Source organism: Saccoglossus kowalevskii, chromosome 10 (genome assembly GCF_978046115.1).
Source record: "Saccoglossus kowalevskii chromosome 10, keSacKowa6.1, whole genome shotgun sequence".
Classification (NCBI taxonomy): Eukaryota; Metazoa; Hemichordata; class Enteropneusta; family Harrimaniidae; genus Saccoglossus; species Saccoglossus kowalevskii.
In genome coordinates, this window is record NC_140650.1 from 2072811 (window position 1) to 2144899 (window position 72089).

Here is a 72089-nt window from a genome sequence, read left to right on the forward strand (position 1 = left end):
GTTTTCAAATTCATGAACATTTTTCAATTTCCCTATTATTTTCGGAGAACAAGTTGGTGACGCTGTCGGCACATAGTGGAGTTTGACCTGTTAACTTACCGTGAAAAGTCGTACAAAGTGAACGCAAAGTTGTGCAAAGTGATTACAAAGTTTGTAGATGTATTTGTATGTTTGACCTAAGTTGTTGGCATATAGAAACCCGCAATTGTAAAGTCAAACAAATGAATAAAAGCGAGATGAAAACAGCCTATATAAGCAGAGTATCACATGAGCTGACTGACCGTAAAGATGATAGAAGCAGCATGCAAAGTTGATAAAAGCGTTCAAAACGTTGGCGGAGTTGCATGTATATATAACCTAAGTCATTGGAATGCCAACCCCGCAGTTAAATTTCGAAAACATTGAGTATATGTCTAGAAAATTCCCGATATGTAAGCAGATTATCGCAACTGCGAACCGAAAATCGAAGACAAAATGCTTACAAAGTTATGAAAAGCGATTGCAAAGTTTGTAGAATCGTTTGGTAATGTTACATATGATATTATATTGACGGATTCCATAGTCAAAAGTTCGAAAACGTAAATACACATTTCGCACATTGCCGTTAAAGTAACGTACTATCACTCGAAGCATGTAGAGGTCATAGGTCAATTCAAGAAGTTACTTGTACAAAAGCTATCAAGTTTAAAACAGTTTCAAAGATGAAATAGTCGCTAATTCGAGTATATTTCCAATTACGTAAGCAGTAGTGTGGGTAGTTGAAGAGACAAAGTTTAAAGTTAAGCTCAATCGGGCATGGTTAGTTCTTGCATGGGAGACTGCCTGAGAAAACCAGCTGGAGATTTTTTTTTGGTTTCATCACATACATATCAAAGATATGAGACAATGTTCGTGCATCTTTTTTTCTCTGTGATATTAATCATTTTTAGTAGAAAGACATGGAAATTTAGGCTTGTTTTCAAATTCATGAACATTTTTCAATTTCCCTATTATTTTCGGTGAACAATTTGGTGACGCTGTCGGCACATAGTGGAGTTTGACCTGTTAACTTACCGTGAAAAGTCGTACAAAGTGAACACAAAGTTGTGCAAAGTGATTACAAAGTTTGTAGATGTATTTGTATGTTTGACCTAAGTTGTTGGCATATAGAAACCCGCAATTGTAATGTCAAACAAATGAATAAAAGCGAGATGAAAACAGCCTATATTAGCAGAGTATCACATGAGCTGACTGACCGTAAAGATGATAGAAGCAGCATGCAAAGTTGATAAAAGCGTTCAAAACGTTGGCGGAGTTGCATGTATATATAACCTAAGTCATTGGAATGCCAACCCCGCAGTTAAATTTCGAAAACATTGAGTATATGTCTAGAAAATTCCCGATATGTAAGCAGATTATCGCAACTGCGAACCGAATATCGAAGACAAAATGCTTACAAAGTTATGAAAAGCAATTGCAAAGTTTGTAGAATCGTTTGGCAATGTTACATATGATATTATATTGACGGATTCCATAGTCAAAAGTTCGAAAACGTAAATACACATTTCGCACATTGCCGTTAAAGTAACGTACTATCACTCGAAGCATGTAGAGGTCATGGGTCAATTCAAGAAGTTACTTGTACAAAAGCTATCAAGTTTAAAACAGTTTCAAAGATGAAATAGTCGCTAATTCGAGTATATTTCCAATTACGTATGCAGTAGTGTGGGTAGTTGAAGAGACAAAGTTTAAAGTTAAGCTCACTCGGGCATGGTTAGTTCTTGCATGGGAGACTGCCTGAGAAAACCAGCTAGAGATTTTTTTTTGGTTTCATCACATACATATCATAGATATGAGACAATGTTCGTGCATCTTTTTTCTCTGTGATATTAATCATTTTTAGTAGAAAGACATGGAAATTTAGGCTTGTTTTCAAATTCATGAACATTTTTCAATTTCCCTATTATTTTCGGAGAACAAGTTGGTGACGCTGTCGGCACATAGTGGAGTTTGACCTGTTAACTTACCGTGAAAAGTCGTACAAAGTGAACGCAAAGTTGGGCAAAGTGATTACAAAGTTTGTAGATGTATTTGTATGTTTGACCTAAGTTGTTGGCATATAGAAACCCGCAATTGTAAAGTCAAACAAATGAATAAAAGCGAGATGAAAACAGCCTATATTAGCAGAGTATCACATGAGCTGACTGACCGTAAAGATGATAGAAGCAGCATGCAAAGTTGATAAAAGCGTTCAAAACGTTGGCGGAGTTGCATGTATATATAACCTAAGTCATTGGAATGCCAACCCCGCAGTTAAATTTCGAAAACATTGAGTATATGTCTAGAAAATTCCCGATATGTAAGCAGATTATCGCAACTGCGAACCGAATATCGAAGACAAAATGCTTACAAAGTTATGAAAAGCAATTGCAAAGTTTGTAGAATCGTTTGGCAATGTTACATATGATATTATATTGACGGATTCCATAGTCAAAAGTTCGAAAACGTAAATACACATTTCGCACATTGCCGTTAAAGTAACGTACTATCACTCGAAGCATGTAGAGGTCATAGGTCAATTCAAGAAGTTACTTGTACAAAAGCTATCAAGTTTAAAACAGTTTCAAAGATGAAATAGTCGCTAATTCGAGTATATTTCCAATTACGTATGCAGTAGTGTGGGTAGTTGAAGAGACAAAGTTTAAAGTTAAGCTCACTCGGGCATGGTTAGTTCTTGCATGGGAGACTGCCTGAGAAAACCAGCTGGAGATTTTTTTTTGGTTTCATCACATACATATCAAAGATATGAGACAATGTTCGTGCATCTTTTTTCTCTGTGATATTAATCATTTTTACTAGAAAGACATGGAAATTTAGGCTTGTTTTCAAATTCATGAACATTTTTCAATTTCCCTATTATTTTCGGAGAACAAGTTGGTGACGCTGTCGGCACATAGTGGAGTTTGACCTGTTAACTTACCGTGAAAAGTCGTACAAAGTGAACGCAAAGTTGTGCAAAGTGATTACAAAGTTTGTAGATGTATTTGTATGTTTGACCTAAGTTGTTGGCATATAGAAACCCGCAATTGTAAAGTCAAACAAATGAATAAAAGCGAGATGAAAACAGCCTATATTAGCAGAGTATCACATGAGCTGACTGACCGTAAAGATGATAGAAGCAGCATGCAAAGTTGATAAAAGCGTTCAAAACGTTGGCGGAGTTGCATGTATATATAACCTAAGTCATTGGAATGCCAACCCCGCAGTTAAATTTCGAAAACATTGAGTATATGTCTAGAAAATTCCCGATATGTAAGCAGATTATCGCAACTGCGAACCGAAAATCGAAGACAAAATGCTTACAAAGTTATGAAAAGCGATTGCAAAGTTTGTAGAATCGTTTGGCAATGATACATATGATATTATATTGACGGATTCCATAGTCAAAAGTTCGAAAACGTAAATACACATTTCGCACATTGCCGTTAAAGTAACGTACTATCACTCGAAGCATGTAGAGGTCATAGGTCAATTCAAGAAGTTACTTGTACAAAAGCTATCAAGTTTAAAACAGTTTCAAAGATGAAATAGTCGCTAATTCGAGTATATTTCCAATTACGTAAGCAGTAGTGTGGGTAGTTGAAGAGACAAAGTTTAAAGTTAAGCTCAATCGGGCATGGTTAGTTCTTGGATGGGAGACTGCCTGAGAAAACCAGCTGGAGATTTTTTTTGGTTTCATCACATACATATCAAAGATATGAGACAATGTTCGTGCATCTTTTTTCTCTGTGATATTAATCATTTTTAGTAGAAAGACATGGAAATTTAGGCTTGTTTTCAAATTCATGAACATTTTTCAATTTCCCTATTATTTTCGGTGAACAATTTGGTGACGCTGTCGGCACATAGTGGAGTTTGACCTGTTAACTTACCGTGAAAAGTCGTACAAAGTGAACACAAAGTTGTGCAAAGTGATTACAAAGTTTGTAGATGTATTTGTATGTTTGACCTAAGTTGTTGGCATATAGAAACCCGCAATTGTAATGTCAAACAAATGAATAAAAGCGAGATGAAAACAGCCTATATTAGCAGAGTATCACATGAGCTGACTGACCGTAAAGATGATAGAAGCAGCATGCAAAGTTGATAAAAGCGTTCAAAACGTTGGCGGAGTTGCATGTATATATAACCTAAGTCATTGGAATGCCAACCCCGCAGTTAAATTTCGAAAACATTGAGTATATGTCTAGAAAATTCCCGATATGTAAGCAGATTATCGCAACTGCGAACCGAATATCGAAGACAAAATGCTTACAAAGTTATGAAAAGCAATTGCAAAGTTTGTAGAATCGTTTGGCAATGTTACATATGATATTATATTGACGGATTCCATAGTCAAAAGTTCGAAAACGTAAATACACATTTCGCACATTGCCGTTAAAGTAACGTACTATCACTCGAAGCATGTAGAGGTCATAGGTCAATTCAAGAAGTTACTTGTACAAAAGCTATCAAGTTTAAAACAGTTTCAAAGATGAAATAGTCGCTAATTCGAGTATATTTCCAATTACGTATGCAGTAGTGTGGGTAGTTGAAGAGACAAAGTTTAAAGTTAAGCTCACTCGGGCATGGTTAGTTCTTGCATGGGAGACTGCCTGAGAAAACCAGCTGGAGATTTTTTTTTGGTTTCATCACATACATATCAAAGATATGAGACAATGTTCGTGCATCTTTTTTCTCTGTGATATTAATCATTTTTAGTAGAAAGACATGGAAATTTAGGCTTGTTTTCAAATTCATGAACATTTTTCAATTTCCCTATTATTTTCGGAGAACAAGTTGGTGACGCTGTCGGCACATAGTGGAGTTTGACCTGTTAACTTACCGTGAAAAGTCGTACAAAGTGAACGCAAAGTTGGGCAAAGTGATTACAAAGTTTGTAGATGTATTTGTATGTTTGACCTAAGTTGTTGGCATATAGAAACCCGCAATTGTAAAGTCAAACAAATGAATAAAAGCGAGATGAAAACAGCCTATATTAGCAGAGTATCACATGAGCTGACTGACCGTAAAGATGATAGAAGCAGCATGCAAAGTTGATAAAAGCGTTCAAAACGTTGGCGGAGTTGCATGTGTATATAACCTAAGTCATTGGAATGCCAACCCCGCATTTAAATTTCGAAAACATTGAGTATATGTCTAGAAAATTCCCGATATGTAAGCAGATTATCGCAACTGCGAACCGAATATCGAAGACAAAATGCTTACAAAGTTATGAAAAGCAATTGCAAAGTTTGTAGAATCGTTTGGCAATGTTACATATGATATTATATTGACGGATTCCATAGTCAAAAGTTCGAAAACGTAAATACACATTTCGCACATTGCCGTTAAAGTAACGTACTATCACTCGAAGCATGTAGAGGTCATAGGTCAATTCAAGAAGTTACTTGTACAAAAGCTATCAAGTTTAAAACAGTTTCAAAGATGAAATAGTCGCTAATTCGAGTATATTTCCAATTACGTATGCAGTAGTGTGGGTAGTTGAAGAGACAAAGTTTAAAGTTAAGCTCACTCGGGCATGGTTAGTTCTTGCATGGGAGACTGCCTGAGAAAACCAGCTGGAGATGTTTTTTTGGTTTCATCACATACATATCAAAGATATGAGACAATGTTCGTGCATATATTTTTCTCTGTGATGTTAATCATTTTTAGTAGAAAGACATGGAAATTTAGGCTTGTTTTCAAATTCATGAACATTTTTCAATTTCCCTATTATTTTCGGAGAACAAGTTGGTGACGCTGTCGGCACATAGTGGAGTTTGACCTGTTAACTTACCGTGAAAAGTCGTACAAAGTGAACGCAAAGTTGTGCAAAGTGATTACAAAGTTTGTAGATGTATTTGTATGTTTGACCTAAGTTGTTGGCATATAGAAACCCGCAATTGTAAAGTCAAACAAATGAATAAAAGCGAGATGAAAACAGCCTATATTAGCAGAGTATCACATGAGCTGACTGACCGTAAAGATGATAGAAGCAGCATGCAAAGTTGATAAAAGGGTTCAAAACGTTGGCGGAGTTGCATGTATATATAACCTAAGTCATTGGAATGCCAACCCCGCAGTTAAATTTCGAAAACATTGAGTATATGTCTAGAAAATTCCCGATATGTAAGCAGATTATCGCAACTGCGAACCGAAAATCGAAGACAAAATGCTTACAAAGTTATGAAAAGCGATTGCAAAGTTTGTAGAATCGTTTGGCAATGTTACATATGATATTTTATTGACGGATTCCATAGTCAAAAGTTCGAAAACGTAAATACACATTTCGCACATTGCCGTTAAAGTAACGTACTATCACTCGAAGCATGTAGAGGTCATAGGTCAATTCAAGAAGTTACTTGTACAAAAGCTATCAAGTTTAAAACAGTTTCAAAGATGAAATAGTCGCTAATTCGAGTATATTTCCAATTACGTAAGCAGTAGTGTGGGTAGTTGAAGAGACAAAGTTTAAAGTTAAGCTCAATCGGGCATGGTTACTTCTTGCATGGGAGACTGCCTGAGAAAACCAGCTGGAGATGTTTTTTTGGTTTCATCACATACATATCAAAGATATGAGACAATGTTCGTGCATATTTTTTTCTCTGTGATGTTAATCATTTTTAGTAGAAAGACATGGAAATTTAGGCTTGTTTTCAAATTCATGAACATTTTTCAATTTCCCTATTATTTTCGGAGAACAAGTTGGTGACGCTGTCGGCACATAGTGGAGTTTGACCTGTTAACTTACCGTGAAAAGTCGTACAAAGTGAACGCAAAGTTGTGCAAAGTGATTACAAAGTTTGTAGATGTATTTGTATGTTTGACCTAAGTTGTTGGCATATAGAAACCCGCAATTGTAAAGTCAAACAAATGAATAAAAGCGAGATGAAAACAGCCTATATTAGCAGAGTATCACATGAGCTGACTGACCGTAAAGATGATAGAAGCAGCATGCAAAGTTGATAAAAGCGTTCAAAACGTTGGCGGAGTTGCATGTATATATAACCTAAGTCATTGGAATGCCAACCCCGCAGTTAAATTTCGAAAACATTGAGTATATGTCTAGAAAATTCCCGATATGTAAGCAGATTATCGCAACTGCGAACCGAAAATCGAAGACAAAATGCTTACAAAGTTATGAAAAGCGATTGCAAAGTTTGTAGAATCGTTTGGCAATGTTACATATGATATTATATTGACGGATTCCATAGTCAAAAGTTCGAAAACGTAAATACACATTTCGCACATTGCCGTTAAAGTAACGTACTATCACTCGAAGCATGTAGAGGTCATAGGTCAATTCAAGAAGTTACTTGTACAAAAGCTATCAAGTTTAAAACAGTTTCAAAGATGAAATAGTCGCTAATTCGAGTATATTTCCAATTACGTAAGCAGTAGTGTGGGTAGTTGAAGAGACAAAGTTTAAAGTTAAGCTCAATCGGGCATGGTTAGTTCTTGCATGGGAGACTGCCTGAGAAAACCAGCTGGAGATTTTTTTTTGGTTTCATCACATACATATCAAAGATATGAAACAATGTTCGTGCATCTTTTTTCTCTGTGATATTAATCATTTTTAGTAGAAAGACATGGAAATTTAGGCTTGTTTTCAAATTCATGAACATTTTTCAATTTCCCTATTATTTTCGGTGAACAATTTGGTGACGCTGTCGGCACATAGTGGAGTTTGACCTGTTAACTTACCGTGAAAAGTCGTACAAAGTGAACACAAAGTTGTGCAAAGTGATTACAAAGTTTGTAGATGTATTTGTATGTTTGACCTAAGTTGTTGGCATATAGAAACCCGCAATTGTAATGTCAAACAAATGAATAAAAGCGAGATGAAAACAGCCTATATTAGCAGAGTATCACATGAGCTGACTGACCGTAAAGATGATAGAAGCAGCATGCAAAGTTGATAAAAGCGTTCAAAACGTTGGCGGAGTTGCATGTATATATAACCTAAGTCATTGGAATGCTAACCCCGCAGTTAAATTTCGAAAACATTGAGTATATGTCTAGAAAATTCCCGATATGTAAGCAGATTATCGCAACTGCGAACCGAATATCGAAGACAAAATGCTTACAAAGTTATGAAAAGCAATTGCAAAGTTTGTAGAATCGTTTGGCAATGTTACATATGATATTATATTGACGGATTCCATAGTCAAAAGTTCGAAAACGTAAATACACATTTCGCACATTGCCGTTAAAGTAACGTACTATCACTCGAAGCATGTAGAGGTCATAGGTCAATTCAAGAAGTTACTTGTACAAAAGCTATCAAGTTTAAAACAGTTTCAAAGATGAAATAGTCGCTAATTCGTGTATATTTCCAATTACGTATGCAGTAGTGTGGGTAGTTGAAGAGACAAAGTTTAAAGTTAAGCTCACTCGGGCATGGTTAGTTCTTGCATGGGAGACTGCCTGAAAAAACCAGCTGGAGATTTTTTTTTGGTTTCATCACATACATATCAAAGATATGAGACAATGTTCGTGCATCTTTTTTCTCTGTGATATTAATCATTTTTAGTAGAAAGACATGGAAATTTAGGCTTGTTTTCAAATTCATGAACATTTTTCAATTTCCCTATTATTTTCGGAGAACAAGTTGGTGACGCTGTCGGCACATAGTGGAGTTTGACCTGTTAACTTACCGTGAAAAGTCGTACAAAGTGAACGCAAAGTTGGGCAAAGTGATTACAAAGTTTGTAGATGTATTTGTATGTTTGACCTAAGTTGTTGGCATATAGAAACCCGCAATTGTAAAGTCAAACAAATGAATAAAAGCGAGATGAAAACAGCCTATATTAGCAGAGTATCACATGAGCTGACTGACCGTAAAGATGATAGAAGCAGCATGCAAAGTTGATAAAAGCGTTCAAAACGTTGGCGGAGTTGCATGTATATATAACCTAAGTCATTGGAATGCCAACCCCGCAGTTAAATTTCGAAAACATTGAGTATATGTCTAGAAAATTCCCGATATGTAAGCAGATTATCGCAACTGCGAACCGAATATCGAAGACAAAATGCTTACAAAGTTATGAAAAGCAATTGCAAAGTTTGTAGAATCGTTTGGCAATGTTACATATGATATTATATTGACGGATTCCATAGTCAAAAGTTCGAAAACGTAAATACACATTTCGCACATTGCCGTTAAAGTAACGTACTATCACTCGAAGCATGTAGAGGTCATAGGTCAATTCAAGAAGTTACTTGTACAAAAGCTATCAAGTTTAAAACAGTTTCAAAGATGAAATAGTCGCTAATTCGAGTATATTTCCAATTACGTAAGCAGTAGTGTGGGTAGTTGAAGAGACAAAGTTTAAAGTTAAGCTCAATCGGGCATGGTTAGTTCTTGCATGGGAGACTGCCTGAGAAAACCAGCTGGAGATTTGTTTTTGGTTTCATCACATACATATCAAAGATATGAGACAATGTTCGTGCATCTTTTTTCTCTGTGATGTTAATCATTTTTAGTAGAAAGACATGGAAATTTAGGCTTGTTTTCAAATTCAGGAACATTTTTCAATTTCCCTATTATTTTCGGAGAACAAGTTGGTGACGCTGTCGGCACATAGTGGAGTTTGACCTGTTAACTTACCGTGAAAAGTCGTACAAAGTGAACGCAAAGTTGTGCAAAGTGATTACAAAGTTTGTAGATGTATTTGTATGTTTGACCTAAGTTGTTGGCATATAGAAACCCGCAATTGTAAAGTCAAACAAATGAATAAAAGCGAGATGAAAACAGCCTATATTAGCAGAGTATCACATGAGCTGACTGACCGTAAAGATGATAGAAGCAGCATGCAAAGTTGATAAAAGCGTTCAAAACGTTGGCGGAGTTGCATGTATATATAACCTAAGTCATTGGAATGCCAACCCACCAGTTAAATTTCGAAAACATTGAGTATATGTCTAGAAAATTCCCGATATGTAAGCAGATTATCGCAACTGCGAACCGAAAATCGAAGACAAAATGCTTACAAAGTTATGAAAAGCGATTGCAAAGTTTGTAGAATCGTTTGGCAATGTTACATATGATATTATATTGACGGATTCCATTGTCAAAAGTTCGAAAACGTAAATACACATTCCGTACATTGCCGTTAAAGTAACGTACTATCACTCGAAGCATGTAGAGGTCTTAGGTCAATTCAAGAAGTTACTTGTACAAAAGCTATCAAGTTTAAAACAGTTTCAAAGATGAAATAGTCGCTAATTCGAGTATATTTCCAATTAGGTAAGCAGTAGTGTGGGTAGTTGAAGAGACAAAGTTTAAAGTTTAGCTCAATCGGGCATGGTTAGTTCTTGCATGGGAGACTGCCTGAGAAAACCAGCTGGAGATTTTTTTTTGGTTTCATCACATACTTATCAAAGATATGAGACAATGTTCGTGCATCTTTTTTCTCTGTGATATTAATCATTTTTAGTAGAAAGACATGGAAATTTAGGCTTGTTTTCAAATTCATGAACATTTTTCAATTTCCCTATTATTTTCGGAGAACAATTTGGTGACGCTGTCGGCACATAGTGGAGTTTGACCTGTTAACTTACCGTGAAAAGTCGTACAAAGTGAACGCAAAGTTGTGCAAAGTGATTACAAAGTTTGTAGATGTATTTGTATGTTTGACCTAAGTTGTTGGCATATAGAAACCCGCAATTGTAATGTCAAACAAATGAATAAAAGCGAGATGAAAACAGCCTATATTAGCAGAGTATCACATGAGCTGACTGACCGTAAAGATGATAGAAGCAGCATGCAAAGTTGATAAAAGCGTTCAAAACGTTGGCGGAGTTGCATGTATATATAACCTAAGTCATTGGAATGCCAACCCCGCAGTTAAATTTCGAAAACATTGAGTATATGTCTAGAAAATTCCCGATATGTAAGCAGATTATCGCAACTGCGAACCGAATATCGAAGACAAAATGCTTACAAAGTTATGAAAAGCAATTGCAAAGTTTGTAGAATCGTTTGGCAATGTTACATATGATATTATATTGACGGATTCCATAGTCAAAAGTTCGAAAACGTAAATACACATTTCGCACATTGCCGTTAAAGTAACGTACTATCACTCGAAGCATGTAGAGGTCATAGGTCAATTCAAGAAGTTACTTGTACAAAAGCTATCAAGTTTAAAACAGTTTCAAAGATGAAATAGTCGCTAATTCGAGTATATTTCCAATTACGTAAGCAGTAGTGTGGGTAGTTGAAGAGACAAAGTTTAAAGTTAAGCTCAATCGGGCATGGTTAGTTCTTGCATGGGAGACTGCCTGAGAAAACCAGCTGGAGATTTGTTTTTGGTTTCATCACATACATATCAAAGATATGAGACAATGTTCGTGCATCTTTTTTCTCTGTGATGTTAATCATTTTTAGTAGAAAGACATGGAAATTTAGGCTTGTTTTCAAATTCAGGAACATTTTTCAATTTCCCTATTATTTTCGGAGAACAAGTTGGTGACGCTGTCGGCACATAGTGGAGTTTGACCTGTTAACTTACCGTGAAAAGTCGTAAAAAGTGAACGCAAAGTTGTGCAAAGTGATTACAAAGTTTGTAGATGTATTTGTATGTTTGACCTAAGTTGTTGGCATATAGAAACCCGCAATTGTAAAGTCAAACAAATGAATAAAAGCGAGATGAAAACAGCCTATATTAGCAGAGTATCACATGAGCTGACTGACCGTAAAGATGATAGAAGCAGCATGCAAAGTTGATAAAAGCGTTCAAAACGTTGGCGGAGTTGCATGTATATATAACCTAAGTCATTGGAATGCCAACCCACCAGTTAAATTTCGAAAACATTGAGTATATGTCTAGAAAATTCCCGATATGTAAGCAGATTATCGCAACTGCGAACCGAAAATCGAAGACAAAATGCTTACAAAGTTATGAAAAGCGATTGCAAAGTTTGTAGAATCGTTTGGCAATGTTACATATGATATTATATTGACGGATTCCATTGTCAAAAGTTCGAAAACGTAAATACACATTCCGTACATTGCCGTTAAAGTAACGTACTATCACTCGAAGCATGTAGAGGTCTTAGGTCAATTCAAGAAGTTACTTGTACAAAAGCTATCAAGTTTAAAACAGTTTCAAAGATGAAATAGTCGCTAATTCGAGTATATTTCCAATTAGGTAAGCAGTAGTGTGGGTAGTTGAAGAGACAAAGTTTAAAGTTTAGCTCAATCGGGCATGGTTAGTTCTTGCATGGGAGACTGCCTGAGAAAACCAGCTGGAGATTTTTTTTTGGTTTCATCACATACTTATCAAAGATATGAGACAATGTTCGTGCATCTTTTTTCTCTGTGATATTAATCATTTTTAGTAGAAAGACATGGAAATTTAGGCTTGTTTTCAAATTCATGAACATTTTTCAATTTCCCTATTATTTTCGGAGAACAAGTTGGTGACGCTGTCGGCACATAGTGGAGTTTGACCTGTTAACTTACCGTGAAAAGTCGTACAAAGTGAACGCAAAGTTGGGCAAAGTGATTACAAAGTTTGTAGATGTATTTGTATGTTTGACCTAAGTTGTTGGCATATAGAAACCCGCAATTGTAAAGTCAAACAAATGAATAAAAGCGAGATGAAAACAGCCTATATTAGCAGAGTATCACATGAGCTGACTGACCGTAAAGATGATAGAAGCAGCATGCAAAGTTGATAAAAGCGTTCAAAACGTTGGCGGAGTTGCATGTATATATAACCTAAGTCATTGGAATGCCAACCCCGCAGTTAAATTTCGAAAACATTGAGTATATGTCTAGAAAATTCCCGATATGTAAGCAGATTATCGCAACTGCGAACCGAAAATCGAAGACAAAATGCTTACAAAGTTATGAAAAGCGATTGCAAAGTTTGTAGAATCGTTTGGCAATGTTACATATGATATTATATTGACGGATTCCATAGTCAAAAGTTCGAAAACGTAAATACACATTTCGCACATTGCCGTTAAAGTAACGTACTATCACTCGAAGCATGTAGAGGTCTTAGGTCAATTCAAGAAGTTACTTGAACAAAAGCTATCAAGTTTAAAACAGTTTCAAAGATGAAATAGTCGCTAATTCGAGTATATTTCCAATTAGGTAAGCAGTAGTGTGGGTAGTTGAAGAGACAAAGTTTAAAGTTAAGCTCAATCGGGCATGGTTAGTTCTTGCATGGGAGACTGCCTGAGAAAACCAGCTGGAGATTTTTTTTTGGTTTCATCACATACATATCAAAGATATGAGACAATGTTCGTGCATCTTTTTTTCTCTGTGATATTAATCATTTTTAGTAGAAAGACATGGAAATTTAGGCTTGTTTTCAAATTCATGAACATTTTTCAATTTCCCTATTATTTTCGGTGAACAATTTGGTGACGCTGTCGGCACATAGTGGAGTTTGACCTGTTAACTTACCGTGAAAAGTCGTACAAAGTGAACGCAAAGTTGTGCAAAGTGATTACAAAGTTTGTAGATGTATTTGTATGTTTGACCTAAGTTGTTGGCATATAGAAACCCGCAATTGTAATGTCAAACAAATGAATAAAAGCGAGATGAAAACAGCCTATATTAGCAGAGTATCACATGAGCTGACTGACCGTAAAGATGATAGAAGCAGCATGCAAAGTTGATAAAAGCGTTCAAAACGTTGGCGGAGTTGCATGTATATATAACCTAAGTCATTGGAATGCCAACCCCGCAGTTAAATTTCGAAAACATTGAGTATATGTCTAGAAAATTCCCGATATGTAAGCAGATTATCGCAACTGCGAACCGAATATCGAAGACAAAATGCTTACAAAGTTATGAAAAGCAATTGCAAAGTTTGTAGAATCGTTTGGCAATGTTACATATGATATTATATTGACGGATTCCATAGTCAAAAGTTCGAAAACGTAAATACACATTTCGCACATTGCCGTTAAAGTAACGTACTATCACTCGAAGCATGTAGAGGTCATAGGTCAATTCAAGAAGTTACTTGTACAAAAGCTATCAAGTTTAAAACAGTTTCAAAGATGAAATAGTCGCTAATTCGAGTATATTTCCAATTACGTATGCAGTAGTGTGGGTAGTTGAAGAGACAAAGTTTAAAGTTAAGCTCACTCGGGCATGGTTAGTTCTTGCATGGGAGACTGCCTGAGAAAACCAGCTGGAGATTTTTTTTTGGTTTCATCACATACATATCAAAGATATGAGACAATGTTCGTGCATCTTTTTTCTCTGTGATATTAATCATTTTTAGTAGAAAGACATGGAAATTTAGGCTTGTTTTCAAATTCATGAGCATTTTTCAATTTCCCTATTATTTTCGGAGAACAAGTTGGTGACGCTGTCGGCACATAGTGGAGTTTGACCTGTTAACTTACCGTGAAAAGTCGTACAAAGTGAACGCAAAGTTGGGCAAAGTGATTACAAAGTTTGTAGATGTATTTGTATGTTTGACCTAAGTTGTTGGCATATAGAAACCCGCAATTGTAAAGTCAAACAAATGAATAAAAGCGAGATGAAAACAGCCTATATTAGCAGAGTATCACATGAGCTGACTGACCGTAAAGATGATAGAAGCAGCATGCAAAGTTGATAAAAGCGTTCAAAACGTTGGCGGAGTTGCATGTATATATAACCTAAGTCATTGGAATGCCAACCCCGCAGTTAAATTTCGAAAACATTGAGTATATGTCTAGAAAATTCCCGATATGTAAGCAGATTATCGCAACTGCGAACCGAAAATCGAAGACAAAATGCTTACAAAGTTATGAAAAGCGATTGCAAAGTTTGTAGAATCGTTTGGCAATGTTACATATGATATTATATTGACGGATTCCATAGTCAAAAGTTCGAAAACGTAAATACACATTTCGCACATTGCCGTTAAAGTAACGTACTATCACTCGAAGCATGTAGAGGTCTTAGGTCAATTCAAGAAGTTACTTGAACAAAAGCTATCAAGTTTAAAACAGTTTCAAAGATGAAATAGTCGCTAATTCGAGTATATTTCCAATTAGGTAAGCAGTAGTGTGGGTAGTTGAAGAGACAAAGTTTAAAGTTAAGCTCAATCGGGCATGGTTAGTTCTTGCATGGGAGACTGCCTGAGAAAACCAGCTGGAGATTTTTTTTTGGTTTCATCACATACATATCAAAGATATGAGACAATGTTCGTGCATCTTTTTTTCTCTGTGATATTAATCATTTTTAGTAGAAAGACATGGAAATTTAGGCTTGTTTTCAAATTCATGAACATTTTTCAATTTCCCTATTATTTTCGGTGAACAATTTGGTGACGCTGTCGGCACATAGTGGAGTTTGACCTGTTAACTTACCGTGAAAAGTCGTACAAAGTGAACGCAAAGTTGTGCAAAGTGATTACAAAGTTTGTAGATGTATTTGTATGTTTGACCTAAGTTGTTGGCATATAGAAACCCGCAATTGTAATGTCAAACAAATGAATAAAAGCGAGATGAAAACAGCCTATATTAGCAGAGTATCACATGAGCTGACTGACCGTAAAGATGATAGAAGCAGCATGCAAAGTTGATAAAAGCGTTCAAAACGTTGGCGGAGTTGCATGTATATATAACCTAAGTCATTGGAATGCCAACCCCGCAGTTAAATTTCGAAAACATTGAGTATATGTCTAGAAAATTCCCGATATGTAAGCAGATTATCGCAACTGCGAACCGAATATCGAAGACAAAATGCTTACAAAGTTATGAAAAGCAATTGCAAAGTTTGTAGAATCGTTTGGCAATGTTACATATGATATTATATTGACGGATTCCATAGTCAAAAGTTCGAAAACGTAAATACACATTTCGCACATTGCCGTTAAAGTAACGTACTATCACTCGAAGCATGTAGAGGTCATAGGTCAATTCAAGAAGTTACTTGTACAAAAGCTATCAAGTTTAAAACAGTTTCAAAGATGAAATAGTCGCTAATTCGAGTATATTTCCAATTACGTATGCAGTAGTGTGGGTAGTTGAAGAGACAAAGTTTAAAGTTAAGCTCACTCGGGCATGGTTAGTTCTTGCATGGGAGACTGCCTGAGAAAACCAGCTGGAGATTTTTTTTTGGTTTCATCACATACATATCAAAGATATGAGACAATGTTCGTGCATATTTTTTCTCTGTGATATTAATCATTTTTAGTAGAAAGACATGGAAATTTAGGCTTGTTTTCAAATTCATGAACATTTTTCAATTTCCCTATTATTTTCGGAGAACAAGTTGGTGACGCTGTCGGCACATAGTGGAGTTTGACCTGTTAACTTACCGTGAAAAGTCGTACAAAGTGAACGCAAAGTTGGGCATAGTGATTACAAAGTTTGTAGATGTATTTGTATGTTTGACCTAAGTTGTTGGCATATAGAAACCCGCAATTGTAAAGTCAAACAAATGAATAAAAGCGAGATGAAAACAGCCTATATTAGCAGAGTATCACATGAGCTGACTGACCGTAAAGATGATAGAAGCAGCATGCAAAGTTGATAAAAGCGTTCAAAACGTTGGCGGAGTTGCATGTATATATAACCTAAGTCATTGGAATGCCAACCCCGCAGTTAAATTTCGAAAACATTGAGTATATGTCTAGAAAATTTCCGATATGTAAGCAGATTATCGCAACTGCGAACCGAATATCGAAGACAAAATGCTTACAAAGTTATGAAAAGCAATTGCAAAGTTTGTAGAATAGTTTGGCAATGTTACATATGATATTATATTGACGGATTCCATAGTCAAAAGTTCGAAAACGTAAATACACATTTCGCACATTGCCGTTAAAGTAACGTACTATCACTCGAAGCATGTAGAGGTCTTAGGTCAATTCAAGAAGTTACTTGTACAAAAGCTATCAAGTTTAAAACAGTTTCAAAGATGAAATAGTCGCTAATTCGAGTATATTTCCAATTAGGTAAGCAGTAGTGTGGTTAGTTGAAGAGACAAAGTTTAAAGTTAAGCTCAATCGGGCATGGTTAGTTCTTGCATGGGAGACTGCCTGAGAAAACCAGCTGGAGATTTTTTTTTGGTTTCATCACATACATATCAAAGATATGAGACAATGTTCGTGCATCTTTTTTTCTCTGTGATATTAATCATTTTTAGTAGAAAGACATGGAAATTTAGGCTTGTTTTCAAATTCATGAACATTTTTCAATTTCCCTATTATTTTCGGTGAACAATTTGGTGACGCTGTCGGCACATAGTGGAGTTTGACCAGTTAACTTACCGTGAAAAGTCGTACAAAGTGAACGCAAAGTTGTGCAAAGTGATTACAAAGTTTGTAGATGTATTTGTATGTTTGACCTAAGTTGTTGGCATATAGAAACCCGCAATTGTAAAGTCAAACAAATGAATAAAAGCGAGATGAAAACAGCCTATATTAGCAGAGTATCACATGAGCTGACTGACCGTAAAGATGATAGAAGCAGCATGCAAAGTTGATAAAAGCGTTCAAAACGTTGGCGGAGTTGCATGTATATATAACCTAAGTCATTGGAATGCCAACCCACCAGTTAAATTTCGAAAACATTGAGTATATGTCTAGAAAATTCCCGATATGTAAGCAGATTATCGCAACTGCGAACCGAAAATCGAAGACAAAATGCTTACAAAGTTATGAAAAGCGATTGCAAAGTTTGTAGAATCGTTTGGCAATGTTACATATGATATTATATTGACGGATTCCATTGTCAAAAGTTCGAAAACGTAAATACACATTCCGTACATTGCCGTTAAAGTAACGTACTATCACTCGAAGCATGTAGAGGTCTTAGGTCAATTCAAGAAGTTACTTGTACAAAAGCTATCAAGTTTAAAACAGTTTCAAAGATGAAATAGTCGCTAATTCGAGTATATTTCCAATTAGGTAAGCAGTAGTTTGGGTAGTTGAAGAGACAAAGTTTAAAGTTTAGCTCAATCGGGCATGGTTAGTTCTTGCATGGGAGACTGCCTGAGAAAACCAGCTGGAGATTTTTTTTTGGTTTCATCACATACATATCAAAGATATGAGACAATGTTCGTGCATCTTTTTTTCTCTGTGATATTAATCATTTTTAGTAGAAAGACATGGAAATTTAGGCTTAGGCTTTAGGCTGACTGACCGTAAAGATGATAGAAGCAGCATGCAAAGTTGATAAAAGCGTTCAAAACGTTGGCGGAGTTGCATGTATATATAACCTAAGTCATTGGAATGCCAACCCCGCAGTTAAATTTCGAAAACATTGAGTATATGTCTAGAAAATTCCCGATATGTAAGCAGATTATCGCAACTGCGAACCGAAAATCGAAGACAAAATGCTTACAAAGTTATGAAAAGCGATTGCAAAGTTTGTAGAATCGTTTGGCAATGTTACATATGATATTATATTGACGGATTCCATAGTCAAAAGTTCGAAAACGTAAATACACATTTCGCACATTGCCGTTAAAGTAACGTACTATCACTCGAAGCATATAGAGGTCATAGGTCAATTCAAGAAGTTACTTGTACAAAAGCTATCAAGTTTAAAACAGTTTCAAAGATGAAATAGTCGCTAATTCGAGTAAATTTGCAATTACGTAAGCAGCAGTGTGGGTAGTTGAAGAGTCAAAGTTTAAAGTTAAGCTCAATCGGGCATGGTTAGTTCTTGCATGGGAGACTGCCTGAGAAAACCAGCTGGAGATTTTTTTTTTGGTTTCATCACATACATATCAAAGATATGAGAAAACGTTCGTGCATCTTTTTCTTCACTGTGATGTTAATCATTTTTAGTAGAAAGACATGGAAATTTAGGCTTGTTTTCAAATTCATGAACATTTTTCAATTTCCCTATTATTTTCGGAGAACAAGTTGGTGACGCTGTCGGCACATAGTGGAGTTTGACCTGTTAACTTACCGTGAAAAGTCGTACAAAGTGAACGCAAAGTTGTGCAAAGTGATTACAAAGTTTGTTGATGTATTTATATGTTTGACCTAAGTTGTTGGCATATAGAAACCCGCAATTGTAAAGTCAAACAAATGAATAAAAGCGAGATGAAAACAGCCTATATTAGCAGAGTATCACATGAGCTGACTGACCGTAAAGATGATAGAAGCAGCATGCAAAGTTGATAAAAGCGTTCAAAACGTTGGCGGAGTTGCATGTATATATAACCTAAGTCATTGGAATGCCAACCCACCAGTTAAATTTCGAAAACATTGAGTATATGTCTAGAAAATTCCCGATATGTAAGCAGATTATCGCAACTGCGAACCGAAAATCGAAGACAAAATGCTTACAAAGTTATGAAAAGCGATTGCAAAGTTTGTAGAATCGTTTGGCAATGTTACATATGATATTATATTGACGGATTCCATAGTCAAAAGTTCGAAAACGTAAATACACATTTCGCACATTGCCGTTAAAGTAACGTACTATCACTCGAAGCATGTAGAGGTCTTAGGTCAATTCAAGAAGTTACTTGTACAAAAGCTATCAAGTTTAAAACAGTTTCAAAGATGAAATAGTCGCTAATTCGAGTATATTTCCAATTAGGTAAGCAGTAGTGTGGGTAGTTGAAGAGACAAAGTTTAATGTTTAGCTCAATCGGGCATGGTTAGTTCTTGCATGGGAGACTGCCTGAGAAAACCAGCTGGAGATTTTTTTTGGTTTCATCACATACATATCAAAGATATGAGACAATGTTCGTGCATCTTTTTTTCTCTGTGATATTAATCATTTTTAGTAGAAAGACATGGAAATTTAGGCTTGTTTTCAAATTCATGAACATTTTTCAATTTCCCTATTATTTTCGGTGAACAATTTGGTGACGCTGTCGGCACATAGTGGAGTTTGACCTGTTAACTTACCGTGAAAAGTCGTACAAAGTGAACGCAAAGTTGTGCAAAGTGATTACAAAGTTTGTAGATGTATTTGTATGTTTGACCTAAGTTGTTGGCATATAGAAACCCGCAATTGTAATGTCAAACAAATGAATAAAAGCGAGATGAAAACAGCCTATATTAGCAGAGTATCACATGAGCTGACTGACCGTAAAGATGATAGAAGCAGCATGCAAAGTTGATAAAAGCGTTCAAAACGTTGGCGGAGTTGCATGTATATATAACCTAAGTCATTGGAATGCCAACCCCGCAGTTAAATTTCGAAAACATTGAGTATATGTCTAGAAAATTCCCGATATGTAAGCAGATTATCGCAACTGCGAACCGAAAATGGAAGACAGAATGCTTACAAAGTTATGAAAAGCGATTGCAAAGTTTGTAGAATCGTTTGGCAATGTTACATATGATATTATATTGACGGATTCCATAGTCAAAAGTTCGAAAACGTAAATACACATTTCGCACATTGCCGTTAAAGTAACGTACTATCACTCGAAGCATGTAGAGGTCTTAGGTCAATTCAAGAAGTTACTTGTACAAAAGCTATCAAGTTTAAAACAGTTTCAAAGATGAAATAGTCGCTAATTCGAGTATATTTCCAATTAGGTAAGCAGTAGTGTGGGTAGTTGAAGAGACAAAGTTTAATGTTTAGCTCAATCGGGCATGGTTAGTTCTTGCATGGGAGACTGCCTGAGAAAACCAGCTGGAGATTTTTTTTTGGTTTCATCACATACATATCAAAGATATGAGACAATGTTCGTGCATCTTTTTTTCTCTGTGATATTAATCATTTTTAGTAGAAAGACATGGAAATTTAGGCTTGTTTTCAAATTCATGAACATTTTTCAATTTCCCTATTATTTTCGGTGAACAATTTGGTGACGCTGTCGGCACATAGTGGAGTTTGACCTGTTAACTTACCGTGAAAAGTCGTACAAAGTGAACGCAAAGTTGTGCAAAGTGATTACAAAGTTTGTAGATGTATTTGTATGTTTGACCTAAGTTGTTGGCATATAGAAACCCGCAATTGTAATGTCAAACAAATGAATAAAAGCGAGATGAAAACAGCCTATATTAGCAGAGTATCACATGAGCTGACTGACCGTAAAGATGATAGAAGCAGCATGCAAAGTTGATAAAAGCGTTCAAAACGTTGGCGGAGTTGCATGTATATATAACCTAAGTCATTGGAATGCCAACCCACCAGTTAAATTTCGAAAACATTGAGTATATGTCTAGAAAATTCCCGATATGTAAGCAGATTATCGCAACTGCGAACCGAAAATCGAAGACAAAATGCTTACAAAGTTATGAAAAGCGATTGCAAAGTTTGTAGAATCGTTTGGCAATGTTACATATGATATTATATTGACGGATTCCATAGTCAAAAGTTCGAAAACGTAAATACACATTTCGCACATTGCCGTTAAAGTAACGTACTATCACTCGAAGCATGTAGAGGTCATAGGTCAATTCAAGAAGTTACTTGTACAAAAGCTATCAAGTTTAAAACAGTTTCAAAGATGAAATAGTCGCTAATTCGAGTAAATTTGCAATTACGTAAGCAGTAGTGTGGGTAGTTGAAGAGTCAAAGTTTAAAGTTAAGCTCAATCGGGCATGGTTAGTTCTTGCATGGGAGACTGCCTGAGAAAACCAGCTGGAGATTTTTTTTTGGGTTTCATCACATACATATCAAAGATATGAGACAATGTTCGTGCATCTTTTTTTCTCTGTGATGTTAATCATTTTTGGTAGAAAGACATGGAAATTTAGGCTTGTTTTCAAATTCATGAACATTTTTCAATTTCCCTATTATTTTCTGAGAACAAGTTGGTGACGCTGTCGGCACATAGTGGAGTTTGACCTGTTAACTTACCGTGAAAAGTCGTACAAAGTGAACGCAAAGTTGTGCAAAGTGATTACAAAGTTTGTAGATGTATTTGTATGTTTGACCTAAGTTGTTGGCATATAGAAACCCGCAATTGTAAAGTCAAACAAATGAATAAAAGCGAGATGAAAACAGCCTATATTAGCAGAGTATCACATGAGCTGACTAACCGTAAAGATGATAGAAGCAGCATGCAAAGTAGATAAAAGCATTCAAAACGTTGGCGGAGTTGCATGTATATATAACCTAAGTCATTGGAATGCCAACCCCGCATTTAAATTTCGAAAACATTGAGTATATGTCTAGAAAATTCCCGATATGTAAGCAGATTATCGCAACTGCGAACCGAAAATCGAAGACAAAATGCTTACAAAGTTATGAAAAGCGATTGCAAAGTTTGTAGAATCGTTTGGCAATGTTACATATGATATTATATTGACGGATTCCATAGTCAAAAGTTCGAAAACGTAAATACACATTTCGCACATTGCCGTTAAAGTAACGTACTATCACTCGAAGCATGTAGAGGTCATAGGTCAATTCAAGAAGTTACTTGTACAAAAGCTATCAAGTTTAAAACAGTTTCAAAGATGAAATAGTCGCTAATTCGAGTAAATTTGCAATTACGTAAGCAGTAGTGTGGGTAGTTGAAGAGTCAAAGTTTAAAGTTAAGCTCAATCGGGCATGGTTAGTTCTTGCATGGGAGACTGCCTGAGAAAACCAGCTGGAGATTTTTTTTTTGGTTTCATCACATACATATCAAAGATATGAGACAATGTTCGTGCATCTTTTTTTCTCTGTGATGTTAATCATTTTTAGTAGAAAGACATGGAAATTTAGGCTTGTTTTCAAATTCATGAACATTTTTCAATTTCCCTATTATTTTCGGAGAACAAGTTGGTGACGCTGTCGGCACATAGTGGAGTTTGACCTGTTAACTTACCGTGAAAAGTCGTACAAAGTGAACGCAAAGTTGTGCAAAGTGATTACAAAGTTTGTAGATGTATTTGTATGTTTGACCTAAGTTGTTGGCATATAGAAACCCGCAATTGTAAAGTCAAACAAATGAATAAAAGCGAGATGAAAACAGCCTATATTAGCAGAGTATCACATGAGCTGACTGACCGTAAATATGATAGAAGCAGCATGCAAAGTTGATAAAAGCATTCAAAACGTTGGCGGAGTTGCATGTATATATAACCTAAGTCATTGGAATGCCAACCCCGCATTTAAATTTCGAAAACATTGAGTATATGTCTAGAAAATTCCCGATATGTAAGCAGATTATCGCAACTGCGAACCGAAAATCGAAGACAAAATGCTTACAAAGTTATGAAAAGCGATTGCAAAGTTTGTAGAATCGTTTGGCAATGTTACATATGATATTATATTGACGGATTCCATAGTCAAAAGTTCGAAAACGTAAATACACATTTCGCACATTGCCGTTAAAGTAACGTACTATCACTCGAAGCATGTAGAGGTCATAGGTCAATTCAAGAAGTTACTTGTACAAAAGCTATCAAGTTTAAAACAGTTTCAAAGATGAAATAGTCGCTAATTCGAGTATATTTCCAAATACGTAAGCAGTAGTGTGGGTAGTTGAAGAGTCAAAGTTTAAAGTTAAGCTCAATCGGGCATGGTTAGTTCTTGCATGGGAGACTGCCTGAGAAAACCAGCTGGAGATTTTTTTTTGGTTTCATCACATACATATCAAAGATATGAGACAATGTTCGTGCATCTTTTTTTCTCTGTGATGTTAATCATTTTTACTAGAAAGACATGGAAATTTAGGCTTGTTTTCAGATTCATGAACATTTTTCAATTTCCCTATTATTTTCGGAGAACAAGTTGGTGACGCTGTCGGCACATAGTGGAGTTTGACCTGTTAACTTACCGTGAAAAGTCGTACAAAGTGAACGCAAAGTTGTGCAAAGTGATTACAAAGTTTGTAGATATATTTGTATGTTTGACCTAAGTTGTTGGCATATAGAAACCCGCAATTGTAAAGTCAAACAAATGAATAAAAGCGAGATGAAAACAGCCTATATTAGCAGAGTATCACATGAGCTGACTGACCGTAAAGATGATAGAAGCAGCATGCAAAGTTGATAAAAGCGTTCAAAACGTTGGCGGAGTTGCATGTATATATAACCTAAGTCATTGGAATGCCAACCCCGCATTTAAATTTCGAAAACATTGAGTATATGTCTAGAAAATTCCCGATATGTAAGCAGATTATCGCAACTGCGAACCGAAAATCGAAGACAAAATGCTTACAAAGTTATGAAAAGCGATTGCAAAGTTTGTAGAATCGTTTGGCAATGTTACATATGATATTATATTGACGGATTCCATAGTCAAAAGTTCGAAAACGTAAATACACATTTCGCACATTGCCGTTAAAGTAACGTACTATCACTCGAAGCATGTAGAGGTCATAGGTCAATTCAAGAAGTTACTTGTACAAAAGCTATCAAGTTTAAAACAGTTTCAAAGATGAAATAGTCGCTAATTCGAGTATATTTCCAAATACGTAAGCAGTAGTGTGGGTAGTTGAAGAGTCAAAGTTTAAAGTTAAGCTCAATCGGGCATGGTTAGTTCTTGCATGGGAGACTGCCTGAGAAAACCAGCTGGAGATTTTTTTTTGGTTTCATCACATACATATCAAAGATATGAGACAATGTTCGTGCATCTTTTTTTCTCTGTGATGTTAATCATTTTTACTAGAAAGACATGGAAATTTAGGCTTGTTTTCAGATTCATGAACATTTTTCAATTTCCCTATTATTTTCGGAGAACAAGTTGGTGACGCTGTCGGCACATAGTGGAGTTTGACCTGTTAACTTACCGTGAAAAGTCGTACAAAGTGAACGCAAAGTTGTGCAAAGTGATTACAAAGTTTGTAGATGTATTTGTATGTTTGACCTAAGTTGTTGGCATATAGAAACCCGCAATTGTAAAGTCAAACAAATGAATAAAAGCGAGATGAAAACAGCCTATATTAGCAGAGTATCACGTGAGCTGACTGACCGTAAAGATGATAGAAGCAGCATGCAAAGTTGATAAAAGCGTTCAAAACGTTGGCGGAGTTGCATGTATATATAACCTAAGTCATTGGAATGCCAACCCCGCATTTAAATTTCGAAAACATTGAGTATATGTCTAGAAAATTCCCGATATGTAAGCAGAGTATCGCAACTGCGAACCGAAAATCGAAGACAAAATGCTTACAAAGTTATGAAAAGCGATTGCAAAGTTTGTAGAATCGTTTGGCAATGTTACATATGATATTATATTGACGGATTCCATAGTCAAAAGTTCGAAAACGTAAATACACATTTCGCACATTGCCGTTAAAGTAACGTACTATCACTCGAAGCATGTAGAGGTCATAGGTCAATTCAAGAAGTTACTTGCACAAAAGCTATCAAGTTTAAAACAGTTTCAAAGATGAAATAGTCGCTAATTCGAGTATATTTCCAATTACGTAAGCAGTAGTGTGGGTAGTTGAAGAGACAAAGTTTAAAGTTAAGCTCAATCGGGCATGGTTAGATCTTGCATGGGAGACTGCCTGAGAAAACTAGCTGGAGATTTTTTTTTGGTTTCATCACATACATATCAAAGATATGAGACAATGTTCGTGCATCTTTTTTTCTCTGTGATGTTAATCATTTTTAGTAGAAAGACATGGAAATTTAGGCTTGTTTTCAATTTCATGAACATTTTTCAATTTCCCTATTATTTTCGGAGAACAAGTTTGTGACGCTGTCGGCACATAGTGGAGTTTGACCTGTTAACTTACCGTGAAAAGTCGTACAAAGTGAACGCAAAGTTGTGCAAAGTGATTACAAAGTTTGTAGATGTATTTGTATGTTTGACCTAAGTTGTTGGCATATAGAAACCCGCAATTGTAAAGTCAAACAAATGAATAAAAGCGAGATGAAAACAGCCTATATTAGCAGAGTATCACATGAGCTGACTGACCGTAAAGATGATAGAAGCAGCATGCAAAGTTGATAAAAGCGTTCAAAACGTTGGCGGAGTTGCATGTATATATAACCTAAGTCATTGGAATGCCAACCCCGCATTTAAATTTCGAAAACGTTGAGTATATGTCTAGAAAATTCCCGATATGTAAGCAGATTATCGCAACTGCGAACCGAAAATCGAAGACAAAATGCTTACAAAGTTATGAAAAGCGATTGCAAAGTTTGTAGAATCGTTTGGCAATGTTACATATGATATTTTATTGACGGATTCCATAGTCAAAAGTTCGAAAACGTAAATACACATTTCGCACATTGCCGTTAAAATAACGTACTATCACTCGAAGCATGTAGAGGTCATAGGTCAATTCAAGAAGTTACTTGTACAAAAGCTATCAAGTTTAAAACAGTTTCAAAGATGAAATTGTCGCTAATTCGAGTATATTTCCAATTACGTAAGCAGTAGTGTGGGTAGTTGAAGAGTCAAAGTTTAAAGTTAAGCTCAATCGGGCATGGTTAGTTCTTGCATGGGAGACTGCCTGAGAAAACCAGCTGGAGATTTTTTTTTTGGTTTCATCACATACATATCAAAGATATGAGACAATGTTCGTGCATCTTTTGTTTCTCTGTGATGTTAATCATTTTTAGTAGAAAGACATGGAAATTTAGGCTTGTTTTCAAATTCATGAACATTTTTCAATTTCCCTATTATTTTCGGAGAACAAGTTGGTGACGCTGTCGGCACATAGTGGAGTTTGACCAATTAACTTACCGTGAAAAGTCGTACAAAGTGAACGCAAAGTTGTGCAAAGTGATTACAAAGTTTGTAGATGTATTTGTAAGTTTGACCTAAGTTGTTGGCATATAGAAACCCGCAATTGTAAAGTCAAACAAATGAATAAAAGCGAGATGAAAACAGCCTATATAAGCAGAGTATCACATGAGCTGACTGACCGTAAAGATGATAGAAGCAGCATGCAAAGTTGATAAAAGCGTTCAAAACGTTGGCGGAGTTGCATGTATATATAACCTAAGTCATTGGAATGCCAACCCCGCAGTTAAATTTCGAAAACATTGAGTATATGTCTAGAAAATTCCCGATATGTAAGCAGATTATCGCAACTGCGAACCGAAAATCGAAGACAAAATGCTTACAAAGTTATGAAAAGCGATTGCAAAGTTTGTAGAATCGTTTGGCAATGTTACATATGATATTATATTGATGGATTCCATAGTCAAAAGTTCGAAAACGTAAATACACATTTCGCACATTGCCGTTAAAGTAACGTACTGTCACTCGAAGCATGTAGAGGTCATAGGTCAATTCAAGAAGTTACTTGCACAAAAGCTATCAAGTTTAAAACAGTTTCAAAGATGAAATAGTCGAAAATTCGAGTATATTTCCAATTACGTAAGCAGTAGTGTGGGTAGTTGAAGAGACAAAGTTTAAAGTTAAGCTCAATCGGGCATGGTTAGATCTTGCATGGGAGACTGCCTGAGAAAACTAGCTGGAGATTTTTTTTGGTTTCATCACATACATATCAAAGATATGAGACAATGTTCGTGCATCTTTTTTTCTCTGTGATGTTAATCATTTTTAGTAGAAAGACATGGAAATTTAGGCTTGTTTTCAATTTCATGAACATTTTTCAATTTCCCTATTATTTTCGGAGAACAAGTTTGTGACGCTGTCGGCACATAGTGGAGTTTGACCTGTTAACTTACCGTGAAAAGTCGTACAAAGTGAACGCAAAGTTGTGCAAAGTGATTACAAAGTTTGTAGATGTATTTGTATGTTTGACCTAAGTTGTTGGCATATAGAAACCCGCAATTGTAAAGTCAAACAAATGAATAAAAGCGAGATGAAAACAGCCTATATTAGCAGAGTATCACATGAGCTGACTGACCGTAAAGATGATAGAAGCAGCATGCAAAGTTGATAAAAGCGTTCAAAACGTTGGCGGAGTTGCATGTATATATAACCTAAGTCATTGGAATGCCAACCCCGCATTTAAATTTCGAAAACGTTGAGTATATGTCTAGAAAATTCCCGATATGTAAGCAGATTATCGCAACTGCGAACCGAAAATCGAAGACAAAATGCTTACAAAGTTATGAAAAGCGATTGCAAAGTTTGTAGAATCGTTTGGCAATGTTACATATGATATTTTATTGACGGATTCCATAGTCAAAAGTTCGAAAACGTAAATACACATTTCGCACATTGCCGTTAAAGTAACGTACTATCACTCGAAGCATGTAGAGGTCATAGGTCAATTCAAGAAGTTACTTGTACAAAAGCTATCAAGTTTAAAACAGTTTCAAAGATGAAATTGTCGCTAATTCGAGTATATTTCCAATTACGTAAGCAGTAGTGTGGGTAGTTGAAGAGTCAAAGTTTAAAGTTAAGCTCAATCGGGCATGGTTAGTTCTTGCATGGGAGACTGCCTGAGAAAACCAGCTGGAGATTTTTTTTTGGTTTCATCACATACAAATCAAAGATATGAGACAATGTTCGTGCATCTTTTGTTTCTCTGTGATGTTAATCATTTTTAGTAGAAAGACATGGAAATTTAGGCTTGTTTTCAAATTCATGAACATTTTTCAATTTCCCTATTATTTTCGGAGAACAAGTTGGTGACGCTGTCGGCACATAGTGGAGTTTGACCTGTTAACTTACCGTGAAAAGTCGTACAAAGTGAACGCAAAGTTGTGCAAAGTGATTACAAAGTTTGTAGATGTATTTGTATGTTTGACCTAAGTTGTTGGCATATAGAAACCCGCAATTGTAAAGTCAAACAAATGAATAAAAGCGAGATGAAAACAGCCTATATTAGCAGAGTATCACGTGAGCTGACTGACCGTAAAGATGATAGAAGCAGCATGCAAAGTTGATAAAAGCGTTCAAAACGTTGGCGGAGTTGCATGTATATATAACCTAAGTCATTGGAATGCCAACCCCGCATTTAAATTTCGAAAACATTGAGTATATGTCTAGAAAATTCCCGATATGTAAGCAGAGTATCGCAACTGCGAACCGAAAATCGAAGACAAAATGCTTACAAAGTTATGAAAAGCGATTGCAAAGTTTGTAGAATCGTTTGGCAATGTTACATATGATATTATATTGACGGATTCCATAGTCAAAAGTTCGAAAACGTAAATACACATTTCGCACATTGCCGTTAAAGTAACGTACTATCACTCGAAGCATGTAGAGGTCATAGGTCAATTCAAGAAGTTACTTGCACAAAAGCTATCAAGTTTAAAACAGTTTCAAAGATGAAATAGTCGCTAATTCGAGTATATTTCCAATTACGTAAGCAGTAGTGTGGGTAGTTGAAGAGACAAAGTTTAAAGTTAAGCTCAATCGGGCATGGTTAGATCTTGCATGGGAGACTGCCTGAGAAAACTAGCTGGAGATTTTTTTTTGGTTTCATCACATACATATCAAAGATATGAGACAATGTTCGTGCATCTTTTTTTCTCTGTGATGTTAATCATTTTTAGTAGAAAGACATGGAAATTTAGGCTTGTTTTCAATTTCATGAACATTTTTCAATTTCCCTATTATTTTCGGAGAACAAGTTTGTGACGCTGTCGGCACATAGTGGAGTTTGACCTGTTAACTTACCGTGAAAAGTCGTACAAAGTGAACGCAAAGTTGTGCAAAGTGATTACAAAGTTTGTAGATGTATTTGTATGTTTGACCTAAGTTGTTGGCATATAGAAACCCGCAATTGTAAAGTCAAACAAATGAATAAAAGCGAGATGAAAACAGCCTATATTAGCAGAGTATCACATGAGCTGACTGACCGTAAAGATGATAGAAGCAGCATGCAAAGTTGATAAAAGCGTTCAAAACGTTGGCGGAGTTGCATGTATATATAACCTAAGTCATTGGAATGCCAACCCCGCATTTAAATTTCGAAAACGTTGAGTATATGTCTAGAAAATTCCCGATATGTAAGCAGATTATCGCAACTGCGAACCGAAAATCGAAGACAAAATGCTTACAAAGTTATGAAAAGCGATTGCAAAGTTTGTAGAATCGTTTGGCAATGTTACATATGATATTTTATTGACGGATTCCATAGTCAAAAGTTCGAAAACGTAAATACACATTTCGCACATTGCCGTTAAAATAACGTACTATCACTCGAAGCATGTAGAGGTCATAGGTCAATTCAAGAAGTTACTTGTACAAAAGCTATCAAGTTTAAAACAGTTTCAAAGATGAAATTGTCGCTAATTCGAGTATATTTCCAATTACGTAAGCAGTAGTGTGGGTAGTTGAAGAGTCAAAGTTTAAAGTTAAGCTCAATCGGGCATGGTTAGTTCTTGCATGGGAGACTGCCTGAGAAAACCAGCTGGAGATTTTTTTTTTGGTTTCATCACATACATATCAAAGATATGAGACAATGTTCGTGCATCTTTTGTTTCTCTGTGATGTTAATCATTTTTAGTAGAAAGACATGGAAATTTAGGCTTGTTTTCAAATTCATGAACATTTTTCAATTTCCCTATTATTTTCGGAGAACAAGTTGGTGACGCTGTCGGCACATAGTGGAGTTTGACCAATTAACTTACCGTGAAAAGTCGTACAAAGTGAACGCAAAGTTGTGCAAAGTGATTACAAAGTTTGTAGATGTATTTGTAAGTTTGACCTAAGTTGTTGGCATATAGAAACCCGCAATTGTAAAGTCAAACAAATGAATAAAAGCGAGATGAAAACAGCCTATATAAGCAGAGTATCACATGAGCTGACTGACCGTAAAGATGATAGAAGCAGCATGCAAAGTTGATAAAAGCGTTCAAAACGTTGGCGGAGTTGCATGTATATATAACCTAAGTCATTGGAATGCCAACCCCGCAGTTAAATTTCGAAAACATTGAGTATATGTCTAGAAAATTCCCGATATGTAAGCAGATTATCGCAACTGCGAACCGAAAATCGAAGACAAAATGCTTACAAAGTTATGAAAAGCGATTGCAAAGTTTGTAGAATCGTTTGGCAATGTTACATATGATATTATATTGATGGATTCCATAGTCAAAAGTTCGAAAACGTAAATACACATTTCGCACATTGCCGTTAAAGTAACGTACTGTCACTCGAAGCATGTAGAGGTCATAGGTCAATTCAAGAAGTTACTTGCACAAAAGCTATCAAGTTTAAAACAGTTTCAAAGATGAAATAGTCGCTAATTCGAGTATATTTCCAATTACGTAAGCAGTAGTGTGGGTAGTTGAAGAGACAAAGTTTAAAGTTAAGCTCAATCGGGCATGGTTAGATCTTGCATGGGAGACTGCCTGAGAAAACTAGCTGGAGATTTTTTTTGGTTTCATCACATACATATCAAAGATATGAGACAATGTTCGTGCATCTTTTTTTCTCTGTGATGTTAATCATTTTTAGTAGAAAGACATGGAAATTTAGGCTTGTTTTCAATTTCATGAACATTTTTCAATTTCCCTATTATTTTCGGAGAACAAGTTTGTGACGCTGTCGGCACATAGTGGAGTTTGACCTGTTAACTTACCGTGAAAAGTCGTACAAAGTGAACGCAAAGTTGTGCAAAGTGATTACAAAGTTTGTAGATGTATTTGTATGTTTGACCTAAGTTGTTGGCATATAGAAACCCGCAATTGTAAAGTCAAACAAATGAATAAAAGCGAGATGAAAACAGCCTATATTAGCAGAGTATCACATGAGCTGACTGACCGTAAAGATGATAGAAGCAGCATGCAAAGTTGATAAAAGCGTTCAAAACGTTGGCGGAGTTGCATGTATATATAACCTAAGTCATTGGAATGCCAACCCCGCATTTAAATTTCGAAAACGTTGAGTATATGTCTAGAAAATTCCCGATATGTAAGCAGATTATCGCAACTGCGAACCGAAAATCGAAGACAAAATGCTTACAAAGTTATGAAAAGCGATTGCAAAGTTTGTAGAATCGTTTGGCAATGTTACATATGATATTTTATTGACGGATTCCATAGTCAAAAGTTCGAAAACGTAAATACACATTTCGCACATTGCCGTTAAAGTAACGTACTATCACTCGAAGCATGTAGAGGTCATAGGTCAATTCAAGAAGTTACTTGTACAAAAGCTATCAAGTTTAAAACAGTTTCAAAGATGAAATTGTCGCTAATTCGAGTATATTTCCAATTACGTAAGCAGTAGTGTGGGTAGTTGAAGAGTCAAAGTTTAAAGTTAAGCTCAATCGGGCATGGTTAGTTCTTGCATGGGAGACTGCCTGAGAAAACCAGCTGGAGATTTTTTTTTGGTTTCATCACATACAAATCAAAGATATGAGACAATGTTCGTGCATCTTTTGTTTCTCTGTGATGTTAATCATTTTTAGTAGAAAGACATGGAAATTTAGGCTTGTTTTCAAATTCATGAACATTTTTCAATTTCCCTATTATTTTCGGAGAACAAGTTTGTGACGCTGTCGGCACATAGTGGAGTTTGACCTGTTAACTTACCGTGAAAAGTCGTACAAAGTGAACGCAAAGTTGTGCAAAGTGATTACAAAGTTTGTAGATGTATTTGTATGTTTGACCTAAGTTGTTGGCATATAAAAACCCGCAATTGTAAAGTCAAACAAATGAATAAAAGCGAGATGAAAACAGCCTATATTAGCAGAGTATCACATGAGCTGACTGACCGTAAAGATGATAGAAGCAGCATGCAAAGTTGATAAAAGCGTTCAAAACGTTGGCGGAGTTGCATGTATATATAACCTAAGTCATTGGAATGCCAACCCCGCATTTAAATTTCGAAAACGTTGAGTATATGTCTAGAAAATTCCCGATATGTAAGCAGATTATCGCAACTGCGAACCGAAAATCGAAGACAAAATGCTTACAAAGTTATGAAAAGCGATTGCAAAGTTTGTAGAATCGTTTGGCAATGTTACATATGATATTTTATTGACGGATTCCATAGTCAAAAGTTCGAAAACGTAAATACACATTTCGCACATTGCCGTTAAAGTAACGTACTATCACTCGAAGCATGTAGAGGTCATAGGTCAATTCAAGAAGTTACTTGTACAAAAGCTATCAAGTTTAAAACAGTTTCAAAGATGAAATTGTCGCTAATTCGAGTATATTTCCAATTACGTAAGCAGTAGTGTGGGTAGTTGAAGAGTCAAAGTTTAAAGTTAAGCTCAATCGGGCATGGTTAGTTCTTGCATGGGAGACTGCCTGAGAAAACCAGCTGGAGATTTTTTTTTTGGTTTCATCACATACATATCAAAGATATGAGACAGTGTTCGTGCATCTTTTGTTTCTCTGTGATGTTAATCATTTTTAGTAGAAAGACATGGAAATTTAGGCTTGTTTTCAAATTCATGAACATTTTTCAATTTCCCTATTATTTTCGGAGAACAAGTTGGTGACGCTGTCGGCACATAGTGGAGTTTGACCAGTTAACTTACCGTGAAAAGTCGTACAAAGTGAACGCAAAGTTGTGCAAAGTGATTACAAAGTTTGTAGATGTATTTGTATGTTTGACCTAAGTTGTTGGCATATAGAAACCCGCAATTGTAAAGTCAAACAAATGAATAAAAGCGAGATGAAAACAGCCTATATTAGCAGAGTATCACATGAGCTGACTGACCGTAAAGATGATAGAAGCGGCATGCAAAATTGATAAAAGCGTTCAAAACGTTGGCGGAGTTGCATGTATATATAACCTAAGTCATTGGAATGCCAACCCCGCAGTTAAATTTCGAAAACATTGAGTATATGTCTAGAAAATTCCCGATATGTAAGCAGATTATCGCAACTGCGAACCGAAAATCGAAGACAAAATGCTTACAAAGTTATGAAAAGCGATTGCAAAGTTTGTAGAATCGTTTGGCAATGTTACATATGATATTATATTGACGGACTCCATAGTCAAAAGTTCGAAAACGTAAATACACATTTCGCACATTGCCGTTAAAGTAACGTACTATCACTCGAAGCATGTAGAGGTCATAGGTCAATTCAAGAAGTTACTTGTACAAAAGCTATCAAGTTTAAAACAGTTTCAAAGATGAAATAGTCGCTAATTCGAGTATATTTCCAATTACGTAAGCAGTAGTGTGGGTAGTTGAAGAGACAAAGTTTAAAGTTAAGCTCAATCGGGCATGGTTAGTTCTTGCATGGGAAACTGCCTGAGAAAACCAGCTGGAGATTTTTTTTTGGTTTCATCACATACATATCAAAGATATGAGACAGTGTTCGTGCATCTTTTTTTCTCTGTGATATTAATCATTTTTAGTAGAAAGACATGGAAATTTAGGCTTGTTTTCAAATTCATGAACATTTTTCAATTTCCCTATTATTTTCGGAGAACAAGTTGGTGACGCTGTCGGCACATAGTGGAGTTTGACCTGTTAACTTACCTTGAAAAGTCGAACAAAGTGAACGCAAAGTTGTGCAAAGTGATTACAAAGTTTGTAGATGTATTTGTATGTTTGACCTAAGTTGTTGGCATATAGAAACCCGCAATTGTAAAGTCAAACAAATGAATAAAAGCGAGATGAAAACAGCCTATATAAGCAGAGTATCACATGAGCTGACTGACCGTAAAGATGATAGAAGCAGCATGCAAAGTTGATAAAAGCGTTCAAAACGTTGGCGGAGTTGCATGTATATATAACCTAAGTCATTGGAATGCCAACCCCGCAGTTAAATTTCGAAAACATTGAGTATATGTCTAGAAAATTCCCGATATGTAAGCAGATTATCGCAACTGCGAACCGAAAATCGAAGACAAAATGCTTACAAAGTTATGAAAAGCGATTGCAAAGTTTGTAGAATCGTTTGGCAATGTTACATATGATATTATATTGACGGACTCCATAGTCAAAAGTTCGAAAACGTAAATACACATTTCGCACATTGCCGTTAAAGTAACGTACTATCACTCGAAGCATGTAGAGGTCATAGGTCAATTCAAGAAGTTACTTGTACAAAAGCTATCAAGTTTAAAACAGTTTCAAAGATGAAATAGTCGCTAATTCGAGTATATTTCCAATTACGTAAGCAGTAGTGTGGGTAGTTGAAGAGACAAAGTTTAAAGTTAAGCTCAATCGGGCATGGTTAGTTCTTGCATGGGAGACTGCCTGAGAAAACCAGCTGGAGATTTTTTTTTGGTTTCATCACATACATATCAAAGATATGAGACAATGTTCGTGCATCTTTTTTTCTCTGTGATATTAATCATTTTTAGTAGAAAGACATGGAAATTTAGGCTTGTTTTCAAATTCATGAACATTTTTCAATTTCCCTATTATTTTCGGAGAACAAGTTGGTGACGCTGTCGGCACATAGTGGAGTTTGACCTGTTAACTTACCTTGAAAAGTCGAACAAAGTGAACGCAAAGTTGTGCAGAGTGACTACAAAGTTTGTAGATGTATTTGTATGTTTGACCTAAGTTGTTGGCATATAGAAACCCGCAATTGTAAAGTCAAACAAATGAATAAAAGCGAGATGAAAACAGCCTATATTAGCAGAGTATCACATGAGCTGACTGACCGTAAAGATGATAGAAGCAGCATGCAAAGTTGATAAAAGCGTTCAAAACGTTGGCGGAGTTGCATGTATATATAACCTAAGTCATTGGAATGCCAACCCCGCATTTAAATTTCGAAAACGTTGAGTATATGTCTAGAAAATTCCCGATATGTAAGCAGATTATCGCAACTGCGAACCGAAAATCGAAGACAAAATGCTTACAAAGTTATGAAAAGCGATTGCAAAGTTTGTAGAATCGTTTGGCAATGTTACATATGATATTTTATTGACGGATTCCATAGTCAAAAGTTCGAAAACGTAAATACACATTTCGCACATTGCCGTTAAAATAACGTACTATCACTCGAAGCATGTAGAGGTCATAGGTCAATTCAAGAAGTTACTTGTACAAAAGCTATCAAGTTTAAAACAGTTTCAAAGATGAAATTGTCGCTAATTCGAGTATATTTCCAATTACGTAAGCAGTAGTGTGGGTAGTTGAAGAGTCAAAGTTTAAAGTTAAGCTCAATCGGGCATGGTTAGTTCTTGCATGGGAGACTGCCTGAGAAAACCAGCTGGAGATTTTTTTTTTGGTTTCATCACATACATATCAAAGATATGAGACAATGTTCGTGCATCTTTTGTTTCTCTGTGATGTTAATCATTTTTAGTAGAAAGACATGGAAATTTAGGCTTGTTTTCAAATTCATGAACATTTTTCAATTTCCCTATTATTTTCGGAGAACAAGTTGGTGACGCTGTCGGCACATAGTGGAGTTTGACCAATTAACTTACCGTGAAAAGTCGTACAAAGTGAACGCAAAGTTGTGCAAAGTGATTACAAAGTTTGTAGATGTATTTGTAAGTTTGACCTAAGTTGTTGGCATATAGAAACCCGCAATTGTAAAGTCAAACAAATGAATAAAAGCGAGATGAAAACAGCCTATATAAGCAGAGTATCACATGAGCTGACTGACCGTAAAGATGATAGAAGCAGCATGCAAAGTTGATAAAAGCGTTCAAAACGTTGGCGGAGTTGCATGTATATATAACCTAAGTCATTGGAATGCCAACCCCGCAGTTAAATTTCGAAAACATTGAGTATATGTCTAGAAAATTCCCGATATGTAAGCAGATTATCGCAACTGCGAACCGAAAATCGAAGACAAAATGCTTACAAAGTTATGAAAAGCGATTGCAAAGTTTGTAGAATCGTTTGGCAATGTTACATATGATATTATATTGATGGATTCCATAGTCAAAAGTTCGAAAACGTAAATACACATTTCGCACATTGCCGTTAAAGTAACGTACTGTCACTCGAAGCATGTAGAGGTCATAGGTCAATTCAAGAAGTTACTTGCACAAAAGCTATCAAGTTTAAAACAGTTTCAAAGATGAAATAGTCGCTAATTCGAGTATATTTCCAATTACGTAAGCAGTAGTGTGGGTAGTTGAAGAGACAAAGTTTAAAGTTAAGCTCAATCGGGCATGGTTAGATCTTGCATGGGAGACTGCCTGAGAAAACTAGCTGGAGATTTTTTTTGGTTTCATCACATACATATCAAAGATATGAGACAATGTTCGTGCATCTTTTTTTCTCTGTGATGTTAATCATTTTTAGTAGAAAGACATGGAAATTTAGGCTTGTTTTCAATTTCATGAACATTTTTCAATTTCCCTATTATTTTCGGAGAACAAGTTTGTGACGCTGTCGGCACATAGTGGAGTTTGACCTGTTAACTTACCGTGAAAAGTCGTACAAAGTGAACGCAAAGTTGTGCAAAGTGATTACAAAGTTTGTAGATGTATTTGTATGTTTGACCTAAGTTGTTGGCATATAGAAACCCGCAATTGTAAAGTCAAACAAATGAATAAAAGCGAGATGAAAACAGCCTATATTAGCAGAGTATCACATGAGCTGACTGACCGTAAAGATGATAGAAGCAGCATGCAAAGTTGATAAAAGCGTTCAAAACGTTGGCGGAGTTGCATGTATATATAACCTAAGTCATTGGAATGCCAACCCCGCATTTAAATTTCGAAAACGTTGAGTATATGTCTAGAAAATTCCCGATATGTAAGCAGATTATCGCAACTGCGAACCGAAAATCGAAGACAAAATGCTTACAAAGTTATGAAAAGCGATTGCAAAGTTTGTAGAATCGTTTGGCAATGTTACATATGATATTTTATTGACGGATTCCATAGTCAAAAGTTCGAAAACGTAAATACACATTTCGCACATTGCCGTTAAAGTAACGTACTATCACTCGAAGCATGTAGAGGTCATAGGTCAATTCAAGAAGTTACTTGTACAAAAGCTATCAAGTTTAAAACAGTTTCAAAGATGAAATTGTCGCTAATTCGAGTATATTTCCAATTACGTAAGCAGTAGTGTGGGTAGTTGAAGAGTCAAAGTTTAAAGTTAAGCTCAATCGGGCATGGTTAGTTCTTGCATGGGAGACTGCCTGAGAAAACCAGCTGGAGATTTTTTTTTGGTTTCATCACATACAAATCAAAGATATGAGACAATGTTCGTGCATCTTTTGTTTCTCTGTGATGTTAATCATTTTTAGTAGAAAGACATGGAAATTTAGGCTTGTTTTCAAATTCATGAACATTTTTCAATTTCCCTATTATTTTCGGAGAACAAGTTTGTGACGCTGTCGGCACATAGTGGAGTTTGACCTGTTAACTTACCGTGAAAAGTCGTACAAAGTGAACGCAAAGTTGTGCAAAGTGATTACAAAGTTTGTAGATGTATTTGTATGTTTGACCTAAGTTGTTGGCATATAAAAACCCGCAATTGTAAAGTCAAACAAATGAATAAAAGCGAGATGAAAACAGCCTATATTAGCAGAGTATCACATGAGCTGACTGACCGTAAAGATGATAGAAGCAGCATGCAAAGTTGATAAAAGCGTTCAAAACGTTGGCGGAGTTGCATGTATATATAACCTAAGTCATTGGAATGCCAACCCCGCATTTAAATTTCGAAAACGTTGAGTATATGTCTAGAAAATTCCCGATATGTAAGCAGATTATCGCAACTGCGAACCGAAAATGGAAGACAAAATGCTTACAAAGTTATGAAAAGCGATTGCAAAGTTTGTAGAATCGTTTGGCAATGTTACATATGATATTTTATTGACGGATTCCATAGTCAAAAGTTCGAAAACGTAAATACACATTTCGCACATTGCCGTTAAAGTAACGTACTATCACTCGAAGCATGTAGAGGTCATAGGTCAATTCAAGAAGTTACTTGTACAAAAGCTATCAAGTTTAAAACAGTTTCAAAGATGAAATTGTCGCTAATTCGAGTATATTTCCAATTACGTAAGCAGTAGTGTGGGTAGTTGAAGAGTCAAAGTTTAAAGTTAAGCTCAATCGGGCATGGTTAGTTCTTGCATGGGAGACTGCCTGAGAAAACCAGCTGGAGATTTTTTTTTTGGTTTCATCACATACATATCAAAGATATGAGACAGTGTTCGTGCATCTTTTGTTTCTCTGTGATGTTAATCATTTTTAGTAGAAAGACATGGAAATTTAGGCTTGTTTTCAAATTCATGAACATTTTTCAATTTCCCTATTATTTTCGGAGAACAAGTTGGTGACGCTGTCGGCACATAGTGGAGTTTGACCAGTTAACTTACCGTGAAAAGTCGTACAAAGTGAACGCAAAGTTGTGCAAAGTGATTACAAAGTTTGTAGATGTATTTGTATGTTTGACCTAAGTTGTTGGCATATAGAAACCCGCAATTGTAAAGTCAAACAAATGAATAAAAGCGAGATGAAAACAGCCTATATTAGCAGAGTATCACATGAGCTGACTGACCGTAAAGATGATAGAAGCAGCATGCAAAATTGATAAAAGCGTTCAAAACGTTGGCGGAGTTGCATGTATATATAACCTAAGTCATTGGAATGCCAACCCCGCAGTTAAATTTCGAAAACATTGAGTATATGTCTAGAAAATTCCCGATATGTAAGCAGATTATCGCAACTGCGAACCGAAAATCGAAGACAAAATGCTTACAAAGTTATGAAAAGCGATTGCAAAGTTTGTAGAATCGTTTGGCAATGTTACATATGATATTATATTGACGGACTCCATAGTCAAAAGTTCGAAAACGTAAATACACATTTCGCACATTGCCGTTAAAGTAACGTACTATCACTCGAAGCATGTAGAGGTCATAGGTCAATTCAAGAAGTTACTTGTACAAAAGCTATCAAGTTTAAAACAGTTTCAAAGATGAAATAGTCGCTAATTCGAGTATATTTCCAATTACGTAAGCAGTAGTGTGGGTAGTTGAAGAGACAAAGTTTAAAGTTAAGCTCAATCGGGCATGGTTAGTTCTTGCATGGGAAACTGCCTGAGAAAACCAGCTGGAGATTTTTTTTTGGTTTCATCACATACATATCAAAGATATGAGACAATGTTCGTGCATCTTTTTTTCTCTGTGATATTAATCATTTTTAGTAGAAAGACATGGAAATTTAGGCTTGTTTTCAAATTCATGAACATTTTTCAATTTCCCTATTATTTTCGGAGAACAAGTTGGTGACGCTGTCGGCACATAGTGGAGTTTGACCTGTTAACTTACCTTGAAAAGTCGAACAAAGTGAACGCAAAGTTGTGCAAAGTGATTACAAAGTTTGTAGATGTATTTGTATGTTTGACCTAAGTTGTTGGCATATAGAAACCCGCAATTGTAAAGTCAAACAAATGAATAAAAGCGAGATGAAAACAGCCTATATAAGCAGAGTATCACATGAGCTGACTGACCGTAAAGATGATAGAAGCAGCATGCAAAGTTGATAAAAGCGTTCAAAACGTTGGCGGAGTTGCATGTATATATAACCTAAGTCATTGGAATGCCAACCCCGCAGTTAAATTTCGAAAACATTGAGTATATGTCTAGAAAATTCCCGATATGTAAGCAGATTATCGCAACTGCGAACCGAAAATCGAAGACAAAATGCTTACAAAGTTATGAAAAGCGATTGCAAAGTTTGTAGAATCGTTTGGCAATGTTACATATGATATTATATTGACGGACTCCATAGTCAAAAGTTCGAAAACGTAAATACACATTTCGCACATTGCCGTTAAAGTAACGTACTATCACTCGAAGCATGTAGAGGTCATAGGTCAATTCAAGAAGTTACTTGTACAAAAGCTATCAAGTTTAAAACAGTTTCAAAGATGAAATAGTCGCTAATTCGAGTATATTTCCAATTACGTAAGCAGTAGTGTGGGTAGTTGAAGAGACAAAGTTTAAAGTTAAGCTCAATCGGGCATGGTTAGTTCTTGCATGGGAGACTGCCTGAGAAAACCAGCTGGAGATTTTTTTTTGGTTTCATCACATACATATCAAAGATATGAGACAATGTTCGTGCATCTTTTTTTCTCTGTGATATTAATCATTTTTAGTAGAAAGACATGGAAATTTAGGCTTGTTTTCAAATTCATGAACATTTTTCAATTTCCCTATTATTTTCGGAGAACAAGTTGGTGACGCTGTCGGCACATAGTGGAGTTTGACCTGTTAACTTACCTTGAAAAGTCGAACAAAGTGAACGCAAAGTTGTGCAGAGTGACTACAAAGTTTGTAGATGTATTTGTATGTTTGACCTAAGTTGTTGGCATATAGAAACCCGCAATTGTAAAGTCAAACAAATGAATAAAAGCGAGATGAAAACAGCCTATATTAGCAGAGTATCACATGAGCTGACTGACCGTAAAGATGATAGAAGCAGCATGCAAAATTGATAAAAGCGTTCAAAACGTTGGCGGAGTTGCATGTATATATAACCTAAGTCATTGGAATGCCAACCCCGCAGTTAAATTTCGAAAACATTGAGTATATGTCTAGAAAATTCCCGATATGTAAGCAGATTATCGCAACTGCGAACCGAAAATCGAAGACAAAATGCTTACAAAGTTATGAAAAGCGATTGCAAAGTTTGTAGAATCGTTTGGCAATGTTACATATGATATTATATTGACGGACTCCATAGTCAAAAGTTCGAAAACGTAAATACACATTTCGCACATTGCCGTTAAAGTAACGTACTATCACTCGAAGCATGTAGAGGTCATAGGTCAATTCAAGAAGTTACTTGTACAAAAGCTATCAAGTTTAAAACAGTTTCAAAGATGAAATAGTCGCTAATTCGAGTATATTTCCAATTACGTAAGCAGTAGTGTGGGTAGTTGAAGAGACAAAGTTTAAAGTTAAGCTCAATCGGGCATGGTTAGTTCTTGCATGGGAGACTGCCTGAGAAAACCAGCTGGAGATTTTTTTTTGGTTTCATCACATACATATCAAAGATATGAGACAATGTTCGTGCATCTTTTTTTCTCTGTGATATTAATCATTTTTAGTAGAAAGACATGGAAATTTAGGCTTGTTTTCAAATTCATGAACATTTTTCAATTTCCCTATTATTTTCGGAGAACAAGTTGGTGACGCTGTCGGCACATAGTGGAGTTTGACCTGTTAACTTACCTTGAAAAGTCGAACAAAGTGAACGCAAAGTTGTGCAAAGTGACTACAAAGTTTGTAGATGTATTTGTATGTTTGACCTAAGTTGTTGGCATATAGAAACCCGCAATTGTAAAGTCAAACAAATGAATAAAAGCGAGATGAAAACAGCCTATATAAGCAGAGTATCACATGAGCTGACTGACCGTAAAGATGATAGAAGCAGCATGCAAAGTTGATAAAAGCGTTCAAAACGTTGGCGGAGTTGCATGTATATATAACCTAAGTCATTGGAATGCCAACCCCGCATTTAAATTTCGAAAACGTTGAGTATATGTCTAGAAAATTCCCGATATGTAAGCAGATTATCGCAACTGCGAACCGAAAATCGAAGACAAAATGCTTACAAAGTTATGAAAAGCGATTGCAAAGTTTGTAGAATCGTTTGGCAATGTTAGATATGATATTATATTGACGGATTCCATAGTCAAAAGTTCGAAAACGTAAATACACATTTCGCACATTGCCGTTAAAGTAACGTACTATCACTCGAAGCATGTAGAGGTCATAGGTCAATTCAAGAAGTTACTTGTACAAAAGCTATCAAGTTTAAAACAGTTTCAAAGATGAAATAGTGGCTAATTCGAGTATATTTCCAATTACGTAAGCAGTAGTGTGGGTAGTTGAAGAGACAAAGTTTAAAGTTAAGCTCAATCGGGCATGGTTAGTTCTTGCATGGGAGACTGCCTGAGAAAACCAGCTGGAGATTTTTTTTTGGTTTCATCACATACATATCAAAGATATGAGACAATGTTCGTGCATCTTTTTTTCTCTGTGATATTAATCATTTTTAGTAGAAAGACATGGAAATTTAGGCTTGTTTTCAAATTCATGAACATTTTTCAATTTCCCTATTATTTTCGGAGAACAAGTTGGTGACGCTGTCGGCACATAGTGGAGTTTGACCTGTTAACTTACCTTGAAAAGTCGAACAAAGTGAACGCAAAGTTGTGCAGAGTGACTACAAAGTTTGTAGATGTATTTGTATGTTTGACCTAAGTTGTTGGCATATAGAAACCCGCAATTGTAAAGTCAAACAAATGAATAAAAGCGAGATGAAAACAGCCTATATAAGCAGAGTATCACATGAGCTGACTGACCGTAAAGATGATAGAAGCAGCATGCAAAGTTGATAAAAGCGTTCAAAACGTTGGCGGAGTTGCATGTATATATAACCTAAGTCATTGGAATGCCAACCCCGCATTTAAATTTCGAAAACGTTGAGTATATGTCTAGAAAATTCCCGATATGTAAGCAGATTATCGCAACTGCGAACCGAAAATCGAAGACAAAATGCTTACAAAGTTATGAAAAGCGATTGCAAAGTTTGTAGAATCGTTTGGCAATGTTACATATGATATTATATTGACGGATTCCATAGTCAAAAGTTCGAAAACGTAAATACACATTTCGCACATTGCCGTTAAAGTAACGTACTATCACTCGAAGCATGTAGAGGTCATAGGTCAATTCAAGAAGTTACTTGTACAAATGCTATCAAGTTTAAAACAGTTTCAAAGATGAAATTGTCGCTAATTCGAGAATATTTCCAATTACGTAAGCAGTAGTGTGGGTAGTTGAGGAGACAAAGTATAAAGTTAAGCTCAATCGGGCATGGTTAGTTCTTGCATGGGAGACTGCCTGAGAAAACCAGCTGGAGATTTTTTTTTGGTTTCATCACATACATATCAAAGATATGAGACAATGTTCGTGCATCTTTTTTTCTCTGTGATATTAATCATTTTTAGTAGAAAGACATGGAAATTTAGGCTTGTTTTCAAATTCATGAACATTTTTCAATTTCCCTATTATTTTCGGAGAACAAGTTGGTGACGCTGTCGGCACATAGTGGAGTTTGACCTGTTAACTTACCGTGAAAAGTCGTACAAAGTGAACGCAAAGTTGTGCAAAGTGATTACAAAGATTGTAGATGTATTTGTATGTTTGACCTAAGTTGTTGGCATATAGAAACCCGCAATTGTAAAGTCAAACAAATGAATAAAAGCGAGATGAAAACAGCCTATATTAGCAGAGTATCACATGAGCTGACTGACCGTAAAGATGATAGAAGCAGCATGCAAAGTTGATAAAAGCGTTCAAAACGTTGGCGGAGTTGCATGTATATATAACCTAAGTCATTGGAATGCCAACCCCGCATTTAAATTTCGAAAACATTGAGTATATGTCTAGAAAATTCCCGATATGTAAGCAGATTATCGCAACTGCGAACCGAAAATCGAAGACAAAATGCTTACAAAGTTATGAAAAGCGATTGCAAAGTTTGTAGAATCGTTTGGCAATGTTACATATGATATTATATTGACGGATTCCATAGTCAAAAGTTCGAAAACGTAAATACACATTTCGCACATTGCCGTTAAAGTAACGTACTATCACTCGAAGCATGTAGAGGTCATAGGTCAATTCAAGAAGTTACTTGTACAAAAGCTATCAAGTTTAAAACAGTTTCAAAGATGAAATAGTCGCTAATTCGAGTATATTTCCAATTACGTAAGCAGTAGTGTGGGTAGTTGAAGAGACAAAGTTTAAAGTTAAGCTCAATCGGGCATGGTTAGTTCTTGCATGGGAGACTGCCTGAGAAAACCAGCTGGAGATTCTTTGTTGGTTTCATCACATACATATCAAAGATATGAGACAATGTTCGTGCATCTTTTTTTTCTCTGTGGTATTAATCATTTTTAGTAGAAAGACATGGAAATTTAGGCTTGTTTTCAAATTCATGAACATTTTTCAATTTCCCTATTATTTTCGGAGAACAAGTTGGTGACGCTGTCGGCACATAGTGGAGTTTGACCTGTTAACTTACCGTGAAAAGTCGTACAAAGTGAACGCAAAGTTGTGCAAAGTGATTACAAAGTTTGTAGATGTATTTGTATGTTTGACCTAAGTTGTTGGCATATAGAAACCCGCAATTGTAAAGTCAAACAAATGAATAAAAGCGAGATGAAAACAGCCTATATAAGCAGAGTATCACATGAGCTGACTGACCGTAAAGATGATAGAAGCAGCATGCAAAGTTGATAAAAGCGTTCAAAACGTTGGCGGAGTTGCATGTATATATAACCTAAGTCATTGGAATGCCAACCCCGCATTTAAATTTCGAAAACATTGAGTATATGTCTAGAAAATTCCCGATATGTAAGCAGATTATCGCAACTGCGAACCGAAAATCGAAGACAAAATGCTTACAAAGTTATGAAAAGCGATTGCAAAGTTTGTAGAATCGTTTGGCAATGTTACATATGATATTATATTGACGGATTCCATAGTCAAAAGTTCGAAAACGTAAATACACATTTCGCACATTGCCGTTAAAGTAACATACTATCACTCGAAGCATGTAGAGGTCATAGGTCAATTCAAGAAGTTACTTGTACAAAAGCTATCAAGTTTAAAACAGTTTCAAAGATGAAATAGTCGCTAATTCGAGTATATTTCTAATTACGTAAGCAGTAGTGTGGGTAGTTGAGGAGACAAAGTTTAGAGTTAAGCTTAATCGGGCATGGTTAGTTCTTGCATGGGAGACTGCCTGAGAAAACCAGCTGGAGATTTTTTTTTGGTTTCATCACATACATATCAAAGATATGAGACAATGTTCGTGCATCTTTTTTTCTCTGTGATATTAATCATTTTTAGTAGAAAGACATGGAAATTTAGGCTTGTTTTCAAATTCATGAACATTTTTCAATTTCCCTATTATTTTCGGAGAACAAGTTGGTGACGCTGTCGGCACATAGTGGAGTTTGACCTGTTAACTTACCTTGAAAAGTCGAACAAAGTGAACGCAAAGTTGTGCAGAGTGACTACAAAGTTTGTAGATGTATTTGTATGTTTGACCTAAGTTGTTGGCATATAGAAACCCGCAATTGTAAAGTCAAACAAATGAATAAAAGCGAGATGAAAACAGCCTATATAAGCAGAGTATCACATGAGCTGACTGACCGTAAAGATGATAGAAGCAGCATGCAAAGTTGATAAAAGCGTTCAAAACGTTGGCGGAGTTGCATGTATATATAACCTAAGTCATTGGAATGCCAACCCCGCATTTAAATTTCGAAAACGTTGAGTATATGTCTAGAAAATTCCCGATATGTAAGCAGATTATCGCAACTGCGAACCGAAAATCGAAGACAAAATGCTTACAAAGTTATGAAAAGCGATTGCAAAGTTTGTAGAATCGTTTGGCAATGTTAGATATGATATTATATTGACGGATTCCATAGTCAAAAGTTCGAAAACGTAAATACACATTTCGCACATTGCCGTTAAAGTAACGTACTATCACTCGAAGCATGTAGAGGTCATAGGTCAATTCAAGAAGTTACTTGTACAAAAGCTATCAAGTTTAAAACAGTTTCAAAGATGAAATAGTGGCTAATTCGAGTATATTTCCAATTACGTAAGCAGTAGTGTGGGTAGTTGAAGAGACAAAGTTTAAAGTTAAGCTCAATCGGGCATGGTTAGTTCTTGCATGGGAGACTGCCTGAGAAAACCAGCTGGAGATTTTTTTTTGGTTTCATCACATACATATCAAAGATATGAGACAATGTTCGTGCATCTTTTTTTCTCTGTGATATTAATCATTTTTAGTAGAAAGACATGGAAATTTAGGCTTGTTTTCAAATTCATGAACATTTTTCAATTTCCCTATTATTTTCGGAGAACAAGTTGGTGACGCTGTCGGCACATAGTGGAGTTTGACCTGTTAACTTACCTTGAAAAGTCGAACAAAGTGAACGCAATGTTGTGCAGAGTGACTACAAAGTTTGTAGATGTATTTGTATGTTTGACCTAAGTTGTTGGCATATAGAAACCCGCAATTGTAAAGTCAAACAAATGAATAAAAGCGAGATGAAAACAGCCTATATAAGCAGAGTATCACATGAGCTGACTGACCGTAAAGATGATAGAAGCAGCATGCAAAGTTGATAAAAGCGTTCAAAACGTTGGCGGAGTTGCATGTATATATAACCTAAGTCATTGGAATGCCAACCCCGCATTTAAATTTCGAAAACGTTGAGTATATGTCTAGAAAATTCCCGATATGTAAGCAGATTATCGCAACTGCGAACCGAAAATCGAAGACAAAATGCTTACAAAGTTATGAAAAGCGATTGCAAAGTTTGTAGAATCGTTTGGCAATGTTACATATGATATTATATTGACGGATTCCATAGTCAAAAGTTCGAAAACGTAAATACACATTTCGCACATTGCCGTTAAAGTAACGTACTATCACTCGAAGCATGTAGAGGTCATAGGTCAATTCAAGAAGTTACTTGTACAAATGCTATCAAGTTTAAAACAGTTTCAAAGATGAAATTGTCGCTAATTCGAGAATATTTCCAATTACGTAAGCAGTAGTGTGGGTAGTTGAGGAGACAAAGTATAAAGTTAAGCTCAATCGGGCATGGTTAGTTCTTGCATGGGAGACTGCCTGAGAAAACCAGCTGGAGATTTTTTTTTGGTTTCATCACATACATATCAAAGATATGAGACAATGTTCGTGCATCTTTTTTTCTCTGTGATATTAATCATTTTTAGTAGAAAGACATGGAAATTTAGGCTTGTTTTCAAATTCATGAACATTTTTCAATTTCCCTATTATTTTCGGAGAACAAGTTGGTGACGCTGTCGGCACATAGTGGAGTTTGACCTGTTAACTTACCGTGAAAAGTCGTACAAAGTGAACGCAAAGTTGTGCAAAGTGATTACAAAGATTGTAGATGTATTTGTATGTTTGACCTAAGTTGTTGGCATATAGAAACCCGCAATTGTAAAGTCAAACAAATGAATAAAAGCGAGATGAAAACAGCCTATATTAGCAGAGTATCACATGAGCTGACTGACCGTAAAGATGATAGAAGCAGCATGCAAAGTTGATAAAAGCGTTCAAAACGTTGGCGGAGTTGCATGTATATATAACCTAAGTCATTGGAATGCCAACCCCGCATTTAAATTTCGAAAACATTGAGTATATGTCTAGAAAATTCCCGATATGTAAGCAGATTATCGCAACTGCGAACCGAAAATCGAAGACAAAATGCTTACAAAGTTATGAAAAGCGATTGCAAAGTTTGTAGAATCGTTTGGCAATGTTACATATGATATTATATTGACGGATTCCATAGTCAAAAGTTCGAAAACGTAAATACACATTTCGCACATTGCCGTTAAAGTAACGTACTATCACTCGAAGCATGTAGAGGTCATAGGTCAATTCAAGAAGTTACTTGTACAAAAGCTATCAAGTTTAAAACAGTTTCAAAGATGAAATAGTCGCTAATTCGAGTATATTTCCAATTACGTAAGCAGTAGTGTGGGTAGTTGAAGAGACAAAGTTTAAAGTTAAGCTCAATCGGGCATGGTTAGTTCTTGCATGGGAGACTGCCTGAGAAAACCAGCTGGAGATTTTTTTTTGGTTTCATCACATACATATCAAAGATATGAGACAATGTTCGTGCATCTTTTTTTCTCTGTGATATTAATCATTTTTAGTAGAAAGACATGGAAATTTAGGCTTGTTTTCAAATTCATGAACATTTTTCAATTTCCCTATTATTTTCGGAGAACAAGTTGGTGACGCTGTCGGCACATAGTGGAGTTTGACCTGTTAACTTACCTTGAAAAGTCGAACAAAGTGAACGCAAAGTTGTGCAGAGTGACTACAAAGTTTGTAGATGTATTTGTATGTTTGACCTAAGTTGTTGGCATATAGAAACCCGCAATTGTAAAGTCAAACAAATGAATAAAAGCGAGATGAAAACAGCCTATATAAGCAGAGTATCACATGAGCTGACTGACCGTAAAGATGATAGAAGCAGCATGCAAAGTTGATAAAAGCGTTCAAAACGTTGGCGGAGTTGCATGTATATATAACCTAAGTCATTGGAATGCCAACCCCGCATTTAAATTTCGAAAACGTTGAGTATATGTCTAGAAAATTCCCGATATGTAAGCAGATTATCGCAACTGCGAACCGAAAATCGAAGACAAAATGCTTACAAAGTTATGAAAAGCGATTGCAAAGTTTGTAGAATCGTTTGGCAATGTTACATATGATATTATATTGACGGATTCCATAGTCAAAAGTTCGAAAACGTAAATACACATTTCGCACATTGCCGTTAAAGTAACGTACTATCACTCGAAGCATGTAGAGGTCATAGGTCAATTCAAGAAGTTACTTGTACAAATGCTATCAAGTTTAAAACAGTTTCAAAGATGAAATTGTCGCTAATTCGAGAATATTTCCAATTACGTAAGCAGTAGTGTGGGTAGTTGAGGAGACAAAGTATAAAGTTAAGCTCAATCGGGCATGGTTAGTTCTTGCATGGGAGACTGCCTGAGAAAACCAGCTGGAGATTTTTTTTTGGTTTCATCACATACATATCAAAGATATGAGACAATGTTCGTGCATCTTTTTTTCTCTGTGATATTAATCATTTTTAGTAGAAAGACATGGAAATTTAGGCTTGTTTTCAAATTCATGAACATTTTTCAATTTCCCTATTATTTTCGGAGAACAAGTTGGTGACGCTGTCGGCACATAGTGGAGTTTGACCTGTTAACTTACCGTGAAAAGTCGTACAAAGTGAACGCAAAGTTGTGCAAAGTGATTACAAAGATTGTAGATGTATTTGTATGTTTGACCTAAGTTGTTGGCATATAGAAACCCGCAATTGTAAAGTCAAACAAATGAATAAAAGCGAGATGAAAACAGCCTATATTAGCAGAGTATCACATGAGCTGACTGACCGTAAAGATGATAGAAGCAGCATGCAAAGTTGATAAAAGCGTTCAAAACGTTGGCGGAGTTGCATGTATATATAACCTAAGTCATTGGAATGCCAACCCCGCATTTAAATTTCGAAAACGTTGAGTATATGTCTAGAAAATTCCCGATATGTAAGCAGATTATCGCAACTGCGAACCGAAAATCGAAGACAAAATGCTTACAAAGTTATGAAAAGCGATTGCAAAGTTTGTAGAATCGTTTGGCAATGTTAGATATGATATTATATTGACGGATTCCATAGTCAAAAGTTCGAAAACGTAAATACACATTTCGCACATTGCCGTTAAAGTAACGTACTATCACTCGAAGCATGTAGAGGTCATAGGTCAATTCAAGAAGTTACTTGTACAAATGCTATCAAGTTTAAAACAGTTTCAAAGATGAAATTGTCGCTAATTCGAGAATATTTCCAATTACGTAAGCAGTAGTGTGGGTAGTTGAGGAGACAAAGTATAAAGTTAAGCTCAATCGGGCATGGTTAGTTCTTGCATGGGAGACTGCCTGAGAAAACCAGCTGGAGATTTTTTTTTGGTTTCATCACATACATATCAAAGATATGAGACAATGTTCGTGCATCTTTTTTTCTCTGTGATATTAATCATTTTTAGTAGAAAGACATGGAAATTTAGGCTTGTTTTCAAATTCATGAACATTTTTCAATTTCCCTATTATTTTCGGAGAACAAGTTGGTGACGCTGTCGGCACATAGTGGAGTTTGACCTGTTAACTTACCGTGAAAAGTCGTACAAAGTGAACGCAAAGTTGTGCAAAGTGATTACAAAGATTGTAGATGTATTTGTATGTTTGACCTAAGTTGTTGGCATATAGAAACCCGCAATTGTAAAGTCAAACAAATGAATAAAAGCGAGATGAAAACAGCCTATATTAGCAGAGTATCACATGAGCTGACTGACCGTAAAGATGATAGAAGCAGCATGCAAAGTTGATAAAAGCGTTCAAAACGTTGGCGGAGTTGCATGTATATATAACCTAAGTCATTGGAATGCCAACCCCGCATTTAAATTTCGAAAACATTGAGTATATGTCTAGAAAATTCCCGATATGTAAGCAGATTATCGCAACTGCGAACCGAAAATCGAAGACAAAATGCTTACAAAGTTATGAAAAGCGATTGCAAAGTTTGTAGAATCGTTTGGCAATGTTACATATGATATTATATTGACGGATTCCATAGTCAAAAGTTCGAAAACGTAAATACACATTTCGCACATTGCCGTTAAAGTAACGTACTATCACTCGAAGCATGTAGAGGTCATAGGTCAATTCAAGAAGTTACTTGTACAAAAGCTATCAAGTTTAAAACAGTTTCAAAGATGAAATAGTCGCTAATTCGAGTATATTTCCAATTACGTAAGCAGTAGTGTGGGTAGTTGAAGAGACAAAGTTTAAAGTTAAGCTCAATCGGGCATGGTTAGTTCTTGCATGGGAGACTGCCTGAGAAAACCAGCTGGAGATTTTTTGTTGGTTTCATCACATACATATCAAAGATATGAGACAATGTTCGTGCATCTTTTTTTTCTCTGTGGTATTAATCATTTTTAGTAGAAAGACATGGAAATTTAGGCTTGTTTTCAAATTCATGAACATTTTTCAATTTCCCTATTATTTTCGGAGAACAAGTTGGTGACGCTGTCGGCACATAGTGGAGTTTGACCTGTTAACTTACCGTGAAAAGTCGTACAAAGTGAACGCAAAGTTGTGCAAAGTGATTACAAAGTTTGTAGATGTATTTGTATGTTTGACCTAAGTTGTTGGCATATAGAAACCCGCAATTGTAAAGTCAAACAAATGAATAAAAGCGAGATGAAAACAGCCTATATAAGCAGAGTATCACATGAGCTGACTGACCGTAAAGATGATAGAAGCAGCATGCAAAGTTGATAAAAGCGTTCAAAACGTTGGCGGAGTTGCATGTATATATAACCTAAGTCATTGGAATGCCAACCCCGCATTTAAATTTCGAAAACATTGAGTATATGTCTAGAAAATTCCCGATATGTAAGCAGATTATCGCAACTGCGAACCGAAAATCGAAGACAAAATGCTTACAAAGTTATGAAAAGCGATTGCAAAGTTTGTAGAATCGTTTGGCAATGTTACATATGATATTATATTGACGGATTCCATAGTCAAAAGTTCGAAAACGTAAATACACATTTCGCACATTGCCGTTAAAGTAACATACTATCACTCGAAGCATGTAGAGGTCATAGGTCAATTCAAGAAGTTACTTGTACAAAAGCTATCAAGTTTAAAACAGTTTCAAAGATGAAATAGTCGCTAATTCGAGTATATTTCCAATTACGTAAGCAGTAGTGTGGGTAGTTGAGGAGACAAAGTTTAGAGTTAAGCTTAATCGGGCATGGTTAGTTCTTGCATGGGAGACTGCCTGAGAAAACCAGCTGGAGATTTTTTTTTGGTTTCATCACATACATATCAAAGATATGAGACAATGTTCGTGCATCTTTTTTTCTCTGTGATATTAATCATTTTTAGTAGAAAGACATGGAAATTTAGGCTTGTTTTCAAATTCATGAACATTTTTCAATTTCCCTATTATTTTCGGAGAACAAGTTGGTGATGCTGTCGGCACATAGTGGAGTTTGACCTGTTAACTTACCGTGAAAAGTCGTACAAAGTGAACGCAAAGTTGTGCAAAGTGATTACAAAGATTGTAGATGTATTTGTATGTTTGACCTAAGTTGTTGGCATATAGAAACCCGCAATTGTAAAGTCAAACAAATGAATAAAAGCGAGATGAAAACAGCCTATATTAGCAGAGTATCACATGAGCTGACTGACCGTAAAGATGATAGAAGCAGCATGCAAAGTTGATAAAAGCGTTCAAAACGTTGGCGGAGTTGCATGTATATATAACCTAAGTCATTGGAATGCCAACCCCGCATTTAAATTTCGAAAACATTGAGTATATGTCTAGAAAATTCCCGATATGTAAGCAGATTATCGCAACTGCGAACCGAAAATCGAAGACAAAATGCTTACAAAGTTATGAAAAGCGATTGCAAAGCTTGTAGAATCGTTTGGCAATGTTACATATGATATTATATTGACGGATTCCATAGTCAAAAATTCGAAAACGTAAATACACATTTCGCACATTGCCGTTAAAGTAACGTACTATCACTCGAAGCATGTAGAGGTCATAGGTCAATTCAAGAAGTTACTTGTACAAAAGCTATCAAGTTTAAAACAGTTTCAAAGATGAAATAGTCGCTAATTCGAGTATATTTCCAATTACGTAAGCAGTAGTGTGGGTAGTTGAAGAGACAAAGTTTAAAGTTAAGCTCAATCGGGCATGGTTAGTTCTTGCATGGGAGACTGCCTGAGAAAACCAGCTGGAGATTTTTTTTGGTTTCATCACATACATATCAAAGATATGAGACAATGTTCGTGCATCTTTTTTTTCTCTGTGGTATTAATCATTTTTAGTAGAAAGACATGGAAATTTAGGCTTGTTTTCAAATTCATGAACATTTTTCAATTTCCCTATTATTTTCGGAGAACAAGTTGGTGACGCTGTCGGCACATAGTGGAGTTTGACCTGTTAACTTACCGTGAAAAGTCGTACAAAGTGAACGCAAAGTTGTGCAAAGTGATTACAAAGTTTGTAGATGTATTTGTATGTTTGACCTAAGTTGTTGGCATATAGAAACCCGCAATTGTAAAGTCAAACAAATGAATAAAAGCGAGATGAAAACAGCCTATATAAGCAGAGTATCACATGAGCTGACTGACCGTAAAGATGATAGAAGCAGCATGCAAAGTTGATAAAAGCGTTCAAAACGTTGGCGGAGTTGCATGTATATATAACCTAAGTCATTGGAATGCCAACCCCGCAGTTAAATTTCGAAAACATTGAGTATATGTCTAGAAAATTCCCGATATGTAAGCAGATTATCGCAACTGCGAACCGAAAATCGAAGACAAAATGCTTACAAAGTTATGAAAAGCGATTGCAAAGTTTGTAGAATCGTTTGGCAATGTTACATATGATATTATATTGACGGACTCCATAGTCAAAAGTTCGAAAACGTAAATACACATTTCGCACATTGCCGTTAAAGTAACGTACTATCACTCGAAGCATGTAGAGGTCATAGGTCAATTCAAGAAGTTACTTGTACAAAAGCTATCAAGTTTAAAACAGTTTCAAAGATGAAATAGTCGCTAATTCGAGTATATTTCCAATTACGTAAGCAGTAGTGTGGGTAGTTGAAGAGACAAAGTTTAAAGTTAAGCTCAATCGGGCATGGTTAGTTCTTGCATGGGAGACTGCCTGAGAAAACCAGCTGGAGATTTTTTTTTTGGTTTCATCACATACATATCAAAGATATGAGACAATGTTCGTGCATCTTTTTTTCTCTGTGATATTAATCATTTTTAGTAGAAAGACATGGAAATTTATGCTTGTTTTCAAATTAATGAACATTTTTCAATTTCCCTATTATTTTCGGAGAACAAGTTGGTGACGCTGTCGACACATAGTGGAGTTTGACCTGTTAACTTACCTTGAAAAGTCGTACAAAGTGAACGCAAAGTTGTGCAAAGTGATTACAAAGTTTGTAGATGTATTTGTATGTTTGACCTAAGTTGTTGGCATATAGAAACCCGCAATTGTAAAGTCAAACAAATGAATAAAAGCGAGATGAAAACAGCCTATATTAGCAGAGTATCACATGAGCTGACTGACCGTAAAGATGATAGAAGCAGCATGCAAAGTTGATAAAAGCGTTCAAAACGTTGGCGGAGTTGCATGTATATATAACCTAAGTCATTGGAATGCCAACCCCGCAGTTAAATTTCGAAAACATTGAGTATATGTCTAGAAAATTCCCGATATATAAGCAGATTATCGCAACTGCGAACCGAAAATCGAAGACAAAATGCTTACAAAGTTATGAAAAGCGATTGCAAAGTTTGTAGAATCGTTTGGCAATGTTACATATGATATTATATTGACGGATTCCATAGTCAAAAGTTCGAAAACGTAAATATACATTTCGCACATTGCCGTTAAAGTAACGTACTATCACTCGAAGCATGTAGAGGTCATAGGACAATTCAAGAAGTTACTTGTAAAAAAGCTATCAAGTTTAAAACAGTTTCAAAGATGAAATAGTCGCTAATTCGAGTATATTTCCAATTACGTAAGCAGTAGTGTGGGTAGTTGAGGAGACAAAGTTTAGAGTTAAGCTTAATCGGGCATGGTTAGTTCTTGCATGGGAGACTGCCTGAGAAAACCAGCTGGAGATTTTTTTTTGGTTTCATCACATACATATCAAAGATATGAGACAATGTTCGTGCATCTTTTTTTCTCTGTGATATTAATCATTTTTAGTAGAAAGACATGGAAATTTAGGCTTGTTTTCAAATTCATGAACATTTTTCAATTTCCCTATTATTTTCGGAGAACAAGTTGGTGACGCTGTCGGCACATAGTGGAGTTTGACCTGTTAACTTACCGTGAAAAGTCGTACAAAGTGAACGCAAAGTTGTGCAAAGTGATTACAAAGTTTGTAGATGTATTTGTATGTTTGACCTAAGTTGTTGGCATATAGAAACCCGCAATTGTAAAGTCAAACAAATGAATAAAAGCGAGATGAAAACAGCCTATATAAGCAGAGTATCACATGAGCTGACTGACCGTAAAGATGATAGAAGCAGCATGCAAAGTTGATAAAAGCGTTCAAAACGTTGGCGGAGTTGCATGTATATATAACCTAAGTCATTGGAATGCCAACCCCGCAGTTAAATTTCGAAAACATTGAGTATATGTCTAGAAAATTCCCGATATGTAAGCAGATTATCGCAACTGCGAACCGAAAATCGAAGACAAAATGCTTACAAAGTTATGAAAAGCGATTGCAAAGTTTGTAGAATCGTTTGGCAATGTTACATATGATATTATATTGACGGACTCCATAGTCAAAAGTTCGAAAACGTAAATACACATTTCGCACATTGCCGTTAAAGTAACGTACTATCACTCGAAGCATGTAGAGGTCATAGGTCAATTCAAGAAGTTACTTGTACAAAAGCTATCAAGTTTAAAACAGTTTCAAAGATGAAATAGTCGCTAATTCGAGTATATTTCCAATTGCGTAAGCAGTAGTGTGGGTAGTTGAGGAGACAAAGTTTAAAGTTAAGCTCAATCGGGCATGGTTAGTTCTTGCATGGGAGACTGCCTGAGAAAACCAGCTGGAGATTTTTTTTTGGTTTCATCACATACATATCAAAGATATGAGACAATGTTCGTGCATCTTTTTTTCTCTGTGATATTAATCATTTTTAGTAGAAAGACATGGAAATTTAGGCTTGTTTTCAAATTCATGAACATTTTTCAATTTCCCTATTATTTTCGGAGAACAAGTTGGTGACGCTGTCGGCACATAGTGGAGTTTGACCTGTTAACTTACCGTGAAAAGTCGTACAAAGTGAACGCAAAGTTGTGCAAAGTGATTACAAAGTTTGTAGATGTATTTGTATGTTTGACCTAAGTTGTTGGCATATAGAAACCCGCAATTGTAAAGCCAAACAATTGAATAAAAGCGAGATGAAAACAGCCTATATTAGCAGAGTATCACATGAGCTGACTGACCCTAAAGATGATAGAAGCAGCATGCAAAGTTGATAAAAGCGTTCAAAACGTTGGCGGAGTTGCATGTATATATAACCTAAGTCATTGGAATGCCAACCCCGCATTTAAATTTCGAAAACATTGAGTATATGTCTAGAAAATTCCCGATATGTAAGCAGATTATCGCAACTGCGAACCGAAAATCGAAGACAAAATGCTTACAAAGTTATGAAAAGCGATTGCAAAGTTTGTAGAATCGTTTGGCAATGTTACATATGATATTATATTGACGGATTCCATAGTCAAAAGTTCGAAAACGTAAATATACATTTCGCACATTGCCGTTAAAGTAACGTACTATCACTCGAAGCATGTTGAGGTCATAGGTCAATTCAAGAAGTTACTTGTACAAAAGCTATCAAGTTTAAAACAGTTTCAAAGATGAAATAGTCGCTAATTCGAGTATATTTCCAATTACGTAAGCAGTAGTGTGGGTAGTTGAGGAGACAAAGTTTAAAGTTAAGCTTAATCGGGCATGGTTAGTTCTTGCATGGGAGACTGCCTGAGAAAACCAGCTGGAGATTTTTTTTTGGTTTCATCACATACATATCAAAGATATGAGACAATGTTCGTGCATCTTTTTTTCTCTGTGATATTAATCATTTTTAGTAGAAAGACATGGAAATTTAGGCTTGTTTTCAAATTCATGAACATTTTTCAATTTCCCTATTATTTTCGGAGAACAAGTTGGTGACGCTGTCGGCACATAGTGGAGTTTGACCTGTTAACTTACCGTGAAAAGTCGTACAAAGTGAACGCAAAGTTGTGCAAAGTGATTACAAAGTTTGTAGATGTATTTGTATGTTTGACCTAAGTTGTCGGCATATAGAAACCCGCAATTGTAAAGTCAAACAAATGAATAAAAGCGAGATGAAAACAGCCTATATTAGCAGAGTATCACATGAGCTGACTGACCGTAAAGATTATAGAAGCAGCATGCAAAGTTGATAAAAGCGTTCAAAACGTTGGCGGAGTTGCATGTATATATAACCTAAGTCATTGGAATGTCAACCCCGCAGTTAAATTTCGAAAACATTGAGTATATGTCTAGAAAATTCCCGATATGTAAGCAGATTATCGCAACTGCGAACCGAAAATCGAAGACAAAATGCTTACAAAGTTATGAAAAGCGATTGCAAACTTTGTAGAATCGTTTGGCAATGTTACATATGATATTATATTGACGGATTCCATAGTCAAAAGTTCGAAAACGTAAATACACATTTCGCACATTGCCGTTAAAGTAACGTACTATCACTCGAAGCATGTTGAGGTCATAGGTCAATTCAAGAAGTTACTTGTACAAAAGCTATCAAGTTTAAAACAGTTTCAAAGATGAAATAGTCGCTAATTCGAGTATATTTCCAATTACGTAAGCAGTAGTGTGGGTAGTTGAGGAGACAAAGTTTAAAGTTAAGCTTAATCGGGCATGGTTAGTTCTTGCATGGGAGACTGCCTGAGAAAACCAGCTGGAGATTTTTTTTTGGTTTCATCACATACATATCAAAGATATGAGACAATGTTCGTGCATCTTTTTTTCTCTGTGATATTAATCATTTTTAGTAGAAAGACATGGAAATTTAGGCTTGTTTTCAAATTCATGAACATTTTTCAATTTCCCTATTATTTTCGGAGAACAAGTTGGTGACGCTGTCGGCACATAGTGGAGTTTGACCTGTTAACTTACCGTGAAAAGTCGTACAAAGTGAACGCAAAGTTGTGCAAAGTGATTACAAAGTTTGTAGATGTATTTGTATGTTTGACCTAAGTTGTCGGCATATAGAAACCCGCAATTGTAAAGTCAAACAAATGAATAAAAGCGAGATGAAAACAGCCTATATTAGCAGAGTATCACATGAGCTGACTGACCGTAAAGATTATAGAAGCAGCATGCAAAGTTGATAAAAGCGTTCAAAACGTTGGCGGAGTTGCATGTATATATAACCTAAGTCATTGGAATGCCAACCCCGCAGTTAAATTTCGAAAACATTGAGTATATGTCTAGAAAATTCCCGATATGTAAGCAGATTATCGCAACTGCGAACCGAAAATCGAAGACAAAATGCTTACAAAGTTATGAAAAGCGATTGCAAAGTTTGTAGAATCGTTTGGCAATGTTACATATGATATTATATTGACGGATTCCATAGTCAAAAGTTCGAAAACGTAAATATACATTTCGCACATTGCCGTTAAAGTAACGTACTATCACTCGAAGCATGTTGAGGTCATAGGTCAATTCAAGAAGTTACTTGTACAAAAGCTATCAAGTTTAAAACAGTTTCAAAGATGAAATAGTCGCTAATTCGAGTATATTTCCAATTACGTAAGCAGTAGTGTGGGTAGTTGAGGAGACAAAGTTTAAAGTTAAGCTTAATCGGGCATGGTTAGTTCTTGCATGGGAGACTGCCTGAGAAAACCAGCTGGAGATTTTTTTTTGGTTTCATCACATACATATCAAAGATATGAGACAATGTTCGTGCATCTTTTTTTCTCTGTGATATTAATCATTTTTAGTAGAAAGACATGGAAATTTAGGCTTGTTTTCAAATTCATGAACATTTTTCAATTTCCCTATTATTTTCGGAGAACAAGTTGGTGACGCTGTCGGTACATAGTGGAGTTTGACCTGTTAACTTACCGTGAAAAGTCGTACAAAGTGAACGCAAAGTTGTGCAAAGTGATTACAAAGTTTGTAGATGTATTTGTATGTTTGACCTAAGTTGTCGGCATATAGAAACCCGCAATTGTAAAGTCAAACAAATGAATAAAAGCGAGATGAAAACAGCCTATATTAGCAGAGTATCACATGAGCTGACTGACCGTAAAGATTATAGAAGCAGCATGCAAAGTTGATAAAAGCGTTCAAAACGTTGGCGGAGTTGCATGTATATATAACCTAAGTCATTGGAATGTCAACCCCGCAGTTAAATTTCGAAAACATTGAGTATATGTCTAGAAAATTCCCGATATGTAAGCAGATTATCGCAACTGCGAACCGAAAATCGAAGACAAAATGCTTACAAAGTTATGAAAAGCGATTGCAAAGTTTGTAGAATCGTTTGGCAATGTTACATATGATATTATATTGACGGATTCCATAGTCAAAAGTTCGAAAACGTAAATACACATTTCGCACATTGCCGTTAAAGTAACGTACTATCACTCGAAGCATGTTGAGGTCATAGGTCAATTCAAGAAGTTACTTGTACAAAAGCTATCAAGTTTAAAACAGTTTCAAAGATGAAATAGTCGCTAATTCGAGTATATTTCCAATTACGTAAGCAGTAGTGTGGGTAGTTGAGGAGACAAAGTTTAAAGTTAAGCTTAATCGGGCATGGTTAGTTCTTGCATGGGAGACTGCCTGAGAAAACCAGCTGGAGATTTTTTTTTGGTTTCATCACATACATATCAAAGATATGAGACAATGTTCGTGCATCTTTTTTTCTCTGTGATATTAATCATTTTTAGTAGAAAGACATGGAAATTTAGGCTTGTTTTCAAATTCATGAACATTTTTCAATTTCCCTATTATTTTCGGAGAACAAGTTGGTGACGCTGTCGGCACATAGTGGAGTTTGACCTGTTAACTTACCGTGAAAAGTCGTACAAAGTGAACGCAAAGTTGTGCAAAGTGATTACAAAGTTTGTAGATGTATTTGTATGTTTGACCTAAGTTGTCGGCATATAGAAACCCGCAATTGTAAAGTCAAACAAATGAATAAAAGCGAGATGAAAACAGCCTATATTAGCAGAGTATCACATGAGCTGACTGACCGTCAAGATTATAGAAGCAGCATGCAAAGTTGATAAAAGCGTTCAAAACGTTGGCGGAGTTGCATGTATATATAACCTAAGTCATTGGAATGTCAACCCCGCAGTTAAATTTCGAAAACATTGAGTATATGTCTAGAAAATTCCCGATATGTAAGCAGATTATCGCAACTGCGAACCGAAAATCGAAGACAAAATGCTTACAAAGTTATGAAAAGCGATTGCAAACTTTGTAGAATCGTTTGGCAATGTTACATATGATATTATATTGACGGATTCCATAGTCAAAAGTTCGAAAACGTAAATACACATTTCGCACATTGCCGTTAAAGTAACGTACTATCACTCGAAGCATGTTGAGGTCATAGGTCAATTCAAGAAGTTACTTGTACAAAAGCTATCAAGTTTAAAACAGTTTCAAAGATGAAATAGTCGCTAATTCGAGTATATTTCCAATTACGTAAGCAGTAGTGTGGGTAGTTGAGGAGACAAAGTTTAAAGTTAAGCTTAATCGGGCATGGTTAGTTCTTGCATGGGAGACTGCCTGAGAAAACCAGCTTGAGATTTTTTTTTGGTTTCATCACATACATATCAAAGATATGAGACAATGTTCGTGCATCTTTTTTTCTCTGTGATATTAATCATTTTTAGTAGAAAGACATGGAAATTTAGGCTTGTTTTCAAATTCATGAACATTTTTCAATTTCCCTATTATTTTCGGAGAACAAGTTGGTGACGCTGTCGGCACATAGTGGAGTTTGACCTGTTAACTTACCGTGAAAAGTCGTACAAAGTGAACGCAAAGTTGTGCAAAGTGATTACAAAGTTTGTAGATGTATTTGTATGTTTGACCTAAGTTGTCGGCATATAGAAACCCGCAATTGTAAAGTCAAACAAATGAATAAAAGCGAGATGAAAACAGCCTATATTAGCAGAGTATCACATGAGCTGACTGACCGTAAAGATTATAGAAGCAGCATGCAAAGTTGATAAAAGCGTTCAAAACGTTGGCGGAGTTGCATGTATATATAACCTAAGTCATTGGAATGTCAACCCCGCAGTTAAATTTCGAAAACATTGAGTATATGTCTAGAAAATTCCCGATATGTAAGCAGATTATCGCAACTGCGAACCGAAAATCGAAGACAAAATGCTTACAAAGTTATGAAAAGCGATTGCAAAGTTTGTAGAATCGTTTGGCAATGTTACATATGATATTATATTGACGGATTCCATAGTCAAAAGTTCGAAAACGTAAATACACATTTCGCACATTGCCGTTAAAGTAACGTACTATCACTCGAAGCATGTTGAGGTCATAGGTCAATTCAAGAAGTTACTTGTACAAAAGCTATCAAGTTTAAAACAGTTTCAAAGATGAAATAGTCGCTAATTCGAGTATATTTCCAATTACGTAAGCAGTAGTGTGGGTAGTTGAGGAGACAAAGTTTAAAGTTAAGCTTAATCGGGCATGGTTAGTTCTTGCATGGGAGACTGCCTGAGAAAACCAGCTGGAGATTTTTTTTTGGTTTCATCACATACATATCAAAGATATGAGACAATGTTCGTGCATCTTTTTTTCTCTGTGATATTAATCATTTTTAGTAGAAAGACATGGAAATTTAGGCTTGTTTTCAAATTCATGAACATTTTTCAATTTCCCTATTATTTTCGGAGAACAAGTTGGTGACGCTGTCGGCACATAGTGGAGTTTGACCTGTTAACTTACCGTGAAAAGTCGTACAAAGTGAACGCAAAGTTGTGCAAAGTGATTACAAAGTTTGTAGATGTATTTGTATGTTTGACCTAAGTTGTCGGCATATAGAAACCCGCAATTGTAAAGTCAAACAAATGAATAAAAGCGAGATGAAAACAGCCTATATTAGCAGAGTATCACATGAGCTGACTGACCGTCAAGATTATAGAAGCAGCATGCAAAGTTGATAAAAGCGTTCAAAACGTTGGCGGAGTTGCATGTATATATAACCTAAGTCATTGGAATGTCAACCCCGCAGTTAAATTTCGAAAACATTGAGTATATGTCTAGAAAATTCCCGATATGTAAGCAGATTATCGCAACTGCGAACCGAAAATCGAAGACAAAATGCTTACAAAGTTATGAAAAGCGATTGCAAACTTTGTAGAATCGTTTGGCAATGTTACATATGATATTATATTGACGGATTCCATAGTCAAAAGTTCGAAAACGTAAATACACATTTCGCACATTGCCGTTAAAGTAACGTACTATCACTCGAAGCATGTTGAGGTCATAGGTCAATTCAAGAAGTTACTTGTACAAAAGCTATCAAGTTTAAAACAGTTTCAAAGATGAAATAGTCGCTAATTCGAGTATATTTCCAATTACGTAAGCAGTAGTGTGGGTAGTTGAGGAGACAAAGTTTAAAGTTAAGCTTAATCGGGCATGGTTAGTTCTTGCATGGGAGACTGCCTGAGAAAACCAGCTTGAGATTTTTTTTTGGTTTCATCACATACATATCAAAGATATGAGACAATGTTCGTGCATCTTTTTTTCTCTGTGATATTAATCATTTTTAGTAGAAAGACATGGAAATTTAGGCTTGTTTTCAAATTCATGAACATTTTTCAATTTCCCTATTATTTTCGGAGAACAAGTTGGTGACGCTGTCGGCACATAGTGGAGTTTGACCTGTTAACTTACCGTGAAAAGTCGTACAAAGTGAACGCAAAGTTGTGCAAAGTGATTACAAAGTTTGTAGATGTATTTGTATGTTTGACCTAAGTTGTCGGCATATAGAAACCCGCAATTGTAAAGTCAAACAAATGAATAAAAGCGAGATGAAAACAGCCTATATTAGCAGAGTATCACATGAGCTGACTGACCGTAAAGATTATAGAAGCAGCATGCAAAGTTGATAAAAGCGTTCAAAACGTTGGCGGAGTTGCATGTATATATAACCTAAGTCATTGGAATGTCAACCCCGCAGTTAAATTTCGAAAACATTGAGTATATGTCTAGAAAATTCCCGATATGTAAGCAGATTATCGCAACTGCGAACCGAAAATCGAAGACAAAATGCTTACAAAGTTATGAAAAGCGATTGCAAACTTTGTAGAATCGTTTGGCAATGTTACATATGATATTATATTGACGGATTCCATAGTCAAAAGTTCGAAAACGTAAATACACATTTCGCACATTGCCGTTAAAGTAACGTACTATCACTCGAAGCATGTTGAGGTCATAGGTCAATTCAAGAAGTTACTTGTACAAAAGCTATCAAGTTTAAAACAGTTTCAAAGATGAAATAGTCGCTAATTCGAGTATATTTCCAATTACGTAAGCAGTAGTGTGGGTAGTTGAGGAGACAAAGTTTAAAGTTAAGCTTAATCGGGCATGGTTAGTTCTTGCATGGGAGACTGCCTGAGAAAACCAGCTGGAGATTTTTTTTTGGTTTCATCACATACATATCAAAGATATGAGACAATGTTCGTGCATCTTTTTTTCTCTGTGATATTAATCATTTTTAGTAGAAAGACATGGAAATTTAGGCTTGTTTTCAAATTCATGAACATTTTTCAATTTCCCTATTATTTTCGGAGAACAAGTTGGTGACGCTGTCGGCACATAGTGGAGTTTGACCTGTTAACTTACCGTGAAAAGTCGTACAAAGTGAACGCAAAGTTGTGCAAAGTGATTACAAAGTTTGTAGATGTATTTGTATGTTTGACCTAAGTTGTCGGCATATAGAAACCCGCAATTGTAAAGTCAAACAAATGAATAAAAGCGAGATGAAAACAGCCTATATTAGCAGAGTATCACATGAGCTGACTGACCGTAAAGATTATAGAAGCAGCATGCAAAGTTGATAAAAGCGTTCAAAACGTTGGCGGAGTTGCATGTATATATAACCTAAGTCATTGGAATGCCAACCCCGCAGTTAAATTTCGAAAACATTGAGTATATGTCTAGAAAATTCCCGATATGTAAGCAGATTATCGCAACTGCGAACCGAAAATCGAAGACAAAATGCTTACAAAGTTATGAAAAGCGATTGCAAAGTTTGTAGAATCGTTTGGCAATGTTACATATGATATTATCTTGACGGATTCCATAGTCAAAAGTTCGAAAACGTAAATATACATTTCGCACATTGCCGTTAAAGTAACGTACTATCACTCGAAGCATGTTGAGGTCATAGGTCAATTCAAGAAGTTACTTGTACAAAAGCTATCAAGTTTAAAACAGTTTCAAAGATGAAATAGTCGCTAATTCGAGTATATTTCCAATTACGTAAGCAGTAGTGTGGGTAGTTGAGGAGACAAAGTTTAAAGTTAAGCTTAATCGGGCATGGTTAGTTCTTGCATGGGAGACTGCCTGAGAAAACCAGCTGGAGATTTTTTTTTGGTTTCATCACATACATATCAAAGATATGAGACAATGTTCGTGCATCTTTTTTTCTCTGTGATATTAATCATTTTTAGTAGAAAGACATGGAAATTTAGGCTTGTTTTCAAATTCATGAACATTTTTCAATTTCCCTATTATTTTCGGAGAACAAGTTGGTGACGCTGTCGGTACATAGTGGAGTTTGACCTGTTAACTTACCGTGAAAAGTCGTACAAAGTGAACGCAAAGTTGTGCAAAGTGATTACAAAGTTTGTAGATGTATTTGTATGTTTGACCTAAGTTGTCGGCATATAGAAACCCGCAATTGTAAAGTCAAACAAATGAATAAAAGCGAGATGAAAACAGCCTATATTAGCAGAGTATCACATGAGCTGACTGACCGTAAAGATTATAGAAGCAGCATGCAAAGTTGATAAAAGCGTTCAAAACGTTGGCGGAGTTGCATGTATATATAACCTAAGTCATTGGAATGTCAACCCCGCAGTTAAATTTCGAAAACATTGAGTATATGTCTAGAAAATTCCCGATATGTAAGCAGATTATCGCAACTGCGAACCGAAAATCGAAGACAAAATGCTTACAAAGTTATGAAAAGCGATTGCAAAGTTTGTAGAATCGTTTGGCAATGTTACATATGATATTATATTGACGGATTCCATAGTCAAAAGTTCGAAAACGTAAATACACATTTCGCACATTGCCGTTAAAGTAACGTACTATCACTCGAAGCATGTTGAGGTCATAGGTCAATTCAAGAAGTTACTTGTACAAAAGCTATCAAGTTTAAAACAGTTTCAAAGATGAAATAGTCGCTAATTCGAGTATATTTCCAATTACGTAAGCAGTAGTGTGGGTAGTTGAGGAGACAAAGTTTAAAGTTAAGCTTAATCGGGCATGGTTAGTTCTTGCATGGGAGACTGCCTGAGAAAACCAGCTGGAGATTTTTTTTTGGTTTCATCACATACATATCAAAGATATGAGACAATGTTCGTGCATCTTTTTTTCTCTGTGATATTAATCATTTTTAGTAGAAAGACATGGAAATTTAGGCTTGTTTTCAAATTCATGAACATTTTTCAATTTCCCTATTATTTTCGGAGAACAAGTTGGTGACGCTGTCGGCACATAGTGGAGTTTGACCTGTTAACTTACCGTGAAAAGTCGTACAAAGTGAACGCAAAGTTGTGCAAAGTGATTACAAAGTTTGTAGATGTATTTGTATGTTTGACCTAAGTTGTCGGCATATAGAAACCCGCAATTGTAAAGTCAAACAAATGAATAAAAGCGAGATGAAAACAGCCTATATTAGCAGAGTATCACATGAGCTGACTGACCGTAAAGATTATAGAAGCAGCATGCAAAGTTGATAAAAGCGTTCAAAACGTTGGCGGAGTTGCATGTATATATAACCTAAGTCATTGGAATGCCAACCCCGCAGTTAAATTTCGAAAACATTGAGTATATGTCTAGAAAATTCCCGATATGTAAGCAGATTATCGCAACTGCGAACCGAAAATCGAAGACAAAATGCTTACAAAGTTATGAAAAGCGATTGCAAAGTTTGTAGAATCGTTTGGCAATGTTACATATGATATTATATTGACGGATTCCATAGTCAAAAGTTCGAAAACGTAAATATACATTTCGCACATTGCCGTTAAAGTAACGTACTATCACTCGAAGCATGTTGAGGTCATAGGTCAATTCAAGAAGTTACTTGTACAAAAGCTATCAAGTTTAAAACCGTTTCAAAGATGAAATAGTCGCTAATTCGAGTATATTTCCAATTACGTAAGCAGTAGTGTGGGTAGTTGAGGAGACAAAGTTTAAAGTTAAGCTTAATCGGGCATGGTTAGTTCTTGCATGGGAGACTGCCTGAGAAAACCAGCTGGAGATTTTTTTTTGGTTTCATCACATACATATCAAAGATATGAGACAATGTTCGTGCATCTTTTTTTCTCTGTGATATTAATCATTTTTAGTAGAAAGACATGGAAATTTAGGCTTGTTTTCAAATTCATGAACATTTTTCAATTTCCCTATTATTTTCGGAGAACAAGTTGGTGACGCTGTCGGCACATAGTGGAGTTTGACCTGTTAACTTACCGTGAAAAGTCGTACAAAGTGAACGCAAAGTTGTGCAAAGTGATTACAAAGTTTGTAGATGTATTTGTATGTTTGACCTAAGTTGTCGGCATATAGAAACCCGCAATTGTAAAGTCAAACAAATGAATAAAAGCGAGATGAAAACAGCCTATATTAGCAGAGTATCACATGAGCTGACTGACCGTAAAGATTATAGAAGCAGCATGCAAAGTTGATAAAAGCGTTCAAAACGTTGGCGGAGTTGCATGTATATATAACCTAAGTCATTGGAATGTCAACCCCGCAGTTAAATTTCGAAAACATTGAGTATATGTCTAGAAAATTCCCGATATGTAAGCAGATTATCGCAACTGCGAACCGAAAATCGAAGACAAAATGCTTACAAAGTTATGAAAAGCGATTGCAAAGTTTGTAGAATCGTTTGGCAATGTTACATATGATATTATATTGACGGATTCCATAGTCAAAAGTTCGAAAACGTAAATACACATTTCGCACATTGCCGTTAAAGTAACGTACTATCACTCGAAGCATGTAGAGGTCATAGGTCAATTCAAGAAGTTACTTGTACAAAAGCTATCAAGTTTAAAACAGTTTCAAAGATGAAATAGTCGCTAATTCGAGTATATTTCCAATTACGTAAGCAGTAGTGTGGGTAGTTGAGGAGACAAAGTTTAAAGTTAAGCTTAATCGGGCATGGTTAGTTCTTGCATGGGAGACTGCCTGAGAAAACCAGCTGGAGATTTTTTTTTGGTTTCATCACATACATATCAAAGATATGAGACAATGTTCGTGCATCTTTTTTTCTCTGTGATATTAATCATTTTTAGTAGAAAGACATGGAAATTTAGGCTTGTTTTCAAATTCATGAACATTTTTCAATTTCCCTATTATTTTCGGAGAACAAGTTGGTGACGCTGTCGGCACATAGTGGAGTTTGACCTGTTAACTTACCGTGAAAAGTCGTACAAAGTGAACGCAAAGTTGTGCAAAGTGATTACAAAGTTTGTAGATGTATTTGTATGTTTGACCTAAGTTGTCGGCATATAGAAACCCGCAATTGTAAAGTCAAACAAATGAATAAAAGCGAGATGAAAACAGCCTATATTAGCAGAGTATCACATGAGCTGACTGACCGTAAAGATTATAGAAGCAGCATGCAAAGTTGATAAAAGCGTTCAAAACGTTGGCGGAGTTGCATGTATATATAACCTAAGTCATTGGAATGCCAACCCCGCAGTTAAATTTCGAAAACATTGAGTATATGTCTAGAAAATTCCCGATATGTAAGCAGATTATCGCAACTGCGAACCGAAAATCGAAGACAAAATGCTTACAAAGTTATGAAAAGCGATTGCAAAGTTTGTAGAATCGTTTGGCAATGTTACATATGATATTATATTGACGGATTCCATAGTCAAAAGTTCGAAAACGTAAATATACATTTCGCACATTGCCGTTAAAGTAACGTACTATCACTCGAAGCATGTTGAGGTCATAGGTCAATTCAAGAAGTTACTTGTACAAAAGCTATCAAGTTTAAAACCGTTTCAAAGATGAAATAGTCGCTAATTCGAGTATATTTCCAATTACGTAAGCAGTAGTGTGGGTAGTTGAGGAGACAAAGTTTAAAGTTAAGCTTAATCGGGCATGGTTAGTTCTTGCATGGGAGACTGCCTGAGAAAACCAGCTGGAGATTTTTTTTTGGTTTCATCACATACATATCAAAGATATGAGACAATGTTCGTGCATCTTTTTTTCTCTGTGATATTAATCATTTTTAGTAGAAAGACATGGAAATTTAGGCTTGTTTTCAAATTCATGAACATTTTTCAATTTCCCTATTATTTTCGGAGAACAAGTTGGTGACGCTGTCGGCACATAGTGGAGTTTGACCTGTTAACTTACCGTGAAAAGTCGTACAAAGTGAACGCAAAGTTGTGCAAAGTGATTACAAAGTTTGTAGATGTATTTGTATGTTTGACCTAAGTTGTCGGCATATAGAAACCCGCAATTGTAAAGTCAAACAAATGAATAAAAGCGAGATGAAAACAGCCTATATTAGCAGAGTATCACATGAGCTGACTGACCGTAAAGATTATAGAAGCAGCATGCAAAGTTGATAAAAGCGTTCAAAACGTTGGCGGAGTTGCATGTATATATAACCTAAGTCATTGGAATGTCAACCCCGCAGTTAAATTTCGAAAACATTGAGTATATGTCTAGAAAATTCCCGATATGTAAGCAGATTATCGCAACTGCGAACCGAAAATCGAAGACAAAATGCTTACAAAGTTATGAAAAGCGATTGCAAAGTTTGTAGAATCGTTTGGCAATGTTACATATGATATTATATTGACGGATTCCATAGTCAAAAGTTCGAAAACGTAAATACACATTTCGCACATTGCCGTTAAAGTAACGTACTATCACTCGAAGCATGTAGAGGTCATAGGTCAATTCAAGAAGTTACTTGTACAAAAGCTATCAAGTTTAAAACAGTTTCAAAGATGAAATAGTCGCTAATTCGAGTATATTTCCAATTACGTAAGCAGTAGTGTGGGTAGTTGAGGAGACAAAGTTTAAAGTTAAGCTTAATCGGGCATGGTTAGTTCTTGCATGGGAGACTGCCTGAGAAAACCAGCTGGAGATTTTTTTTTGGTTTCATCACATACATATCAAAGATATGAGACAATGTTCGTGCATCTTTTTTTCTCTGTGATATTAATCATTTTTAGTAGAAAGACATGGAAATTTAGGCTTGTTTTCAAATTCATGAACATTTTTCAATTTCCCTATTATTTTCGGAGAACAAGTTGGTGACGCTGTCGGCACATAGTGGAGTTTGACCTGTTAACTTACCGTGAAAAGTCGTACAAAGTGAACGCAAAGTTGTGCAAAGTGATTACAAAGTTTGTAGATGTATTTGTATGTTTGACCTAAGTTGTCGGCATATAGAAACCCGCAATTGTAAAGTCAAACAAATGAATAAAAGCGAGATGAAAACAGCCTATATTAGCAGAGTATCACATGAGCTGACTGACCGTAAAGATTATAGAAGCAGCATGCAAAGTTGATAAAAGCGTTCAAAACGTTGGCGGAGTTGCATGTATATATAACCTAAGTCATTGGAATGTCAACCCCGCAGTTAAATTTCGAAAACATTGAGTATATGTCTAGAAAATTCCCGATATGTAAGCAGATTATCGCAACTGCGAACCGAAAATCGAAGACAAAATGCTTACAAAGTTATGAAAAGCGATTGCAAAGTTTGTAGAATCGTTTGGCAATGTTACATATGATATTATATTGACGGATTCCATAGTCAAAAGTTCGAAAACGTAAATACACATTTCGCACATTGCCGTTAAAGTAACGTACTATCACTCGAAGCATGTAGAGGTCATAGGTCAATTCAAGAAGTTACTTGTACAAAAGCTATCAAGTTTAAAACAGTTTCAAAGATGAAATAGTCGCTAATTCGAGTATATTTCCAATTACGTAAGCAGTAGTGTGGGTAGTTGAAGAGACAAAGTTTAAAGTTAAGCTCCATCGGGCATGGTTAGTTCTTGCATGGGAGACTGCCTGAGAAAACCAGCTGGAGATTTTTTTTTTGGTTTCATCACATACATATCAAAGATATGAGACAATGTTCGTGCATCTTTTTTTCTCTGTGATGTTAATCATTTTTAGTAGAAAGACATGGAAATTTAGGCTTGTTTTCAATTTCATGAACATTTTTCAATTTCCCTATTATTTTCGGAGAACAAGTTGGTGACGCTGTCGGCACATAGTGGAGTTTGACCTGTTAACTTACCGTGAAAAGTCGTACAAAGTGAACGCAAAGTTGTGCAAAGTGATTACAAAGTTTGTAGATGTATTTGTATGTTTGACCTACGTTGTTGGCATATAGAAACCCGCAATTGTAAAGTCAAACAAATGAATAAAAGCGAGATGAATACAGCCTATATTAGCAGAGTATCACATGAGCTGACTGACCGTAAAGATGATAGAAGCAGCATGCAAAGTTGATAAAAGCGTTCAAAACGTTGGCGGAGTTGCATGTATATATAACCTAAGTCATTGGAATGCCAACCCCGCATTTAAATTTCGAAAACGTTGAGTATATGTCTAAAAAATTCCCGATATGTAAGCAGATTATCGCAACTGCGAACCGAAAATCGAAGACAAAATGCTTACAAAGTTATGAAAAGCGATTGCAAAGTTTGTAGAATCGTTTGGCAATGTTACATATGATATTATATTGACGGATTCCATAGTCAAAAGTTCGAAAACGTAAATACACATTTCGCACATTGCCGTTAAAGTAACGTACTATCACTCGAAGCATGTAGAGGTCATAGGTCAATTCAAGAAGTTACTTGTACAAAAGCTATCAAGTTTAAAACAGTTTCAAAGATGAAATAGTCGCTAATTCGAGTATATTTCCAATTGCGTAAGCAGTAGTGTGGGTAGTTGAGGAGACAAAGTTTAAAGATAAGCTCAATCGGGCATGGTTAGTTCTTGCATGGGAGACTGCCTGAGAAAACCAGCTGGAGATTTTTTTTTGGTTTCATCACATACAATCAAAGATATGAGACAATGTTCGTGCATCTTTTTTTCTCTGTGATATTAATCATTTTTAGTAGAAAGACATGGAAATTTAGGCTTGTTTTCAAATTCATGAACATTTTTCAATTTCCCTATTATTTTCGGAGAACAAGTTGGTGACGCTGTCGGCACATAGTGGAGTTTGACCTGTTAACTTACCGTGAAAAGTCGTACAAAGTGAACGCAAAGTTGTGCAAAGTGATTACAAAGTTTGTAGATGTATTTGTATGTTTGACCTAAGTTGTTGGCATATAGAAACCCGCAATTGTAAAGCCAAACAATTGAATAAAAGCGAGATGAAAACAGCCTATATTAGCAGAGTATCACATGAGCTGACTGACCCTAAAGATGATAGAAGCAGCATGCAAAGTTGATAAAAGCGTTCAAAACGTTGGCGGAGTTGCATGTATATATAACCTAAGTCATTGGAATGTCAACCCCGCAGTTAAATTTCGAAAACATTGAGTATATGTCTAGAAAATTCCCGATATGTAAGCAGATTATCGCAACTGCGAACCGAAAATCGAAGACAAAATGCTTACAAAGTTATGAAAAGCGATTGCAAAGTTTGTAGAATCGTTTGGCAATGTTACATATGATATTATATTGACGGACTCCATAGTCAAAAGTCGAAAACGTAAATACGCATTTCGCACATTGCCGTTAAAGTAACGTACTATCACTCGAAGCATGTAGAGGTCATAGGTCAATTCAAGAAGTTACTTGTACAAAAGCTATCAAGTTTAAAACAGTTTCAAAGATGAAATAGTCGCTAATTCGAGTATATTTCCAATTACGTAAGCAGTAGTGTGGGTAGTTGAAGAGACAAAGTTTAAAGTTAAGCTCAATCGGGCATGG